General features: G+C 44.4%; 1 protein-coding gene across 4 annotated transcripts; it reads right to left on the reverse strand.

The window, feature by feature from the left end:
• Positions 1-4037: 4037 nt before the first annotated feature.
• Positions 4038-39081, reverse strand: LOC140200299 (uncharacterized). Of its 4 annotated transcripts, none has more exons than XM_072263432.1 (3): positions 38999-39019; positions 11452-11595; positions 4038-9741 (listed from the first exon to the last, which is right to left on the reverse strand). In XM_072263432.1, exon 3 carries the CDS (start codon positions 9064-9066, stop codon positions 6928-6930), a length of 2139 nt encoding a protein of 712 aa, XP_072119533.1. In that variant the 5' UTR covers positions 9067-9741; positions 11452-11595; positions 38999-39019; the 3' UTR covers positions 4038-6927. The 4 variants fall into 4 exon arrangements, with proteins under 4 accessions (XP_072119533.1, XP_072119522.1, XP_072119513.1 ...); XM_072263421.1 differs by lacking the exon at positions 38999-39019 and adding an exon at positions 12701-12776; XM_072263412.1 differs by lacking the exon at positions 11452-11595 and having other exon boundaries at positions 38999-39081.
• Positions 39082-72089: the final 33008 nt, after the last annotated feature.

Consider the following 72089-nt stretch of genomic DNA (forward strand, 5'->3'; position numbering starts at 1 on the left):
ATCATCTGAGGTACAGGCATATCAGTCAATTCACACCGGAATGTGGCCATACACCTGCTCAGACTGTGCAAAGGAATTCATTACGCCATCTAAACTCAGAATCAGAATCAAAATCAGGTTTATTATCACCGGCATGTGTCATGAAATTTGTTAACTTAGCAGCAGCAGTTCAATGCAATACAAATTACATAAGAAAAACCATAAACATAAATAAGTAAATCAATTACAGTAAATGTATATTGAATAGATTTAAAAATCGTGCAAAACGGAAATAATATATTTTGAAAAGCGAGGTAGTGCTCATAGGTTCAATATCCATTTAGGAATCGAATGGCAGAGGGGAAGAAACTGTTCCTGAATCTCTGAGAGTGTGCCTTCAGGCTTCTGTACCTTCTACCTGATGTTAACAATGAGAAAAGGGCATGCCCTGGGTGCTGGGGGTCCTTAATAATGGACAGTGCCTTTCTGAGGTATTGCTCCTTGAAGATGTCCTGGGTACTTTGTAGGCTAGTACCCAAAATGGAGCCGACTAAATTTATGATCTTCTGCAGCTTCTTTCGGTCCTGTGCAGTAGCCACCCCCCCCCCCCCCGATACTAGACAGAGATGCAGCCTGTCAGAATGCTCCTCTCTACGGTACATTTATAGACGATTTTGGGTGTACTTGTTGACATACCAAATCTCTTCAAACTCCTGATGAAGTACAGTCACTGTCTTGCCTTTATAGCTGAAGGTACATCCGTTAGTTCATACTGGGTGCTTACCCACTAAGAATGTGGGTAGGAATTCAGTCGGTCCTCTGAACTACTGGATCCAAAGTTGAGGATTTTGGTCTTGGACAAAAAAAAGTATAGTTCCAAGTTTGTCTCCCGTGAAGAAATTATAATGTATCTTTCAGACGAATAGATCAGTGATTTTTTTTTAACCAATTGAATTGGAACATTGAGATCAGGTCTGACATCCACAACTGGCTGATCTCCAAACGTTAGTAGTTAATGGGAATAGATCTGACTGAGGCCTAAAAGGAAGAACTGGGTCCAACTCGCAGTGAATTAAAATTTCAATTAGAGCTCTACGAGATATATAAACTTCTTGTATACCTTTTGGTTCTTCAGCAGATCATCTTTGTGACACTCTGTCGCCACATTCCCCTTGCCTCCCACTGTCCCTTTGATCACACCCACATCCACATTCTCCTAATACTCAATCCCGGCTCATCCCACTCCCAGTGTCCAGGGTGCAGAACTGGATGTAATGATTGAGTGAATCCTTTCCCACATTGGGAGCAGGTGAACGGCCTCTCCCCAGTGTGATTTCGCTGATGTACCGTCAGTTGAGCTGACTGAGTGAATCTATTCCCATAGTCTGAGCAGGTGAACTGCTTGTCCTAAGTGTGAGCTCTGCCGCGTTAGCAGTTCAGATGACCGAATGAACTCGCTGGTGTTTCTATCCATCGGCTGAGTGAGTCAATCTCTTCCAACACATGGAGCAAGTGAACACCTCTCACTGCTGTAAATTTGCTGTTGTATCATCAGCTTGGATGACAAAATGAATCATTTCCTGCAGGTATCACAGGTTAATCATTTCACTATGGGATGAACTTGCTGATGTATGTTCACACTGGATGACTGAATAGATCCTTTGCCACACACAGAGGAGGTGAGTGGCCTCTTCTCATTGATGTGTCTGCGAGTCAGATGAATGAGAGAAACCCTCCCCACGATGGGGAAAGGACAATGATATCTCCATTATCAGTTCTCTGGCAATTCATCAAGTCACATGCCAAACATAGTGAACCCCTTGCTCAGTCAATGTCATTGAAGTACTAACCTCAGTAAAAAAAAATACCGGTTTGTTCTCACCAACCCACTCCCAGTATATTTCATTGATTGAAGAGAGGAAACCTCATTTCAGATGCAAGACATGTTTCCAGCTGGGATGAGATATTTCTTCATCTCTAAGGGTCAACACCAGAAATAAGGGTGTTACAAAGAATACACCTGGTCACTCAAACATCTGGACAGAGACAGCAAATCTGACGTGCAGCTGTGTTTGAGGGTCATGTACACAAATGCTTTGTCATTACTAACCTAGAAAAAGATTTTCAAAAGACATCAAAGGGTGAAGGATGGTATTTCAGATTAGATAATTTTAGTTTATGTACACTACACCAGTACAACAAGGTCCAACAGAAGCAGAAGAAACTCCTGGATGGGACAGATCATCTAGATCTGCCTGTATCAGAATGGACCATTTCTGCCCGCCTTCAGTCTGTGACGTGACTCAATTTGTCTCTCTCCATTTGTAATATTTCAAGGACCAAACTGAAACCAATGATGGATGATCGATAGCTGTGGCAGGATTTGAATGCTATCACCTCTTACAAAGTGAAATTAAGAGAGGTGTGTGAGAGGCTTCGCTTCCAGATGAGCTCAAGGTCTTCTAAGCTCACTTTGACTGTCGTAACTTGGACTCCCACAGCCTCAGATAATGCTGTGATTTCAGTCTCTGTGGTCGAGGGTTGAGCATCCTTCAAGAAAGCAACAGGCACAGATGTGGCAACTGGCCGTGTAATAAAGATCTGTGCTGATCAACTGGTTGGATGTGTTCACCAATATCTTCAAGCTCTCGCTTCAGCTGTCTGAGGTACCCTCCAGCTTCAAGTAGGCCTCACTTATTCTGTGCCTAAAAAGAACGTGCTATCCTGCCTCAATGACTATCGTCCACTAGCACTTACATCCACTGCAGTGAAGTGTATTGAGAGGTTGGAGATGAAGCACATCAACTCCTGCCTGAGAAGCTACTTGGATCCGCTCCAGTTTGCCTACCAGCACTACAGGTCCAGAGCAGAAGCCATTTCCTTTCCTTAACGCTGGGAACATCTGGACAACAAAGATGCATAGACTAGGATGTTCTTTATCGACTACAGGTCGGCATTCAATATTAGCTTCCCCTCAAAACTATTCCTGAAACTTTAAGACCTTGGCTTGGCTAACTCTTTGTGCAATTGGATCCTTGTTTTCCTCACTTTCAGACCCCAGTCAGTTTGGATCAATTACAAAATCTGTCCCACAATCTCCATCAGCCCAGGTGCACCACAAAGCTGTATGCTTAGCCCCCTGCCCTACTCATTTCACACTTATGATGGTGTGACTAAGCACAGCTCTAATATCCTTTTTAGGTTTGATGACGAGCCCATGGTCATTGGCTGAATCAAAAGTGGTGACCAATCAGCATATAGGAGCCTAACTGGAAATCAGGCTGAGTGGTGCCGCAACAACATCTTACTCAATGATAGCAAGACTGAGAAGCTGATTATTGACTTCAGAAAGATGAAGCTAGAAGTCCATGAACCAGTCCTCATTGGAGGATCAAAGGTATCAGCAACTTAAAATTCCTTGGTGTTATCATTTCAGGGTATGTGCTCTAGGACCAAGTATAATTGCCCCAAAACCCTGCAGCGACTCTACTTCATTAGAAGTCTGTGAGGTTTTGGCATGACATCTAATCCAATGGAAAACTTCTGGAGATGTGTGGTCTGGTGTCTGTATTGACTGGCTGCATCACAGCCTGGTATGGGAATTCTAAAGCTCTGGAACGAATATTCCAATAAAAAGTAGTGGATATGACCCAGTCTATCACTAGTAAAGCCTTCCCCTCCATTGACACATCAATACAGAGCGCTATCACAAGAAAGCAGCATCCATTATCAGGGACCCAGGGGCTTCAGAACCAACACAACCAGGTTCAGGAACAGTTATTACCCCTCAACCAGAGGGGATAACTTCATTCAATAGTTCAATGGCTTCATTTAATATCAGAGAATGTGTGCAATATACAACCTAAAATTCTTACTCTCCGCAGACGATCACAAAACAAAACCCCAAAGAGCGAATGATAAGGCATGCAGAAGTTTGGGCACCCCGGTCAAAATTTCTGTCACTGTGAATAGCTAAGCGAGTAAAAGTTGAACTGATTTCCAAAAGGCATAAAGTTAAAGATGACACATTTCTTTAATATCTTAAGCAAGAACACTTCTTTTATTTCCATCTTTTACAGTTTCAAAATAACAAAAAAGGATAAGGACCTGATGCAAAGGTTTGGGCACCCTGCATGGTCAGTACTTAGTAACACCCCCCTTTGGCAAGTATCACAGCTTGTAAACACGTTTTGTAGCCAGCTAAGAGTCTTTCAATTCTTGTTTGGGGGCATCCGTTAGTTTTGCGAGACCATGGATCTGCGCCTGGAAAGTCTTCACTCTCCAGGGCGTAGGCCTGGGCAAGGTTGTATGGAAGACCAGCAGTTGCCCAGGCTGCAAGTCTCCCCTCTCCACGACACCAATGTTGTCCAAGGGAAGGGCATTAGGACCCATTCAGTTTGGCACCAGTGTCGTCCCCCTTGTTAGGGGGATTTTCGCCCATTCTTCCTTGCAAAAGGCTTCTAGTTTTTGAGATTCTTAGGTCATCTTGCATGCACTGCTCTTTTGAGGTCTATCCATAGATTCTTGATGATGTTTAGGTCAGGGGACTGTGAGGGCCATGGCTGAACCTTCAGCTTGTGCCTCTTGAGGTAGTCCATTGTGAATTTTGAGGTGTGTTTGGGATCATTATCCAGTTGTAGAAGCCATCCTCTTTTCATCTTCAGCTTTTTTTACAGACGGTGTGATGTTTGCTTCCAGAATTTGCTGGTATTGAATTGAATTCATTCTTCCCTCTACCAGTAAATGTTTCCCGTGCCTCTGGCTGCGACACAAGCCCAAAGCATGATCAATCCACCACCGTGCCTAACAGTTGGAGAGGGGTTCTTTTCATGAAATTCTGCACCCTTTTTTCTCCAAACATACCTTTTCTCATTGTGGCCAAAAAAGTTCTATTTTAACTTCATCAGTCCACAGGACTTGCTTCAGGCTTGTTTAGATGTTCCTTTGAGCCTTTTGAATAGAACTTTTTGCAACAGCAAAAGCATCAACACTCCCCCACCCCTCCCCCTTTATTTCACCAAAGAGCATCAGACACCCGATCACCCACCATGCCATCAACAGGAAAGCCCAAAAGAGACCATGATCTAGACTCCATCCCAACAGGCCCCCCTCTGTCACTAACGAGGGAAGATATTGCTCCTGCCATAGCAAGAAAGAGACCAATAGCTTGCTGTTTCAATCTCTACAGCGCCACTTTTACTTCCAGTTCACTGACTCAAGTGTTGGCAGCACTCACTCATCATCAAGAGAGAGAGGGAGAGAAGAGAGAGGAAGAGGGAAAGAGAGAGAGAGAGAAAGAATGCATATCATGTTTACTTTTCTTGTGATCACAAGACCCTTTCAGACATTGTTAATCTGGTACACTGCAAGTTTGATTCACTAATTTATTGGATGCAAGCAGGAGTGGATAGTGGGAGCCAAGTCCTCGGTCATAGTGACAATTAGGCCTGAACCCATGTTGTCACCTGCTTACAAGCCGCCCAGACTATGGAGATAAAGCCTCTGCGCTTCACTGGGGGCGTTGTGGCACGGTGTCCAGAACATGCTTGAGCTACCCTCACAGGGTTTCGCTCAGCAGTAGGCAAGCCCTGTTGTGGCCCACACAGATTTTTTAGCAGCACTCGTTGAAACTTCTTGCCACAGGTGGTTGTGGAGTTCAATTTATTGGATGTATATAAGGCAAATACTGATAGATTCTTGTTTAGTCCGGGTGAGAATGGATATGGGAAAAAGGCAGGAGATTAGGGCTGAGATGGAAAATAGGTCCGCCATGATGCAATGGCAGTACAGACTCAATAGGCTGACTGGCCGAATTCAGCTCCTATCTTTTATGGTCTGAAAAAATACTAAATATTGAGATGTGTGATGAAGAGTCCCTGAAACTGAGTCCATAATTTGTGGGATCAGTTCACTGATGGGGCAACTGAAGTGGAAGTGGAGCTAATCATGGTCCTAGAGGATGGATTCACTGAGCACATCTGCAAAACAACTTTTTTCCAATGCCTCATCTTTTTTTTTCCAAGGTAGCTGGGGCCCTATTGGAGGGAGTCTGTCATCTACTGCTGCATTCAAACTGCAGATTTTCATGATGGTGGGTTCCCATTCTTGGACTTGCCAAGCAGCCATGTTTTCAATATGTCTACTGGGGCAGCATAGCATAGTTGAGCTAATTGAATGGATTGAAGGGGCTGGTCTAAACCTATATATGTCTCTGGTTGTGGTTCTACTAATTGATATGCACTTGCAAGGACTCACAGAGGAACATCTGGAGAAATTTCTAAAATGCCAGTTCGCTGCTGTTGTTACTGAGCGATTGGGAATCTTTCGGAGGGAATGCCTCAAAATCCCCGGCTTTGCCTACTGTTGGCGACTGAGATTGAAGTCAAATCGTTCGGATAGAGATGGCACTCAGTACTTGGTGTTGGAGAGCTGATCGGAGGCTCTAAGTTTTCGGATGACTCAGAGTCAGACTGTGGTCGGGAATGGCAGGGAGAGTTTTTCTTCCTTCTCCCGTCTGCGTGAGATGTGGGACATTTGAGATACTCTGAACTTTTTACTGTGCTCATGGACTTCTTCATCAAGTTATGGTATTGTTGCACTGTTGTAACTATATGTTATAATTATGTGGTTTTGTTACGTTTTTTCAGTCTTGGTCTGTCCTGTGTTTTGTGATATCACACCGGAGGAAATATTGTATCATTTCTTAATGCATGCATTACTAAATGACAATAAAAGAGGACTGCGTGTCTTCATAATCTAATGTACCTTCAGATTAGATAACTGAATGATTCCCTTCCCGCACACTGAACAGGTGAAAGGCCACACGCCAGTGTGAACTCGATGGTGTGTCTGTAGGGAAGATAATGGAGTGAAACCCTTCCCACAGTCTAAACAGGTAAGCTCCCTCTACCCAGTGCAAGCTCACTGGTGTGTCTGTAGGGAATTTAATTATTTGAAATCCTTCCCACAGTCTAAACAGGTGAACTCCCTCTCCCCAGTGTGAACTCGCAAATGTGTCTGTAGGGAAGATAATTGAGTGAATCCCTTCCCACAATCCAAACAAGTGAACGGTCTCTCCCCAGTGTGAACTCGCTGGTGTGTCTGTAGGGAAGATAATTGAGTGAATCCCTTCCCACAGTCTGAACAAGTGAATGGCCTCTCCCCAGTGTGAATTCGCTGGTGTGTCTGCAGGGAAGATAATTGAGTGAATCCCTTTCTACACACTGAACAGCTGAATGGCCTCTCCCCGGTGTGAACTCGCTGGTGTGTTTGCAGGGAAGATAACTGAGTGAATCCCTTTCCACACACTGAACAAGTGAATGGCCTCTCCCCGGTGTGAACTCGCTGGTGTGTCTGTAGGGAAGATAACTGAGTGAATCCCTTTCCACACACTGAACAGCAGAATGGCCTCACCCCAGTGTGAATTCGTCGGTGTGCCTCTAGGGAAGATGACTGAGTGAATCCCTTCCCACAGTCTGAACAGATGAACGGCCTCTCCCCAGTATGGACACGATGGTGTACCAATAGGGCAGATGATTGACTGAATCCCTTCCCACACACAGAACAGGTGAATGGCCTCTCCCCAGTCTGAACTCGCCGATGTCCCTGTAGGTGTCGTGATCGACTGAATCCTTTCTCACACACTGAACTTGTGAATAGCCTCTCCCTAGTGTGAACTCGCTGATGTCCCTGTAGGGAAGATAACTGAGTGAATCCCTTCCCACACACTGAACAGTTGAATGGTCTCTCTCCAGTGTGAACTCGTTGGTGTGCCTGTAGGGAAGATAACTGAGTGAATCCCTTCCCACAGTCTGAACAGGTGAACGGTCTCTCTCCAGTGTGAACACGCTGATGTGCCTTGAGAGAAGATAATTGACTGAATCCCTTCCCACAGTCTGAACAGGTGAACGGCCTCTCCCCAGTGTGAACTCGCTGGTGGACCAATACAGCAGATGATCGAGTGAACCCCTTCCCACACACTGAGCAGATGAATGGCCTCTCCTCAGTGTGAACTCGTTGGTGTCCCTGCAGGTGATGTGATCGGCAAAATCTCTTCTCACGCACTGAACTGGTGAATGGCCTCTCCCCAGTGTGAACTCGCTGATGTGTTTGTAAAGAAGATAATTGAGTGAATCCCTTTCCACAGTCTGAACAACGGAACGGCTTCTCCCCAGTGTGAACTCGCCAGTGTGTCTGTAGGGAAGATAATTGAGTGAATGTCTTTTGACAGACTGAACAACTGAAGGGCCTCACACCAGTGTGAATTCGTCGGTGTGCCTCAAGGGAAGATGACTGAGTGAATCCCTTCCCACAGTCTGAACATGTGAATGGCCTCTCCCCAGTATGGACACGATGGTGTACCAATAGGGCAGATGATTGACTGAATCCCTTCCCACACACAGAACAAGTGAATGGCCTCTCCCCAGTCTGAACTCGCTGATGACTCTGTAGGTGACAAGATGGACTGAATTCTTTCTCACACACTGAACTGGTGAACAGCCTCTCCCCAGTGTGAACTCGCCGGTGTGCCTGTAGGGAAGATGACTGTGTGAATCCCTTCCCACAGTCCGAACAGGTGAATGGCCTCTCTCCAGTGTGAATTCTCTGCTGTGCCAGTAGGGCAGATGAATGACTGTACCCTTTCCCACACACTGAGCAGGTGAATTGCCTCTCCCCACTGTGAACCCGGTGCTGTCCCTGTAGGTGACGAGATCGACTGAATCCCTTCACACAAACTGAACTGATGAACAGCCTCTCCCCAGTGTGAACTCGCTGGTGTGTCTGTAGGGAAGATAATTGAGTGTATCTCTTCCCACAGTTTGAACACGTGAACAGCCTCTCCCCATTGTGAACTCGCTGGTGTGTCTGCAGGGAAGATAATTGAGTGAATCCCGTTCCACACACTGAACAAGTGAATGGCCTCTCCCCAGTGTGAACTCGCTGGTGTGCCTGCAGGGAGGATAACTGAGTGAATCCCTTTGCACACACTGAACAGGTGAATGGCCTCTCCCCAGTATGAACTCGCTGGTGTACCAGTAGGGCAGATGATCGATTGAACCTCTTCCCACAGTCTGAGCAGATGAACATCTCCCCAGTGTGAAATGACAGGTATGCTAATAGATCCGATGACAAAGTCAATCCTTTCCTACAGTCTGAACAGTTGAACAGCCTCTCACCAGTGTGAACACACTCATATCTAGGCAGGTCAGATAACCAAGGGAATCTCTTTCCACACACGGAACCATTGAAGACTCTGTTCCTTGTGAACTCACTGATGTGAATTTTCTGACGTATCGTCAGTGTGGGCAACAGACTAAATCACTTCATTCAGACAGAACTGGTGGAGCATCTCACTGTGGTGTGAACTTGCTGATGTATCTTCATGCTGAGTCACTGAGTAGATCCTGTCCCACACACGGAACAGGTGATTGGCGTCTTCACTCTGTAAACTCACAGGTGTTTCTGTGGCTTGCTGAGTGAGAGAATCTCACACTGAGAAAGTCCCTTGGCATCAAATACTGGTGTGTTCTCAGCACCTCATTTCCAGCAGATTTCAGAGTTACTACATAAAACTTCACTTCAGACACAAAGCATTTTTCCAGCTGGGATGAGATACTTCTTCATCTCCTAAGATCAACAATGGATATATTGGTGTTACAATGGAAATAGCTGGTCACTCCTTAAATATCTGGACAAAGACAGCAAACCTGAAATTCTGTTCTGTATGAGATTCCTGCACACAAATTCTTTGTCATTTCCAACCTGTAAAAAGATTTACAAAAGATATCAATGGGTGAAGGGCAGCATTTCAGATGAGGTAACTTTAGTCTATATGGTGATGTTTGATATCACACTGTTACAGCAAGGTTTGATCCAAGTTCAAGAAACAGCTCCTGATCTAACTGGGACAGATCAGGGATCTGGATTGACCATTCAGTTCCCCGACTGTTTTTCTGTCTATATCAGAATGAGCCATTCTACCCACCTTCAATCTGTGACATGGCTCAATTTGTCTCTCTTAATTTGTATCATCTCAAGCTCTGTTCATGTTCTACAGAGTCCCGGCAATTCTGGACAATGTTTCCCAGCCTCTGCATGTCACCTTTGCTGAACATAGGAACACTTTTAGTAAAACAACTGCGCTGCTCCAAAGAGCACTTTATGAGCTCATTCTTACCCATAAGACCATGAGACGTAGGAACAGAATTAGGCCATCTGGTTCATTGAGTCTGCTCCGCCATTCAATCATGGCTGATTCTTTTATTTTATCTCTTCCTGAACCTTAATTCTCGGCTTTCTCTCCGTAACCTTTGATGCCATGTCCAATCAAGAACCATCAATCTCTGTCTTAAATACACCGAACAACCTGGCGTCCACAGCTGCATGTGGCAACAAATTCCACAAACTCACCACCCTTTGGCTAAAGAAATTTCTCTGCATCTCTGTTTGAAAGGGCATCCCTCTATCCTGAGGTTGTGCCCTCTTGGCCTAGGCTCTCCCACCAAGAGAAACATCCTTTCCACATCTACCCTGTCTAGGCCTTTCAACATTCAAAAGGTTGCAATGAGATTCCCCATCATCCTTCTGAATTTCAGCGAGCCATCAAACGAAGTAGCAAATGAAATACAATGTTGGAAAATGTATGATCGTGCACTTTGGTGGAAAAAATAAGTGGGCAATTATTTAGATGGGGTGAGAATTCAAAATGCAGAGATGCAAGGGGACTTGGGAGTCCTTGTGCAGGATACCCTAAAGGTTAACCTCTATATTAAGACAATGGTGAAGAAGGTGAATGGAATGTTGACATTCATTTCTAGAGGTATAAAATATAAGAGCAGGGGAAGTCTCCTCTCAGCAGCCCATGGAGTAAGACGTGTGTTGGCACTACTCCTTCCTTTTACAACTTACTTTCCACTGCTAGTTTTGTTTAAACTTTGAAGATTTATTACTTTCAGTGAAGGATTTACGATTTAATTACGATAGCTGGAACCCGAACTGGAATTGAATTAAGAGGTGGCAAAATTGTTTCCGAAGCTGAACAAACAAAGGAGTCAGAGGAAGTCTCCACTTCAGAAAGAATGTTTTCTTTGATGCAAGATATTAACACCAAGATCGGAATGGTGGATACCAAGATTGATAAACTGACGAATGCTAATGAAAGGCTTGAAAAAACCGCTTCTGCTGTCCAGGAATCTTTGAGGAATCTGGAATTTCAATATCAGACGCTTAAAAAGGACACTAATAGAATCAAAAGAGAACAGGAGACAGTGAATCAAGTGATTAATGAATAAGAATTAAAGATATCTACTATGGAAAAGAAAATTGTGGAGCTTTCTTCGGAATTATTAAGAATTAAGAAAACAACGGATCTGAAAAGCAGGAGTCGTAGGATGAATTTACACATACTGGGTTTGCCTAAAAACATGGAAACCGGTGAGCCACTGAAGTTATACATGAATATGCTATACTCACTTTTTAGTGAGGTACTTGAAGTTCCTCCAATGATAGATAGAGCCCATCGAATCCTCCGCCTGAAGCCTTCCATTGAGTTGAAACCTCGTCCGGCAATTCTACGTTTGCATTACTTTATTACTAAAGAAGCAATTCTTCGAGATGCTAGGAAGCAGGGGAAGCTAATTTATAATGGAGTAGAGATTCGCATAGTTGAAAATTTTGCCCCACAGGTTTATGCGAAAAGAATTAAATTTCAGGAAGTGATAGCTGAACCTTATAAGAACTGTCGCCCCTCTTTGCGTAATCCAGCTCGTTTGAGAATCTCCCCGCCTAATGCCCGCCCAAAATGATTTGACTCCTCAGAAGAGGCTTGGAAATTTATAAAGGAGTTTAAGCCTGCCTTGCAAGCAATTTAAACACTTAATACTCAGCTGGGAGTCCTTTGTAGCTGGTTAAACACTTAATCCTTAGCTGGAACTCGTTTGTAGTTGGATTGTTGGAAGTTTAATATACGTTTTATGTCTGCCCAGACATCATTTTGGCTGTTTTATTTTTTCCTTTAGGTTTTACTCTTCTTCTTTTATATCTTGATTTGCTTTTTGTCCCTTTTTTTAAGCTTATCTTTTTTCATTTTCTTTCTTTTCCTTAATAAAAAATATTTAGAATTATTGTTTGCTTTAATACTCAATACAGTTTTGGATTTATTATATGTACATGTACTTATTTTTTCCCTTGGTTTGTAACAGTAACACCAGTCGTAACATATTAGTTAGTTGGATCTATCTTTTTTGAATATACGATCAATTTTTATTCAATGAATTTAAGATGGCCGCTGTTAACTACGCTTTAGCCTCTGTTAGACATAATATCAAAACATTTGGAATTTGTTTATTTCTTCATGTATGTGTTGTAGTATCTTTAGTCAGTGGTATTAACGTTTAGTTTTTTAAGAACAGGCTGCCTATTGGAGACACGGGATAAGGGATATAGTTCAGCATGCTGTTCGCCTATTGGATGGTTTTCAGGCTTTGGGGGGGAGGAGGGGTGGGGCTATTAGGTTAGGTTTTTTCGGCTGGGCAGTCCTGAGAGGTTTTCCTGTCAATCATGTTGTTTTTTTCTCTCTGATGGAATCCACATTCTGTTCTTCCCTGCAGGTTTGGTCTGTGCTGGTGCACTAACTTATTGTATTAAATTTTAAATTAAAGCCTTATTATGCATGTTAATAAAATTAATATTATCTCTTGGAACCTGAATGGTTTGAACCAACCTATTAAGCGCAGAAAGATCTTTAAGAAATTAAGAACACTCCAAGCTGATATTATGTTTGTGCAGGAGACCCATATCTGTAGGGAGGATGAAAACCGCTTTTTTAAATTTTGGAAGGATTCTCAGTTTCACTCTTCATCAGTAACTAAAATCAGAGGGGTATCTATTTTTATTAATTCTAAAATCCCTTTTGTACATTTTAATACTGTCACTGATTCAATTGGAAGATAACTGTTACTGGTTTGTTATAAGACCATAAGACAAAGGAGCAGAAGTCGGCCATTCGGCCCATTAAGTCTGCCTTGCCATTTTATCATGAGTTGATCCATTCTCCCATTTAGTCCCACTCCCCCACCTTCTCACCATAACCTTTGATGCCCTGGCTACTCAGATACCTATCAATCTCTGCCTTAAATACACCCAATGACTTGGCCTCTACTGCCGCCCGTGGCAACAAATTCCATAGATTCACCACCTTCTGGCTAAAAAAATTTCTTTGCATCTCTGTTCTGAATGGGTGCCCTTCAATCCGTAAGTCATGCTCTCTCGTACTAAACTTCCCCCACCATGGGAAAAAACTTTGCCACATCCACTCTGTCCATGCCTTTCAACATTTGAAATGTTTCTATGAGGTCTCCCCTCATTCTTCTAAACTCTAAGGAACACAGTCCAAGAACAAACAAACGTTCCTCATATGTTAACCCTCTCATACCCGGAATCATTCTGGTGAATCTTCTCTGTACCCTCTCCAATGTCAGCACATCCTTTCTTAAATAAGGAGACCAAAACTGCCCACAGTATTCCAAGTGAGGTCTCACCAGCGCCTTATAGAGCCTCAACATCACACACACACCTGCTCCTCTACTCTATTCCTCTAGAAATGAATGCTAACATTGCATTCGCCTTCTTCACCACCAACTCAACCTGGAGGTTAACCTTAAGGGTATCCTGTACGAGGACTCCCAAGTCCCATTGCATCTCAGAACTTTGAATTCTCTCCCCATTTCAATAATAGTCTGCCCGTTTATTTCTTCTGCCAAAGTGCAGAACCATACACTTTCCAACACTGTATTTCATTTGCCACTTCTTTGCCCATTCTTCCAATCTATCCAAGTCTCTCTGCAGACTCTGTTTCCTCAGCACTACCAGCTTCTCCACCTATATCATCAGCAAACTTAACCATAAAGCCATCTATCCCATAATCCAAATCGTTGATGTACAGTGTGAAAAGTGGCCAAAACACGGACCCTTGTGGAACACCACTGGTAACCGGCAGCCAACCAGAATAGGATCCCTTTATTCCCACTCTGTTTCCCGCCAATCAGCCAACGCTCTATCCACGTATGTAACTTTCCCGTAATTCCACGGGCTCTTATCTTGTTAAGTAGCCTCATGTGTGGCACCTTGTCAAACGCCTTCTGAAAATCCAAATTTACAACATCCACTGCATCTCCCTTGTCTAGCCTACTTGTAATTTCCTCAAAAAATTGTAATAGGTTTGTCAGGCAGTATTTTTCTTTAAGGAATCCATGCTGAGTTCTGCCTATCTTGTCATATGCCTCCAGATACTCCGTAACCTCATCCTTGACAATTGACTCCAACAACTTCCCAACCACCGATGTCAAGCTAACAGGTCTACAATTTCTTTTTTGCTTCCTTGCCCCCTTCTTAAATAGCAGAGTGACATTTGCAATCTTCCAGTATGCCAGTCCGGGAGATTTATCTATCTTTAAACTATTCAGCTTCCTGAGTATTTTCTCTGTCGAAATTGTGAGTGCGCATACTTCTCTTCCCTGCCACCCTTGAGTGTCTGGTATACTGCTGATGTCTTCCTCAATGAAGACTGATGCAAAATACTCGTTCAGTTCCTCCGCCATCTCCTTATCTCCCATTACAATTTCTCCAGCATCATTTCCTATCGGTCCTATATCTACTCTCACCTGTCTTTTACTCTTTATATACTTGAAAAAGCTTTTAGTATCCTCTTTGATATTATTTGCTAGCTTCCTTTCATAGTTCACCTTTTCCCTCTAGATGATCTTCCTGGTTTCCTTTTGTAAGCTTTTAAAAACTTCCCAGTCCTCTGTCTTCCCACTAATTTTTGCTTCCTTGTATGCCCTCTCCTTTGCTTTAACTTTGGCTTTGACTCTTTTGTCAGCCACAGTTGCATCCTTTTTCCATTCAAAAATTTCTTCTTTTTTGGAATATACCTGTCTTGCACCTTCCTCACTTCTCGCATAAACTCTAGCCACTGCTGCTCTGCCATCCTTCCCGCCAGTGTCTCTTTCCAGTCAACTTTGGCCAGTTCCTCTCTCATGCCACTATACTTTACTCCACTGAAATACCGACACATCAGATTTCGGCTTCTCTTTTTCAAATTTCACAGTGAACTCAATCATGTTATGATCACTGCCTCCAAAAGGGTTCCTTCACCTCAATCTCTCTAATCACCTCCAGTTCATTACACAATACCCAATCCAGTACAGCCGATCCCCTAGTGGGCTCAACAACAAGCTGTTCTAAAAAGCCATCTCGGAGACATTCTACAAATTCTCTCTCTTGAGATCCCGTGCCGACCTGATTTTCCCAATCCACTTGCATGTTAAAATCCCCCACAATTATCATAACACTGTCCTTCTGACAATCCTTTTTATTTCTTGTTGTAATTTGTAGTCCACATCACTGCAGCAGTTTGGAGGCCTGTATCAGGGTCCTTTTACCCCTGCGATTTCTTAGCTCAACCCATAAAGATTCTGCACCTTCTGATCCTATGTCCCATCTTTCTAATGATTTAATATCATTTCTTACCAATAAAGCCACACCTCCCCCTCTGCCTACCTTCCTATCCTTCCGATACACCGTGTATCCTTGGATGTTCAGCTCCCAGAGACATGCATCCTTTAGCCACGTCTCAGTGATGGCCACAATATCATACCTGCCAATCTGTAGCTGTACAACAAGATCATCCACCTTATGCTGCGTGCATTTAAGTATAACACCTTATGTGGTCAAAAGATGGCTTTGGTGTGTGTGTAGATACCGAGTGTAGATAGCTCTAAATTTTTTAAGAAGTTATTTTCTGCATTGCAGAATTTAAATGAATATAAAGCTGATTATGGGCGGCGACTTTAACTGTTGTCTCAATCCCTCGATTGATAGGCCATCAACCAATCCGTGGCTTCCTAATAAGGCTGCGACCTGTATTAATTCTTCTTTACTTGGTGGATATTTGGAGATTTCTACATCCTAAAGATAAATATTCAAGAACTGTTTATTTTTTGTTGGATACGCAATTGGTGCCTTTTGTTGCTGACTGTGTGTATGACGCTATTGTGTTGTTGGATCATGCACCCATGAAACTAATACTGAAGTTTCTTGATAATATACGGAATGCATCTTAGCAGAAATTTAATGCTACACTGCTACATGATTCAGCATTTCTAAATTTTATTAAAGAACAAATTTCTCTATTTTTTGAATTAAATACAACTGAGGGTATGTCAAATTTGGTTACTTGGGATGCGATGAAATATTTTCTTAGGGGACAGATAATTTCATATTCAGCAGCTTTAAGGAAAACTAAAGCTGAACCTTTAGTGTTTACTAACAGGATTAAAGAAATAGACATAGAACATAGAACAGTACAGCACAGTCCAGGCCCTTCGGCCCACAATGTTGTGCCGACCCTCAAACCCTGCCTCCCATATAAGCCCCCACCTTAGATTCCTCCATATACCTGTCTAGTAGTCTCTTAAACTTCACTAGTGTATCTCCCTCCACCACTGACTCAGGCAATGCATTCCACACACCAACCACTCTCTGAGTAAAAAACTTTCCCCTTTGAACTTCCCACCCCTTACCTTAAAGCCATGTCCTCCTGTATTGAGCAGTGGTGCCCTGGGGAAGAGGCGCTGGCTATCCACTCTATCTATTCCTCTTATTATCTTGTATACCTCTATCATGTCTCTTCTCATCCTCCTTCTCTCCAAAGAGTAAAGCCCTAGCTCCCTTAATCTCTGATCATAATGCATACTTGCTAAACCAGGCAGCATCCTGGTAAATCTCCTCTGTACCCTTTCCAATGCTTCCACATCCTTCCTATAGTGAGGTGACCAGAACTGGACACAGTACTCCAAGTGTGGCCTAACCAGAGTTTTGTAGAGCTGCATCATTACATCGTGACTCTTAAACTCTATCCCTCGACTTATGAAAGCTAACACCCCATCAGCTTTCTTAACTACCCTAGCTACCTGTGAGGCAACTTTCAGGGATCTGTGGACATGAACCCCGAGATCCCTCTGCTCCTCCACACTACCAAGTATCCTGCCATTTACTTTGTACTCTGCCTTGGAGTTTGTCCTTCCAAAGTGTACCACCTCACACTTCTCCAGGTTAAACTCCATCTGCCACTTCTCAGCCCACTTCTGCATCCTATCAATGTCTCTCTGCAATCTTTGATAATCCTCTACACACCACCAACCTTTGTGTCATCTGCAAAGTTGCCAACCCACCCTTCTACCCCCACATCCAGGTCGTTAATAAAAATCACGAAAAGTAGAGGTCCCAGAACAGATCATTGTGGGACACCACTAGTCACAATCCTCCAACCTGAATGTACTCCCTCCACCACCACCCTCTGCCTTCTGCAGGCAAGCCAATTCTGAATCCACCTGGCCAAACTTCCCTGGATCTCATGCCTTCTAACTTTCTGAATAAGCCTACCATGTGGAACCTTGTCAAATGCCTTACTAAAATCCATATAGATCACATCCACTGCACTACCCTCATCTATCTGCCTGGTCACCTCCTCAAAGAACTCTATCAGGCTTGTTAGACATGATCTGCCCTTCACAAAGCCATGCTGACTGTCCCTGATCAGACCATGATTCTCTAAATGCCGATAGATCCTATCTCTAAGAATCTTTTCCAACAGCTTTCCTACCACAGACGTAAGACTTACTGGTCTATAATTACCTGGACTATCCCTACTAACTTTTTTGAACAAGGGAACAACATTCGCCTCCCTCCAATCCTCCAGTACCATTCCCGTGGACAACGAGGACATAAAGATCCTAGCCAGAGGCTCAGCAATTTCTTCTCTCGCCTCATGGAGCAGCCTGGGGAATATTCCATCAGGCCCCGGGGACTTATCTGTCCTAATGTATTTTAACAACTCCAACACCTCCTCTCCCTTAATATCAACATGTTCCAGAACATCAACCTCACTCATATTGTCCTCACCATCATCAAGTTCCCTCTCATTGGTGAATACCGAACAGAAGTATTCATTGAGGAACTTGCTCACTTCCACAGCCTCCAGGCACATCTTCCCACCTTTATCTCTAATCGGTCCTACCTTCACTCCTGTCATCCTTTTTTTCTTCACATAATTGAAGAATGCCTTGGGGTTTTCCTTTACCCTACTCGCCAAGGCCTTCTCATACCCCCTTCTTGCTCTTCTCAGCCCCTTCTTAAGCTCCTTTCTTGCTTCCCTATATTCCTCAATAGACCCATCTGATCCTTGCTTCCTAAACCTCATGTATGCTGCCTTCTTCCACCTGACTAGATTTTCCACCTCACTTGTCACCCATGGTTCCCTCACCCTACCATTCTTTATCTTCCTCACTGGGACAAATTTATCCCTTACATCCCGCAAGAGATCTCTAAACATCGACCACATGTCCATAGTACATTTCCCTGCAAAAACATCATCCCAATTCACACCCGCAAGTTCTAGCTTTATAGCCTCATAATTTGCCTTTCCCCAATTAAAAATTTTCCTGTCCTCTTTGATTCTATCCTTTTCCATGATAATTATAAAGGCCAAGGAGCGGTGGTCACTGTCCCCCAGATGCTCACCCACTGAGAGATCTGTGACCTGACCCGGTTCATTACCTAGTACTAGATCTAGTATGGCATTCCCCCTGGTCGGCCTATCCACATACTGTGACAGGAATCCATCCTGGACACACTTAACTAATTCTGCCCATCTAAACCCTTGGAACTAATCAGGTGCCAATCAATATTAGGGAAGTTAAAGTCTCCCATGATAACAACCCTGTTATTTTTGCACCTTTCCAAAATCTGCCTCCTAATCTGCTCCTCTGTATCTCTGCTGCTACCAGGGGGCCTATAGAATACCCCCAGTAGAGTAACTGCTCCCTTCCTGTTCCTGACTTCCACCCATATTGACTCAAAAGAGGAACCTGCTACATTACCCACCCTTTCTGTAGCTGTAATAGTATCCCTGACCAGTAATGCCACCCCTCCTTCCCTTTTTCCGCCCTCTCTATCCCTTTTAAGGCACTGAAATCCAGGAATATTGAGAATCCATTCCTGCCCTGGTGCCAGCCAAGGCTCTGTAATGGCCACTACATCATAATTCCATGTATGTATCCAAGCTCTCAGTTCATCACCTTTGTTCCTGATGCTTCTTGCATTGAGGTACATACATTTCAGCCCTTCTACCTTACTGCCTTTACACCGTTTATTCTGCTTCTCTTTCCTCAAAGCCTCTCTGTATGCTAGATCTGGCTTTACTCCATGCACTTCTTTCACTGCTCTATCGCTCTGGGTCCCAGCCCCCCTTGCAAATTAGTTTAAACCCTCCCGAACCATGCTAGCAAACCTACCTGCAAGGATATTGCTCCCCCTCGAGTTCAGGTGCAACCCATCCAATCTGTACCGGTCCCACCTTCCCCAGAAGAGATCCCAATGATCTAAAAATCTAAAACCCTGCTCCCTGCACCAACTCCTCAGCCACACATTCAACTGCCATCTCCTCCAATTCTTACCATCTCTGTCACATAGCACTGGCAGCAATCCTGAGAACATCATCCTTGAGGTCCTGTTCTTCAGCCTTCTGCCTAATTCCCGAAACTCACACTTCAGGACCTCATCCCTCTTCCTGCCTATGTCGTTGGTCCCAACATGCATCACGACTTCTGGTTGCTTTCACTGTCATACCAGGATGTTGTGCACCCGGTCAGAGACATCCCGGACCCTGGCACCCAGGAGGCAACAAACCATGCGGGTGTCCTTCTCATGTCCACAAAATCTCCTGTCTGCTCCCCTGACTATAGTCTCCAATGACGACAGCTCTCCTCTTCTCCGTCCCACCCTTCTGCACCACAGGGTCAGACTCAGTGCCGGAGGCCCTGCCACCGTGGCTCACACCTGGTCAGTCGTCCCCGCCAACAGTATCCAGGACGGTAAACTTATTATTCAGGGGAATGGATACAGGGGTGCTCTGCACTACCTGTCCGCTCACCTTCGCTTTCCCCCCTCTGACTGTCACCCAACGACCTGCTTCCGACAGCCTAGGTGTGACTACCTCCCTGTAGCTCTCATCTATGACTGCCTCATTCTCCCTTATGAGTCAAAGGTCATCCAGCTGCTGCTCCAGAATAAGGAATTACACAGTCTTCCAGATCGCTCAGCCGTATGCACTTCTGGCTGATGTGACTCTGTGGGAGAGGGGCATTCCCCCAAGACTGCCACATCTCACATGAGAGGCACATCACCGTCTCAGGAGACATTGTAAAAACTAACTGCGAGCTAGCTTGTCCGTCGAAGCCTCTCGAGTCAAAGCCTCAAAGCTCCACTCCTTCATTGGCCCACTCACTCACTGGCCGCTTCGCTTGAGCTATCCCTCTATTTATCTGTTTGAGCTTTTCAAAATGTTTGGTCACCTGACATCGACTGCCCAATCAGCTGCTTTCTGCTGAGTCTGAGCTATTCAAATCTTGATTGTATAATCAACGGCTTTCTGCTGATCTATTCAATTCTTGATTGATTTGATTGCACAGACCAACTGCCAAAACTGCCAGAATCTCTCGAGTCAAAGCCTCAAAGCTCCACTCCTTCACTGGCCCACTCACGCACTGGCCGCTTCGCTTGAGCTATCCCTCTATTTATCTGTTTGAGCTTTTCAAAATGTTTATTCAGTAACACCTAGTGAAGATTTATATAAGGAAAGGGTGGAACTTCAAACACAGCATGACCTGCTTTTGACTTTTCCTATTAGACTGCAACTTCTGAAATCTAAAAGTCAATTTTATATACAAGTGAATAAGTCAGGTAAACAGTTGGCCGGTCAACTTAAAGCAGCTATGGCTAGAAGGCAGGTTTTGAAAATACAAAGAACTGATAGAACTGAAACGTCAGACTGTCAGGAAATTAATAAGGTATTTTTGGATTTTTACTCTAACCTTTATAAATTTGATTTTCCAGACAATACTACTCTTATGAATAGATCCTTGCAAAGATTGAATTGTCACATGCTCAAGGAGATCTGTGTTTTTTTTGTGAGAATGATGTAATGGTCTTTTGGAGGTCACCTGATGTGATTTTCCCACCAATGTGAAGTCACGTGATAACATGTGCCCCGTGACTATATAAGGATCGACCCAGGAGACGCAGTTGGTTTTCAGTTTGTAGATTTCCAGGTAGAATGTGCTGTACCTCCGTTTCTGTTGCGTGTTCATTTTTAAAATGGTTTTGCGTTCTATTGCAAGATACCATATTATTGGACTGGAAATTTTTGGCTAGATGTGTTGATTTACCCAATTCCAACAGTAGAAGGGAGAGTGAAGAATTTATCTAAGTACAGGACCGAAGGATCGACCTTATTGAGGCTTCATTGAAGGAGTAGCTACCTGCATCAGAGATAACTCTTTCCAAAAAGAGCAAGGAGTTCATGCAATGGTGCTCTCTCTCTAAAAGAATTTAAGGTCAGTTGTTTTAAACTGTTTATTTTCAGCATCGGGAATCCTGTGGACAGAACCAGCAGGAAAGTTGCATCTGTGAAGAAATCCTTTTCCAGAGAAGTCTCTCCCAATTGAACGTGTAAATCTGTTGGACTTTCGAATTTACGATTTTAAGAACTATATCTGACTTTATCGCTTTAAGAACTGTTTTCGCATTTAACGCTTTAAGAACCAGTGCCGAGTGACGGAGTGATTTGTTGAACAGCTGCATATCGGTTAACCTCCGGTTAAAGTTTTCGTTTGTTTTTTTTACCTTATCATTTATCCCTGTTTAATAAATGTTTGGTTGTTTTTATATAACCTGTCTCGATTGATATTCATTGTTGCCGGTTACATAACATAATCTGTGGGGGCTCGGCCAGGAGATGTTCCGATTTTGAGTTTAAGTGCTGGTAATTACCATTTTGATTTGGAAAAGGGAAATACCCGATTTTTTTTGGTTTGATTGGTGTGTGTGTTGTATTCGGCAACAATGGATATTGATGGGTTTTTGAAGACTCCTGACTCGGGATCTTTAGAGAATGCGAGAAAACCTGAGGTATTGGAGATTGCTAGGAAGTTGAATATTAAAAGAATTACGTGGAATTCCACCAAGGCGTTCATACAAAAAAAAAATCGCTGAACATTATATTAATTTGGAATTGTTTGTTGCTGAGGTGTTAGAGAAGTTTCCAATGAGTAATCTGGAAATGCAGTTGCATCTTGAACAGTTAAAGTTTGAAAAATTTAAAGTGGAAATGGCCGAAAGAGAGGCTAATACAATAAGGGAATTTGAAGAAAGAGAGGCCCTTAAAAAAAAGGGAATTTGCAGAAAGAGAAGCTGATAACCAGAGGAAATTCGAGCTACAGATGCAGAAATTAAAGTCCGGGAGTCAGTCTTCTGGTTCTACGAAACAGTTTACTGCTAGTCGTGAGGTTATTTTGGCTCCTCCATTTAATGAAGCTGAAGTGGACACATATTTCCAACATTTCGAAACAGTTGCTCTGAGTTTAAAGTGGCCGAAAGACCAATGGCCAGTGATGTTACAAAGTGTAATTAAAGGCAAGGCACAACAAGTTTATACAGTTTTAAATGCTGAGCAAGCACTGGATTATGATATTGTTAAGCAGCACATATTAAAGGCATATGAGATGGTTCCGGAAGTGTATAGAGAAAGATTTAGAAGTTTGAAGAAATCAGTGGAAAAAACTTGTGGAATTCGCCTATGAGAAATCTGTGTGTTTTGAGAGATGGGTTTCCTCTAAAAATGTCAATGGGGAGTATAATAAATTAAAAGAGTTGATTTTGCAGGAGGAATTTAAAAGAAGCATTCCTGTTGAAGTGAGAACATACTTAAATGAACGGGACACTGCTACATTGCAGGAGATTGCTAAATTGGTTGATGAGAATGTTTTAATTCACAAGAATAAATTTTCTCCAGGTAAAATTTTTAAAAGGAAAACTAGCACAGAGAGTCAAGGTAAACCAGAAATTAAATCTGAAGTTAGTGAGATAAGTAAGGATGAAGGGAGACATGTGAAGGAAGGACATTTTGTATTATTTGTAATTATTGTAAAAAACCTGGACATGTAGTAGCTAATTGCTTCCCATTGAAACGGAAAGAGAAAGAAGCGGTCCCAGATGCTTGTGTGCAGCATATTGAAAAACCTGTAAAACCACAGGGTTTAGAAAATATTAGTGAAGATGTGTCAGAGTCTGACCAAGTGAAGAAGGGATATGAAGCTTTTATAACAGAAGGATTTATATCCTTTAATGAAGGATCCAAGTCAGTACCAATAAGGATACATAGAGATACTGGAGCTTCACAATCACTAATATTAGACAGTGTGCTAAGGTTTAGTGATGAGTCTGACATTGGTGAGGTAAATTACATAAGAGGAGTAGGGAGTGTCCTTATGCCAGTACATTTACATAGAGCAAATTTAAGGTCAGGATTAGTTATAGGGGTTGTTAAAGCAGGACTACAATCTAGTCTACCTGTGAATGAGGTTTCTCTTTTATTAGGGAATGATTTAGCAGGTGGACAAGTTTTCCTGAAGTGCATTTGACAATAAATTCAAATTCTGAGGAACCACAGAGGGATTCTAACACAGATTCTTCCTGTGTTGTAACAAGAGCTATGGCTAAAAAGACTGATGTAAAGAACGAGGTTGTTACCTATGACAGTTCAAATCAAGAATCAAATTTTGAGGATGTATCAGAAACTTTTTTGCCTACATTATTTGATCAGGATTTTGATGGTAAGTCTGACCAGGAAGATCTGTCTTTATCTCGGAAGGAGATGATAGCAGAGCAGGGTAGAGATCTTGAGATAGTTAAATTAAAAGAACAAGCTCTTCCAGATAGTGAAATTGTAAAAGTACCAGCTGGATATTATTCTGAAAAGGGGGTATTAATGAGAAAGTGGAGATCGCCTACAATTCCTGCTGGTGAGGAATGGGAAGTTAATCATCAGTTAGTAGTTCCTAAAATTTACCAAAATGAGATTTTAACTATGGCTCATAGTATTCCTTTGGGTGGTCACTTAGGTGTAAAGAAAACTATGAACAAAATTTCTAAACATTTTTATTGGCCTAGTTTAAGACGAGATGTGGCATCATTTTGTAGAACATGTCATACGTGTCAAATTGTTGGTAAACTCCAGTGGCCCCACTGCAACCAATTCCAGTATTCGGTGAGCCGTTCTCAAAAATCATTGTGGACTGTGTAGGTCCTTTGCCAAAAACTAAAATTGGACATCAATATTTATTAACTATTATGTGCACAGAGTCTAGGTTTTCAAAGGCAGTACCTCTTAGGATTATAACAGCCAAAGCTGTGACAAAGGCTCGTATAAAATTCTTTACTTATTTGAGGTTGCCTAAGGAAATACAATCAGATCAAGGTAGTAATTTTATGTCGGGGTTGTTTCAGCAGGTAGTTTATAAACTGGGGGCAAAACAGATTATTTCCTCGTCTATTATCCAGAATCACAAGAAGCCTTGCAGAGATTTCATTCTACACTAAAAACCATGATTAGCACATATTGTGTGGAAAATGAAAAGGACTGGAATTTACTACTTTTCGCAGTAAGGGAGGCAGTACAGGAATCATTAGGTTTTAGTCCTTTTGAATTTGTGTTTGGACATAGAGTTCAAGGACCTTTGGCTTTGTTGAAGGAACAGTGGATTAATAAAGAAGTACACACTAGTTTGCTAGATTATGTTCTGAAATATAAAGACAGATTGTACAAAGCTTGTAGCTTGGCCAAAGAAAATATAAAGTTAGCTCAAGAGAAGATGAAGACGTGGTATGATAAGGAAGCTAGGATGAGGTCATTTAAGCCTGGAGATAAGGTGTTCGTTCTTTTCCCAGTGCAAACGAACCCATTACAAGCCAAATTCCATGGTCCTTATGAGATTAAATCTAACGTAAATGATGTGGATTATGTGGTAAAAACCCCAGATCGGAGGAAGACAATACAGCTGTGTCATATAAATATGATAAAACCATATTATGAGAGAAAGGTTGCTACTATGACTGTTGTGATCAATAATGAGTCTGATCTTGATGGAATCTTACTGGAGGATTTGTCTGAAACTCACTTTAAACCCAACATTATTTCAGCCAGGTTACCAAATTCAAAACTTCTGGAAAATATTGATGAAAAATGAGCTAATTTACAGCCAGAGCAGAGAGAGCAGATGAAACAGTTAATTTTTATATATAGAGATTTATTTCCAGACGTCCCTAGAAGAACCACTGCAGCTGCACATTATGTAGATGTTGGAGATGCAAAATCCATAAAACAACATCCATATCGAATGAACAGGGAAAAATGTGAACTTGCTGAACAAGAAATTAAGTATATGTTAGAGAATGATATTATTAGACATTCTAATTCGAATTGTAGTTCACCGTGTGTTATGGTGCCTAAGCCCGACCATAGTTTTAGGTTTTGTACAGATTACAGAAGGGTGAGTGCTATGACAAAAACTGATGCATATCCAATCCCTAGAGTAGATGATAGTGTGGATAAAGTTGGACAGGCCAAATTCCTTACAAAAATTGATTTGTTAAAAGGTTATTGGAGTGTTCCATTTAAGGATAGAGGTAGAGAGATTTCAGCATTTGTAACCCCATCTGGGTTATATGAATATAATGTTCTTCCATCTGGGATGAAGAATGCACCAAGTACTTTTCAGAGGATGATTAATGGATTAAAAGGTACAGATGCCTATATTGATGATTTGGTTACAGGGAATAATATGCGGAAAGCACATGTTATGGCAGTGGAGAAATTATTTGAGAGACTTTCAAAAGCTAACTTAACTATTAACTTAGCTAAAAGTGAATTTGGTCATGCCACAGTGACTTACTTTGGTTATGTTGTGGGTCAGGGAAAATTAGCACCTGTTCAAGCAAAAGTTCAGGCAATTTTAGAAGTACCCACTCCAACTGATAGAAAAACTCTCAGAAGATTCTTGGGTATGGTAGGATATCACAGAAAATTTTGTAAGGATCTTGCAAACATTGTTCTAATCTCTTGAAGAAAAATGAGAAATTTGTTTGGATAGAGTCTTGTCAGGAGGCATTTGATAAATTGAAAGCTATAATGTGTAGTCAACCTATACTTAAATCTCCTCACTTTGAAAAACCATTTTCATTAGCTGTAGATGCTAGTGATGAAGCTGCAGGAGCAGTGCTACTTGAAAAAGATGATGGTGATGAAGTTGATCGTCCGGTAGCTTATTTTTCTAAGAAATTTAATGCCCATCAAAGAAATTATTCAACAATAGAAAAAGCATTGTTATCTCTTGTTTTAGCTTTACAACATTTTGAAGTGTACGTTGGTTCTACTCATAAACCACTCACAGTTTATACAGATCACAATCCATCACTGTTTTTGAGTAAAATGAAAAACAAAAATAGGTTATTAAATTGCAGTCTAATGTTACAGGAGTACAATATCACTCATATTAAGGGTAAAGACAATGTGATCACTGATTGTTTGTCTAGATGTCAAATGTACAATGAAAATTTGTTGTTTTGGAGTGATATTTTAACATTTGTAACACTCCCACTGTACATTAGTTTGTAAAGGGCTGAAAAATAAGATTGTATGTACTCTGTATTTTGTAAATTTTATACCTTTGTATTTCTTTTGTATAAATTGTTAAAATTTTGTTCAAGAGACCAAAAATGGTCTTTTGGAGGTCACCTGATGTGATTTTCCCGCCGATGTGAGGTCACGTATTGGCATGTGCCCCATGGCTATATAAGGGTCGACCCAGGTGACGCAGTTGGTTTTTAGTTTGTAGATTTCCAGGTAGAATGTGCTGTATCTCCGTTTCTGTTGCGTGTTTGTTTTTGTGACGCAGTTTCATTTTTAAAACGGTTTTGCGTTCTATTGCAAGATACCATATTATTGGACTGGAAATTTTTGGCTAGATGTGTTGATTTACCCAATTCCAACAGTAGAAGGGAGAGTGAAGAATTTATCTAAGTACAGGAGCGAAGGATCGAGAAAAGTCAGCATCATTTGGCAGTTTAATAAAGGATCGACCTTATTGAGGCTTCATTGGAGGAGTAGCTACCTGCATCGGTGATAATTCTTTCCAAAAAGAGCAAGGAGTTCATGCAATGGTGCTCTCTCTCTAAAAGAATTTAAGTTCAGTTGTTTTAAACTGTTTATTTTCGGCATCGTGAATCCTGTGGACAGAACCAGCAGGAAAGTTGTGTCTGTGATGAAATCCTTTTCCAGAGAAGTCTCTCCCAATTGAACGTGTAAATCTGTTCGACTTACAAATTTACCATTTTAAGAACTATATCTGACTTTACTACTTTAAGAACTGTTTTCGCATTTAACGCTTTAAGAACCAGTGCCGAGTGACGGAGTGATTTGTTGAATGGCTGCATAACGGTTATCTTCCGGTTAAAGTTTTCATTTGTTTTTTTTAACCTTATGGTTTATCCGTGTTTAATAAATGTTTGGTTATTTTTATATAACCTGTCTCGATTGATATTCATTGTTGCCAGTTACGTAACAGAATATACCCAAAATTTCTATTCAAGATTTGAATACATTAGATGTGACTATTAAACAAGAGGAAATAGCAAGGGCTATATCCTCTTTTCAAACAGGTAAAGCTCCGGGACCGGATAGATTTACAGTAGAATGTTTTAAGACTTTTACTGAAATACTTACACCTCAGCTATCCCAAATTTTCACTGATCCTATATCCTCAGGGACCCTTCCGAAAACTTTTTATGCCCTTCCTTTGTTGCTAAACTGTTTTTTGATAGAATAGACACAAAAATGTTATCTTATATTTGGAATAATAAAAATCCTAGATTGAGTAAACCTCTATTACAGAAACTAAAAAAGCATGGTGGTATGGCTTTGCCAAATTTTAGAATGTATTACTGAGCAATTAATATTCGATATATTTTGTTTTGGATTCATTGTTCAGATATACATGAATGTCCTTTATGGGTGGATTTGGAGAAAAACTCGGTGAAGGGGTATTCTTTGGCCTCCTCTACAGAGGAGCAGATTGGGAAGCAGATTTTGGAAAGGTGCAAAAATAACAGGGTTGTTATCATGGGTGACCTTAAATTCCCTAATATTGATTGGCACCTGATTAGTTCCAAGGGTTTAGATGGGGCAGAGTTTGTTAAGTGTGCCCAGGACAGAATCCTGTCACAGTATGTGGACAGGCCGACTAGGGGGAATGCCATACTAGATCTAGTACTAGGTAATGAACCGGGTCAGGTCACAGATCTCTCAGTGGGTGAGCATCTGGGGGACAGTGACCACCGCTCCCTGGCATTTAGCATTATCATGGAAAAGGATAGAATCAGAGAGGACAGGAAAATTCTTAACTGGGGAAGGGCAAATTATGAGGATATAAGGCTAGAACTTACGGGTGTGAATTGGGATGATGTTTTTGCAGGGAAATGTACTATGGACATGTGGTCGATGTTTAGAGATCTCTTGCAGGATGTTAGGGATAAATTTGTCCCGGCGAGGAAGATAAAAAATGGTAGGATGAAGGAACCATGGGTGACAAGTGAGGTGGAAAATCTAGTCAGGTGGAAGAAGGCAGCATACATGAGGTTTAGGAAGTAAGGATCAGATGGGTCTATTGAGGAATAAAGGGAAGCAAGAAAGGAGTTTAAAAAGGGGCTGAGAAGAGCAAGAAGGGGGCATGAGAAGGCCTCGGCGAGTAGAGTAAAGGAAAACCCCAAGGCGTTCTTCAATTATGTGAAAAACAAAAGGATGACAGGAGTGAAGGTAGGACCAATTAGAGATAAAGGTGAGAAGATGTGCCTGGAGGCTGTGGAAGTGAGCAAGTTCCTCAATGAATACTTCTCTTCGATATTCACCAATGAGAGGGAACTTGATGATGGTGAGGACAATATGAGTGTTGTTCTGGAGCATGTTGATATTAAGGGAGAGTTGGTGTTGAAGTTGTTAAAATACATTAGGACAGATAAGTCCCCGGGGCCTGACGGAATATTCCCCAGGCTGCTCCATGCGGCGAGGGAAGAGATTGCTGAGCCTCCGGCTAGGATCTTTATGTCATTGTTGTCCCCGGGAATGGTACCAGAGAACTGGAGGGAGGCGAATATTGTCCCCTTGTTCAAAAAAGGTAGTAGCGATAGTCCAGGTAATTATAGACCAGTGAGTATTACGTATGTGGTGGGAAAGCTGTTGGAAAAGATTCTTAGAGATAGGATCTCTGGGCATTTAGAGAATCATGGTCTGATCAGGGACAGTCAGCATGGCTTTGTGAAGGGCAGATCATGTCTAACAAGCCTGATAGAGTTCTTTGAGGAGGTGACCAGGCATATAGATGAGGTAGAGCAGTGGATGTAATCTATATGGATTTTAGTAAGGCATTTGACAAGGTTCCACACGGTAGGCATTCAGAAAGTCAGAAGGCATGGGATCCAGGGAAGTTTGGCCAGGTGGATTCAGAATTGGCTTCCCTGCAGAAGGCAGAGGGTCTTGGTGGAGGGAGTACACTCAGACTGCAGGATTGTGACTAGTGGTGTCCCACAAGGATCTGTTCTGGGATTTCTACTTTTCGTGATTTTTATTAACGACCTGGATGTGGAGGTAGAAGGCTGGGATGGCAAGTTTGCAGATGACACAAAGGTTAGTGGTGTTGTAGATAGTGTAGAGGATTGTCGAAGATTGCAGAGAGACATTGATAGGATGCAGAAGTGGCAGATGGAGTTCAATCCGTAGAAGTGTGAGGTGGTACACTTTGGAAGGACAAACTCCAAGGCAGAGTACAAAGTAAATGGCAGGATACTTGGTAGTGTGGAGGAGCAGAGGGATCTGGGGGTACATGTCCACAGATCCCTGAAAGTTGCCTCACAGGTGGATAGGGTAGTTAAGAAAGCTTATGGGGTGTTAGCCTTCATAAGTCGAGGGATAGAGTTTAAGAGTCGCGATGTAATGATGCAGCTCTATAAAACTCTGGTTAGGCCACACTTGGAGTACTGTGTCCAGTTCTGGTTGCCTCACTATAGGAAGGATGTGGAAGCATAGGAAAGGGTACACAGGAGATTTACCAGGATGCTGCCTGGTTTAGAGAGTATGGATTATGATCAGGGATTAAGGGAGCTAGGGCTTTACTCTTTGGAGAGAAGGAGGATGAGAGGAGACATGATAGAGGTGTACAAGATAGTAAGAGGAATAGATAGAGTGGATAGCCAGCACCTCTTCCCCAGGGCACCACTGCTCAATACAAGAGGACATGGCTTTAAGGTAAGGGGTGGGAAGTTCAAGGGGGATATCAGAGGAAGGTTTTTTACTCAGAGGGTGGTTGGTGCGTGGAATGCACTGCCTGAATCAGTGGTGGAGGCAGATACACTAGTCAAGTTTACGAGACTACTGGACAAGTATATGGAGGAATTTAAGTTGGGGGCTTATATGGGAGGCAGGGTTTGAGGATCGGCACAATATTGTGGGCCGAAGGGCCTGTACTGTGCTGTACTATTTTATGTTCTATACTGGGTGCACCTCTTCCTTTTTTGCTCTCCAAGACTGATAGTCAAGGCCTCGATCCCATTATTAAACATACATTGAGAATTTGGTTTCAGTTTCATAGATTTTTTGAGTTTAATAACTTTGATCTTTCTAGTAAAATCCATCTTAATTATTTTTTTAAACCAACAATTTCAAATCAGAGCTTTTTAATTTGGAAAACCAAAGGAATAATAACTTTTTTAGATTTGTTAACGGGGAATTGTTTAATGTCTTTCACTCTGTTAGTGGGCAAATATGACTTATCTAATGCACACTTTTTTAGTTACTTACAAATTAGGCATTTTTTATGTAGTTTACTTCCAAACTTTCCATCTGCTTATCCACCCAATATGATAGATACCCTTTTTCAGGTTAAATCATTTCAAAAGGGACTGATAGCTATAATTTAGAAATGGTTATTGAATTTGCGAACGATATCTAACGATAAAATTAAACGTGTGTGGTAATTGGAATTTCAAGAGTCACTTTCAGGTAATCAATGGGATCATTTTTTTTTATTTGGTAAATACCTCATCTATTTGTGCCCATCATTCCTTGATACAGTTCAAAGTAGTGCTTCGGGCACTTATGTCAAAGGATAAATTAGCCCGTATTTTTCCCAATATTAATCCTATTTGTGACAGATGTAATCTTGAGGTGACTACTTTAACTCATATGTTTTGGTCTTGTATCAAGATAGAGAATTTTTGGAAAGAACTTCAAAACTTTATCAAAAGTCTTGAATCTGGATTTGCAACTGAATTTATTTACAGCAATTTTTGGGATCATTCCACCGGAAGTAGGATATATTCCTGTTTCTGCTCAACGGATGATAGCTTTTACAACTTTATTGGCTAGGAGAGCTATTTTGCTTAAATGGAAGGATTCCAATCCACCTACTGTTTTTTATTGGCTTTCCTCCATTATGTCCTGTCCAAGTTTAGAGAAAATAGAAAGTCCGACATTCGATACATACTTTAAATTTGAAGAAACCTGGCAACTTTTTATTCAATATTTTCACATGGTTTGATTTATTGCTGTTCCAGTTACTTTTTCGAAACTTTGGATTTGATCAGAAAGTTTCTTTTTCTTCTTGCTTTACTCTCAGTATGGGCTGCCCAGTCCCCTTTTTTTTTCTTTTTTCTTTTTCTCTTTTGTTTTTACTTTTTATGTTTATAGAGAATAGTGGGGTTCTATATGAATCATAAAAGTTTCTTTATCTTTTTTTTCTTTTCATGAAATGACAAGAGAATTGATTATCTTACATTTTATTATATATTAGATTAATACTATGTATGATCTTGATAATGTTTATTTTACCTTTTATATGTATTGTCATTGATACAGATATTTGTGATAATTCTCCTCTTGTTTTTTTAATTGTACTTTTTTAATTAATAAAAAGATTGATAAAGAAAGAGTATAAGACTGGGGATGTGAAGTTGAGGCTCTGTAAGGCACTACTGAGACCACACTTTGAGTATTGTGTGCAGTTTCAGGCTCCTTCTCTTAGAAAGGATATACTGACATTGGAAAGGGTTCAGAGAAGATTCTTGAGAATGATTCCAGGAATGAAAGGGTTAACATATCAGGAATGTCTGGCAGCTCTTGGAGCTATGATGTTGTGGCCATTATGAAGACTTGGATGGCTCAGGGGCAGCAACAGTTACTTCGAGTGACAGGCTTCAGATGTTTCAGAAACGACAGGGAGGGAGGAAAAAGAGGTCGAGGTGTGGCACTGTTGATCAGAGAAAAGTGTCATGGTTGCAGAAAAGGAGGAAACATGGAGGAATTGTCTGCGGAGTCTCTGGGTGGATGATAAGAACAGGAAGGGGTCAATAACTCTATTGGGTACTTTTTATAGACTACCCAATAGTAACAGGGACATCGAGGAATAGATAGGGAGACAGATTCTGGAAAGGTGTAATAATAACAGGGTTATCGTGGTGGGAAATTTTAACTTCCCAAATATCGATTGGCATGTCCTTCGAGCGAGTGGCTTAGACGGGGTGGAGTTTGTTAGGTGTGTTCAAGAAGGTTTCTTGACACAATATGCAGATAAGCCTACAAAAGGAGAGGCTGTACTTGATCTGGTATTGGGAAATGAATCTGGTCAGGTGTCAGATCTCTCAGTGGGAAAGCACTTTGGAGATAGTGATCACAATTTTATCTTTACCATAGCATTGGACAGGGATAGGAACAAACAAGTTAGGAAAGTGTTTAATTGGAGTGAGGAGAAATATGAGGCTACCAGGCAGGAACTTGGAAGCATAAATTGGGAACAGATGTTCTCAGGGAAATATACGGAAGAAATGGGGCAAATGTTCAGGGGATATTTGCGTGGAGTTCTGCATAGGTACATTCCAATGAGACAGGGAAAGGATGGTAGGGTACAGGAACCATGGTGTATAAAGGCTGTTGTGAATCCAGTCAAGAAGAAGAGTTTACAAAAGGTTCAAAAAATTAGGTAATGATAGAGACCTTGAAGATTATAAGGCTAGCAGGAAGGAGCGTAAGAAAGAAATTAGAAGAGCCAGAAAGGGCCATAAAAAGGCCTTGGCGGACAGGATTAAGGAAAACCCTAAGGCATTCTACAAGTATGCGAAGAGCAATAGGGTTGAGATGTGAGAGAATAGAATCAATCAAGTGTGACAGTGGAAGAGTATGTATGGAACCAGAGGAGACAGCAGAATACTTTGCTTCAGTATTCACTACGGAAAAGGATCTTGGCGATTGTAGGGATGACCTACAGCGGACTGAAAAGCCTGAGCATGTAGATATTAAGAAAGAGGATGTGCTGAGCTTTTGGAAAGCATCAAGTTGGATAAGTCACCAGGACCGGATGAGATGTACACCAGGCTACTTTGGGAGGCGAGGGAGATTGCTGAGCCTCTGATGATGATCTTTGCATCATCAATGAGGACGGGAAAGGTTCCGGAGGATTGAAGGTTTGTGGATGTTGTTCCATTACTCGAGAATGGGAATAGAGATAGCCCAGGAAATTATAGACCAGTGAATCTTACCTCACTGGTTGGTAAGTTGATGGAGAAGATCCTGAGAGGCAGGATTTATGAACATTTGGAGAGGCATAATATGACTAGGAATAGTCAGAATGGCTTTGTCAAAGGCAGGTCGTGCCTTACGAGCCTGATTGAATTTTTTTGAGGATGTGACTGAACACATTGATGAAGGTACAGCAGTATATGTACTGTATATGGATTTTAGCAAGGCATTTGATAAGGTACCCCACTCAAGGCTTATTGAGAAAGTAAGGAGGCATGGGATCCAAGATAACATTGCTTTGTGGATCCAGAACTGGCTTGCCCACAGAAGGCAAAGAGTGGTTGTACACGGGTCATATTCTGCACGGAGGTCGGTGACCAATGGTGTGCCTCAGGGATTTGTTCTGGGACCCCTACTCTTCCTGATTTTTATAAATGACCTGGATGAGGAAGTGGAGGGATGGGTTAGTAAATTTGCTGATGACAAAAGTTGGGGGTGTTGTGGATAGTGTGGAGGGCTTGCAGAGGTTACAGCAGGACATTGATAAGATGCAAAACTGGGCTGAGAAGTGGCAGATGGAGCTTAACCCAGATAAGTGTGAGGTGGTTCATTTTGGTAGGTCAAATACGATGGCAGAATATGGTATTAATGGTAAGACTCTTGGCAGTGTGGATATTCAGAGGGATCTTGGGGTCCGAGTCCATAGCACACTCAAAGCTGCTGTGCAGATTGGCTCTGTGGTTAAGAAAGCATACGGTACATTGGCCTTCGATAATCATGGGATTGAGTTTAGAAGCTGAGAGGTAATGTTGCAGCTATACAGGACCTGGTCAGACCCCACTTGAAGTACTGTGCTCAATTCTGGTCACCTCACTACAGGAAGGATGTGGAAACCATAGAAAGGATGCAGAGGAAATTTACAAGGATGTTGCCTGGATTGGGGAGCATGCCTTATGAGAAAAGGTTGAGTGAAATTGGCCTTTTTCCCTTGGAGCGGTGGAGGATGAGAGGTGACCTGATAGATGTGTATAAGATGATGAGAGACATTGATCGTGTAGATAGAAACATAGAAAAAAATACAGCACAATACAGGCCCTTCAGCCCACAAAGCTGTGCCGAACATTAGAACTAAACATTAAACCTTAGAACTACCTAGGCTTTACCCATAGCCCTCTATTTTTCCAAGCTCCATGTAGCCATCCAGGAGTATTTTAAAAGACCCTATCGTTTCCGCCTCCACCACCGCCGCCGGCAGCCCATTCCACACACTCACCGCTCTCTGTGTAAAAATACTTACCCCTGACATCTCCTCTGTACCTACTTCCAAGCACCTTAGAACTATGCCCTCTCATGCCAGCCATCTCTGCCCTGGGGAAAAGCCCCTGACTATCCACACGATTAACGCCTCTCATTATCTTGTACACCTCTATCAAGTCACCTCTCACCTTCCGTCGCTCCAAGGAGAAAAGGCCAAGTTCACTCAACCTATTCTCATAAGGCATGCTCCCCAATCCAGGCAACATCCTTGTAAATCTCCTCTCTCTTTCTATGGTTTCCACGTCCTTCCTGTAGTGAGGTGACCAGAACTGAGCACAGTACTCCAAGTGGGCTCTGACCAGGGACCTATATAGCTGCAACATTACCTCTCGGCTCTTAAACTCAATCCCACGATTGATGAAGGCCAATGCACCGTATGCCTTCTTAACCACAGAGTCAACCTGCATAGCAGCTTTGAGTGTCCTTTGATAGTCAAAGGCTTTTTCCCAGGGCTGAAATGGCTAGCACGAGAGGGTAAGTACAGAGGAGGCGTCAGGGGTAAGTTTTTTTATGCAGAGTGTGGTGAATGCGTGGAATGGGCTGCCGCCAATGGTGGTGGAGGCGGATACGATAGGGTCTTTTAAGAGACTCCTGGACAGGTACATGGAACTCAGAAAAATCAAGGGCTATGGGTAATTTCCAAGGCAAGAACATGTTGGGCACAGTTTTGTGGGCTGAAGGGCCTGTATTGTGCTGTAGGTTTTCTATGTTTCTACGTATTCCCTGAAGTTCAGGAGAATGAACAGATTAGATATGGCAAAGTTATTTTCCATGGTAGGGGAGTCTAGGGCAAGATGGCACAACTTCAGGATTGAAGGATGTCCATTTGGAACAGAGATGCGGAGAAATTACTTTAGTCAGAGGATGGTAGATATGTGGAATTTGTCGCCACAAGCGGCCATGGAGGCCAAGTCATTTGCCTTTAAGGCAGAGGTAGAGGTTCTTGATTAGCCAGAGCATCAACGGGTATGGGGAGAAGGCAGGGGAGTGGGGATGACTGGAAGAATTGGATCAGCCCATGATTGAATGGCAGAGCAGACTCGATGGGCCAAATGGCCTACTTCTGCTCCTATATCATATCATCTTATGGTTCCTCGTAGGATAACGCTTTCATTCCTGGAATCATCCTTGTGAACCTCCTCTGGACCCTCTTCAATGCCAGCACATCTTTTCTAAGATTAGGGGTCCAAAACTGTTCACAATACTCAAGGTGAGGCCTTAAAAAGCTTCAGCATCACATCTTTGCTCTTGTATTCCATACCTCTGGAAATGAATGCTAACATGGCATAAAAAGAAGTGGTCCCAATACCGACCCCTGTGGAACACCACCAGTCATTGGCAGTCAACCAAAAAAGGATCCTTTAATTCCCACTTGTTGCCTGCTACCAATCAGCCAATGCTCTAACCATGTTAGTAACTTCCCTGTAATACCATGGGCTCTTAACTTGGTAAGCAGCCTTATGTGTGGCACCTTGTCAAAGGCCTTCTGGAAGTCCAAATATACAACATCCACTGGCATCTCCTTTATCTATCCTACTTGTAAATCCTCAAAGAACTCCAACAGGTTCATCAGGAAGGATTTTCTCTGAAGGAAATCATGCTGACTTTGTACTATTTTGTCCTGTGTCACCAAGTACTCCATCACCTCATCCTTAACAATTCACTCCAGCCACTGACGTCAGGCTAAGTGGTCTATAATTTCCTTTCTGCTGCCTTCCTCCTTTCTTAGAGCGGAGGGATGTTTGCAATTTTCCAGTTCTCTGGTACCATGCCAGAGTCAAATGATTTTTGAAAGATCATTTCTAATGCCACCACAACCTCTAACGGTACCTCCTTCAGAACCCTAGGGTGCAGTTCTTTTGGCCAAGATGATTTACGTACACTTAGGTCTTTCAGCTTTTTGAGCACCTTCTCTCTTGCAACAGTAACTGCATCCACTTCTCTTCCTTACACACTGCAACATCAGGCATACTGCTAGTCATTAAGCTCTACAATGAGTCAATTAAGCTCTACCCTTGGCCATTAAGCTCTGCAATGAGTTAACCTATAGTCGAGACAGTGATGACTCCTCCTGTTGGACTATGATAACTTTTTTTTTCTTCTGTGACACTGTAATTTACTTTGGACTGCATAAAGTATCTATCAATATATCTATCTACAAAAAGCACATGATTTTACACAGCAGAACCTGCAGAGTTTATGATTATTCTATCCACTGCCCCCAACCCCCCACGTGATTGACGGTGGTGAACTCATTGATGGCAATAGCAATGAATATGAGGGGAAGGGCAGTCGTGTTTCTCATTGGAGAGTGGCACTTTTATGTTGTGAAAGCTACAGGTCACTCCTTTTCCACGGACAAATGTGTTTGATATCATTATGTACCAGAGAGAATGGTACAAAGTATGCTTTCATGGGTAGGTAGATCCAGAACAAGAGGAGGTAGAACAAAAGTGATTTTCTCAAGTACTAAAGTTGAGAGAAGGATTTTGTTATTTTTCATTATTAACATTGACTGGATGGTAGACTCTTCATCTAAGATTAACGGAGGACTATATTCTTGTACTGACTTCCTAAATATGGGATTTAGCAAGCTGGAGGTGAGCAATGTCAGTCTGATCCAATGATTCCACCCGAGTATTCAACCACATCCTGCCAATTACCAGGGAATGACCCCATGTCATCCTGTCTACCCAGAATCTCCCTTGAATGAGAGATGTGTCTAATGGCCATGAGCCCAGAGATGCGTGTACATCAGATATATAGTGGCAGCTCCTTTGCTGAGCAGTAGAATGCTCCCCAAGGCGCGGGTATGGATTGTGGGGCTGAGATAGAGGTAGTTGACCGGGGAAGTCCTGGTGATGCGTGACCACTACGTGTCTGGAGCTTACAGTAATTGTCCCACAGTCATGGCGTGGATGCCACTGGTGGTGAAATACCTGAACAGATGCCTGTTCCTGCCTTCTGCCATTTCTCCACCATCAACGTTGTCCTCAACTGCATCTCTTCCATTTTGCGCATGTCTGCTCTCACCTCATCCTCCCGGCACCCCCGCCCCCCCGCCCAGGGAGAGGGTTCCTCTTGTCCTCACCTACCACCCCATCTGCCTTCTCCAGTGGGAGTAACTTTCACACCCCACCCCCACTTTCTGCTTTCCACAGGGATCACTCCCTACACGACTCACAACTCCCTTGACCTTTCATCCCTCTCTGGCAGTTATCCTTGCAAGTGGACCAAGTGCTACACCTGCCCCTTCACCTCCTCTCTCACTACCATTCTGGACCTCAAACAGTCCTTCCAGGTGAGGCAACAGTTCAACTGTGCGTCTGCTGGGGACATCTACTGTATCCAGTGCTCCTGCCGTAGCCTCCTGTATATCAGAGAGACCCAGTGTAGATCGGGGAAACACTTCACTAAGCACCTATGCTACACTTGCTAGAAAAAGTTGGAACTTCCAGTGGTCACCCATTTTAATTCCACTTTCTATTCCCATTCAGATGTCAGGCCATGGGCTACTCTGCTGTCGCAATGAGGCTATGCTCAAGATGGAAGAGCAACACCTTATATTCTGCCTGGGTAGCCACCAACCTGATGGCATGAATATCCATTCCCCTTTACCCTCTATCACCTTAGTTCCTTAACCGACCATTGTCTCCCTCTAGTGTTACACCCCCTTTTATTTCTTCCATAGCCTTCTACCCTCTCCTATCAGATTTCCCCTTTCTTCAGCCGTATCTTTTCCACCAACCAACTTCCCAGCTCTTTAATTCACCTTCCCTCTCCCAGTTTCACCCATCAGTGTGGTTCTTCCTCCCCTCTCTCCACTTTCTTACTCTGACTCCTCAGATGAAGGGTCTCGGACTGAATCGTTGACTGTTCCATAGATGCTGCCTGACCTGCTGAGTTCCTCCAACATTTGGCGCTACCGCCATTCCTGCAAAGCCTATCGGCTACTAAGCGCGTGCGCGAGAATCGGAGGGAAAAAATGTGACATACGTATTTGATATTGAGGTCATGGGTCACGACCACTGGATCTGAATTTAGAAATGACGCCAACTCTTTCCCTCATTAGCAGAAAGCTCCGCGGGGCCCGGGTACTGATCTTGGGGCTGACAGAGGGGGAAAGGACTGTTCGGGCTCACAGTAATTATCCCTCAGTGGCGGTTCGGAAGCCCCTCCCGTTCCTACCTGCTGCCGATTCTCCAAGAGCTTTTGTCCACCGATCGCATGCGCGAGAACGAAGTGGGGGGAGGGGGCAGGAATGACATGCGCTTCAGTCTGGAACTGGCTGTGCTACATACGCATGCGCGAGAACGAAGGGGGGAGGGGCAGGGATGATATGCGCATCAATCGGGAACCGGCTGTGATACGTACGCATGCGCGAGAACGCGAGGAGGCAGGAATGACATGTGCATCAGTCGGAAGCTGGCTGCGATACGTACGCATGCGCATTTGGTTGCGTGGTCAGAGGGTTCTACGTCGGGTGTGTTGAGCTACAGCTCCTGAGAGACCGTGTTAGGGAACTGGAGATACAGCTCGATGACCTTCGCCTGGTCAGGGAGAGCGAGGAGGTGATAGAAAGGACTTATAGGCAGATGGTCATACCGGGACCACGGGAGACAGTCAAGTGGGCCACAGTCAGGAGAGGGAAGAGGAAGAGTCAGGTACGAGAGTACCCCTTGACAATAAGTACTCCTGTTTGAGTACTGTTGGGGGGGGGGGACAGCCTACCTGGGGGAAGTGACAGTGGCCGTGCCCTGTGGCTCAGAAGGGTAGGGAAAGGAAAAGGAAGGCAGTAGTGATAGGGTCTCTATAGTTAGGGGGTCAGACAGGCGATTCTGTAGACGCAGGAACGAAACTCGGATGGTAGTTTGCCTCCCAGGTGTCAGCGCCCGGGATGTTTCAGATCGCCTCCAAGATATCCTGCAGTGGGAGGGAGAACATCCAGAGTTCATGGTACATATAGGTACCAATGACATAGGTAGGAAAAGGGAGTACTAGAGGGAACACACATCAAAGTTGCTGGTGAACGCAGCAGGCCAGGCAGCATCTCTAGGAAGAGGTACAGTCAACATTTCAGGCTGAGACCCTTCGGCAAGACTAACTGAAGGAAGAGCTAGTAAGAGATTTGAGAGGGGGTGGGGGAGATCCAAAATGATAGGAGAAGACAGGAGGGGGAGGGATGGAGCCAAGAGCTGGACAGGTGATAGGCAAAAGGGGATACGAGAGGATCATGGGACAGGAGGCCCAGAGAGAAGGAAAAGGGGGAGGGAGGGAAAACCCCAGAGGATAGGCAAGGGGACAGAGGGAGAAAAATGAGAGAGAGAGAGAAAGAATGTGTGTATATAAATAACGGATGGGGTACGAGGGGGAGGTGGGGTATTAGCGGAAGTTAGAGAAGTCAATGTTCATGCCATCAGGTTGGAGGCTACCCAGACGGGATATAAGGTGTTGTTCCTCCAACCTGAGAGCGGCTTCATCTTTACAGTAGAGGAGGCTGTGGATAGACATATCAGAATGGGAATGGGATGTAGAATTAAAATGTGTGGCCACTGGGAGATCCTGCTTTCTCTGGCGTACAGAGCGTCGGTGTTCAGCAAAACGATCTCCCAGTCTGTGTCGGGTCTCGCCAATATATAGAAGGCCACATCGGGAGCACCGGACGCAGTATATCACCCCAGCCGACTCACAAGTGAAGTGTTGCCTCACCTGGAAGGACTGTCTGGGGCCCTGAATGGTGGTGAGGGGGGAAGTGTAAGGGCATGTGTAGCACTTGTTCTGCTTACAAGGATAAGTGCCAGGAGGCAGATCAGTGGGGAAAGATGGGGACCAATGGACAAGGGAGTCGAGTAGGGGGCAATCCCTGCGGAAAGCAGAGAGGGGGGAGGGCAAGATGTGCTTAGTGGTGGGATCCCGTTGGAGGTGGCGGAAGTTACGGAGAATTATACTACGGAGTACTAGAGGGAGTTAGGAAGGAAGTTGAGAAGCAGGACTGCAAAGGTAGTAATCTCGGGATTACTGCCTGTGCGACGCAACGGTGAGATAGGAATAGAATGAGGTGGAGGATAAATGCATGGCTGAGGGATTGCAGCAGGGGGCAGGGATTCAGATTTCTGGATCATTGGGGGGCAGGTGTGACCTGTACAAAAAGGACAGGTTGTATTTGAATCCCAGCGGGACCAATACCTTGGCGGGGAGGTTTGCTAAGGTTACTGGAGAGAGTTTAAAACTAGAATTGCTGGGGGTGTGGAAACAGAACTAAAGTGACTGGGGAAGAAGAGGTTAGCTCACAAATAGAGCAAGCTTGCAGACAGTGCAAGGGGGAGGATAGGCTGGTGATAGAGAAGGGACGCGCTCAGAGCAAAGGTTTGAGATGTGTCTATTTTAACGCAAGGAGTGTTGTGAACAAAGTGGATGAACTTAGAACGTAGATCAGTACTTGGAGATATGTCGGCCATTACAGAGACTTGGATGGCTCAGGGACAGGAATGGTTACTTCAAGTGCTAGGTTTTAGGTGTTTCAGAAAGGATGGAGGGAGGCAAAAGAGGTGGGGGCGTGGCACTGTTGATCAGAGATAGTGTCACGACTGCAGAAAAGGTGGATGCCATGGAGGAATTGTCTACGGACTCTCTGTGAGTGGAGGTTAGGAACAGGAAGGGGTCATTAACTTTACTAGGTGTTTTTTATAGGCCACCCAATGGTAACAGGGATATTGAGGAGCAGATAGGGAAACAGATCCTGGAAAGATGTAATAATAACAGAGTTGTCGTGATGGGAGATTTTAATTTCCTAAACATCGATTGACATCTCCCTAGAGCAAAGGGTTTAGATGGGGTGGAGTTTGTTAATTGCGTTCAGGAAGGTTTCTTGACACAACATGTAGATAAGCCTACAAGAGGAGAGGCTGTACTTGATTTGTATTGGGAAATGAACCTGGTCAGGTGTCAGATCTCTCAATGGGAGAGCAGTTTGGAGGTAGTGATCATAATTCTATCTCCTTTACAATAGCATTGGAGAGAGATAGGAACAGGCATGTTAGAAAAGCGTTTAATTGGATTAAGGGGAATTATGAGGCTATCAGGCAGGAAATTGGAGGCTTAAATTGGAAACAGATGTTCTCAGGGAAAAGTATGGAAGAGATGTGGCAAATATTCAGGGGATATTTGTGTAGAGCTCTGCATAGGTACATTCCAATTCGACAGGGAAGTTATGGTAGGGTACAGGAACCGTGGTGTACAAAGGCTGTAATAAATCTAGTCAAGAAAAAAAAAGCTTATGAAAGGTTCAGAGAGCTAGGTAATGTTGGAGAACTAGAAGATTATAAGGCGAATAGGAAAGAGCTTAAGAAGGAAATTGGGAGAGCTAGAAGGGGCCATGAGAAGGCCTTGGCGGGCAGGATTAAGGACATTCTGGGCACTCTGCAAGTATGTGAAGAGCAAAAGGATAAGACGTGAAAGAATAGGACTTATCAAGTGTGACAGTGGGAAAGAGTGTATGGAGCTGGAGGAAATAGCAGAGGTACTTAATGAATACTTTACTTCAGTATTCACTATGGAAAAGGATCTTGGTGATTGTAGTGATGACTTGCAGCAGACTGAAAAGCTTGAGCATGTGGATATTAAGAAAGAGGATGTGCTGGAGGTTTTGGAAAGCATCAAGTTGGATAAGTCACCGGGACCAGATGAGATGTACCCCAGGCTACTGTGGGAGGCAAGGGAGGAGATTGCTGAGCGTCTGACAATGATCTTTGCATCATCAATGGGGACTGGAGAGGTTCTGGAGGATTAGGGGTTTGCGGATGTTGTTCCTTTATTCAATAAAAGGAGTAGAGATAGCCCAGGAAATTATAGACCAGTGAGTCTTACCTCAGTGGTTGGTAATTTGATGGAGAAGATCTTGAGAGGCAGGATTTATGATCATTTGGAGAAGTATAATATGATTAGGAGTAGTCAGCATGGCTTTGTCAAGGGCAGGTGGTGCCTTACAAGTCTGATCGAATTTTTTGAGGATGTGACTAAACACATTGATGAGTACTAATGGTAAGACTCTTGGCAGTGTGGAGGATCAGAGGAATCTTGGGGTCCAAGTCCATAGGGCGCTCAAAGCAGCTGCGCAGGTTAAGAAGGCGTACGGTGTATTGGCCTTCATCGATCATGGAATTGAATTTAGGAGCCAAGAGGTAATATTGCAGCTATATAGGACCCTGGTCAGACCACTCTTGGAGTACTGTGCTCAGTTCTGGTCACCTCACCACAGGAAGGCTGTGGAAGCCATAGAAAGAGTGCAAATGAGATTTACAAGGATGTTGCCTGGATTGGGGAGCATGCCTTATGAGAATAGGTTGAGTGAATTCGACCTTTTCTCCTTGGAGCGATGGAGGATGAGAGGTGACCTGATAGATGTGTATAAGATGATGAGAGGCATTGATCGTGTGGATAGTCAGAAGCTTTTTCCCAGGGCTGAAACGGTTCCACAGGAGGACACAGGTTTAAGGTACTGGGGAGTCGGTACAGAGGAGATGTCAGGGGTAAGTTTTTTAACTCAGAGAGTGGTGAGTGCGTGGAATGGGCTGCCGGCAACGGTGGTGGAGGCAGATACCATAGGGTCTTTTTAAGAGACTTTTAGGTAGGTACATGGAGCTTAGTAAAATGGAGAGTTATAGGTAAGCCTAGTAATTTCTAAGGTAGGGACATGTTTGGCACAACTCTGTGGGCCAAAGGGCCTATATTGTGCTGTAGGTTTTCTATGTTCCTATGTCTCATTTACCGAATTCTGAAGCGCCAGACCAAATGGTGCAGGAACTCAGCAGCTCAGGCAGCATCTGTGGAAATGAGTAAACATTGAACGTTTCTGGCCAAGACCCTTCTTCCGGATTTATAAGCGAGGGAGAAGACGCTAGAATAAAGGGGTAGTGGATGGAGGATAGCTAAGGGGTTTTGTGGAGCCAGGTTTTAGGATAAGCATTAATATGCTAAGATTGTAGCCCCAAACTGCCCACAATACTCCACGTGAGGCTTCACTGGTGTTTTATAAAGTCTCAGCATTACATCCTTGCTTTAATATTCAAGTCCTCTTAAGATGAATGTTAACATCGCATTTGCCTTCCTCAGACTGAACTGGCAAATTAACCTTTAGAGAATCCTGCACAAGGACTCCAAGACCCTTTACACCTCAGATTTTTTAAAATTTTCTCTCCATCTGGAAAATAATCAACCCTTTCATTCCTTCTACCAAAGTTCATGACCGTACATTCCTGACATTGTATTCCGTCTTGTGCCTGAGTCGGAGTCGGAGATCTGCGACTTCTTTGCCCAATCTCCTAATCTGTCTAAATCCTCTCTGCTCCCACAAAACCACCATCCCCTTTGACTATCTTCGAATGGTCTGCAAACTTTGCAACAAAGCCATCAATCCCATCATCCAAATTAGTGACATATAATGTAAAAATAAAGATGAATTCCAATACAGACCTCTGCGGAACATCACTAGTTACTGGCAGCCAACCAGAAAAGGCTCCCTTTATTCCGACTCTTTGTCATCTGCCAATCAGCTGGTCCTCTATCCATGCTGGAATCTTTCCTGCTTATTAAACAGCCTCTTGTGTGACACCTTGTTAAAGGCCTTCAGAAACTCCAAGTACAAAGCATCAACCTGCAGATACTGGAAATCTAAGTAACAGACAGAAAATGCTGGAGGAACTCAGCAGGCCAAGCAGCATCTATAGAACAGAGTAAAATCAGTGTTTTGGGATGAGGACCTTCAGCAGGATTGGACAAAAAAGATCAACCGATCTTCCTTTGTCTATCCTGCTCGTTATTTTTTCAATCCCTGAGTAATGAAAGCCAACTTAACGGCTTTTGAACCACCTCTATTGGAAACTTAGAGAGATCTTTGGATGTGGACCCTAGTATCCCTCTGGTCCTGTACACAACTTAAAATCCTGTCATTAGCTCTGTATTCTGCCTTCAAATTTGAACATCCAAAGTAAATCACTGCAATTTTCCAGAAGGAGAAGTGTATGTAAATATCAGGACGTTTTTGTACCTCCTGGTTGCTTGGGGCACAGCAGTGGGAGTACTGTTACAGTGGCAGAAACCTATGCAAACGTTACATAGTGGTTTACTAATCCCTCTAGCCTACTTCTCCTCACCTGCCTATCATAGAAACATAGAAAATAGGTGCAGGAGTAGGCCATTCGGCCCTTCGAGCCTGCACCGCCATTTATTATGATCATGGCTGATCATCCAACTCAGAACACCGCTCCAGCCTTCCCTCCATACCCCCTGACCCCCGTAGCCACAAGGGCCATATCTAACTCCCTCTTAAATATAGCCAATGAACTGGCCTCAACTGTTTCCTGTGGCAGAGAATTCCACAGATTCACCACTCTCTGTGTGAAGAAGTTTTTCCTCATCTGGGTCCTAAAAGGCTTCCCCTCTATCCTCAAACTGTGGCCCCTCGTTCTGGACTTCCCCAACATCGGGAATAATCTTCCCGCATCTAGCCTGTCCAATCCCTTTAGGATTTTATACGTTTCAATCAGATCCCCCCTCAATCTTCTAAATTCCAACGAGTACAAGCCCAGTTCATCCAGTCTTTCTTCATATGAAAGTCCTGCCGTCCCAGGAATCAATCTGGTGAACCTTCCCTGTACTCCCTCTATGGCAAGGATGTCTTTTCTCAGATTAGGGGACCAAGACTGCACACAATACTCCAGGTGTGGTCTCACCAAGGCCTTGTACAACTGCAGTAGTACCTCCCTGCTCCTGTACTCAAATCCTCTCGCTATAAATGCCAGCATACCATTCGCCTTTTTCACCGCCTGCTGTACCTGCATGCCCACTTTCAATGACTGGTGTATAATGACACCCAGGTCACGTTGCACCTCCCCTTTTCCTAATCGGCCACCATTCAGATAATAATCTGTTTTCCTATTTTTGCCACCGAAGTGGATAACTTCACATTTATCCACATTAAATTGCATCTGCCATGAATTTGCCCACTCACCCAACCTATCCAAGTCACCCTGCATCCTCTTAGCATCCTCCTCACAGCTAACACTGCCACCCAGCTTCGTGTCATCCGCAAACTTGGAGATGCTGCATTTAATTCCCTCATCCAAGTCATTAATATATATTGTAAACAACTGGGGTCTCAGCACTGAGCCTTGCGGTACCCCACTAGTCACCGCCTGCCATTCTGAAAAGGTCCCGTTTATTCCCACTCTTTGCTTCCTGTCTGCTAACCAAATCTCCACCCACACCAATACCTTACCCCCAATACCATGTGCTTTAAGTTTGCACACTAATCTCCTGTGTGGGACCTTGTCAAAAGCCTTCCGAAAATCCAAATATACCACATCCACTGGTTCTCCCCTATCCACTCTACTAGTTACATCCTCAAAAAATTCTATGAGATTCGTCAGACATGATTTTCCTTTCACAAATCCATGCTGACTTTGTCCGATCATTTCACCGCTTTCCAAATGTGCTGTTATCACATCCTTGATAACTGACTCCAGCAGTTTCCCCACCACCGACGTTAGGCTAACCGGTCTATAATTCCCCGGTTTCTCTCTCCCTCCTTTTTTAAAAGGTGGAGTTACATTATCCACCCTCCAATCCTCAGGAACTAGTCCAGAATCTAACGAGTTTTGAAAAATTATCACTAATGCATCCACTATTTCTTGGGCTACTTCCTTAAGCACCCTGGGATGCAGACCATCCGGCCCTGGGGATTTATCTGCCTTCAATCCCTTCAATTTACCTAACACCACTTCCCTACTAACATGTATTTCGCTCAGTTCCTCCATCTCACTGGACCCTCTGTCCCCTACTATTTCTGGAAGATTATTTATGTCCTCCTTAGTGAAGACAGAACCAAAGTAATTATTCAATTGGTCTGCCATGTCCTTGCTCCCCATAATCAATTCACTTGTTTCTGCCTGCAGGGGACCTACATTTGTCTTTACCAGTCTTTTCCTTTTTACATATCTATAAAAGCTTTTACAGTCCGTTTTTATGTTGCCTGCCAGTTTTCTCTCATAATCTTTTTTCCCCTTCCTAATTAAGCCCTTTGTCCTCCTCTGCTGAACTCTGAATTTCTCCCAGTCCTCAGGTGAGCCACTTTCTCTGGCTAATTTGTATGCTGCTTCTTTGGAATTGATACTATCCCTAATTTCCCTTATCAGCCACGGGTGCACTACCTTCCTTGATTTATTCTTTTGCCAAACTGGGATGAACATTTGTTGCAGTTCATCCATGCAACCTTTAAATGCTTGCCATTGCATATCCACCGTCAATCCTTTAAGTGTCATTTGCCAGTCTATCTTAGCTAATTCACGTCTCATACCTTCAAAGTTACCCCTCTTTAAGTTCAGAACCTTTGTTTCTGAATTAACTATGTCACTCTCCATCTTAATGAAGAATTCCACCATATTATGGTCACTCTTACCCAAGGGGCCTCTCACGACAAGATTGCTAATTAACCCTTCCTCATTGCTCAAAACCCAGTCCAGAATAGCCTGCTCTCTAGCCGGTTCCTCGACATGTTGGTTCAAAAAACCATCCCGCATACATTCCAAGAAATCCTCTTCCTCAGCACCTTTACCAATTTGGTTCACCCAATCTACATGTAGATTGAAGTCACCCATTATAACTGCTGTTCCTTTATTGCACACATTTCTAATTTCCTGTTTAATACCATCTCCGACCTCACTACTACTGTTAGGTGGCCTGTACACAACTCCCACCAGCGTCTTCTGCCCCTTAGTGTTACGCAGCTCTACCCATATCGATTCCACATCTTCCCGGCTTATGTCCTTCCTTTCTATTGCGTTAATCTCTTCTTTAACCAGCAACGCCACCCCACCTCCCCTTCCTTCGTGTCTATCCCTCCTGAATATTGAATATCCCTGAACGTTGAGCTCCCATCCCTGGTCACCCTGGAGCCATGTCTCTGTGATCCCAACTATATCATAATCATTAATAACAATCTGCACTTTCAATTCATCCACCTTATTACGAATGCTCCTTGCATTGACACACAAAGCCTTCAGGCGCTCTTTTACAACTCTCTTAGTCCTTATACAATTATGCTGAAAAGTGGCCCTTTTTAATGCTTGCCCTGGATTTGTCGGCCTGCCACTTTTACTTTTCTCCATAGTACTTTTTGTTTCTACCCTCACTTTATACCCCTCTGCCTCTCTGCACTGGTTCCCATCCCCCTGTAGTGAACTAACCTCCTCACGCCTAGCCTCTTTAATTTGATTCCCACCCCCCAACCATTCTAGTTTAAAGTCACCTCAGTAGCCCCCGCTAATCTCCCTGCCAGGATATTGGTCTCCCTAGGATTCAAGTGCAACCCGTCCTTTTTGTACAGGTCACGCCTGCGCCAAAAACGGTCCCAATGATCCAAAAACTTGAATCCCTGCCCCCTGCTCCAATCCCTCAGCCATGCATTTATCCTCCACCTCATCGCATTCCTACTCTCACTGTCACATCGCACAGGCAGTAATCCCGAGATTACTACCTTTGCGGTCCTTTTTCTCAACTCCCTTCCTCGCTCCCTATATTCTCCTTTCAGGACCTCATCCCTTTTCCTACCTATGTCATTGGTACCTATATGTAACACGACCTCTGGCTCCTCACCCTCCCACTTCAGGATATCTTGAACACGATCAGAAATATCCCGGACCCTGGCACCAGGGAGGCAAACTACCATCCGGGTCTCTGGACTGCGTCCACAGGATCACCTATCTGACCCCCTTACTATCGAGTCCCCTATCACAACTGCCCTCCTCTTCCTTGCCCTACCCTTCTGAGCTACAGGGCCGGACTCTGTGCCGGAGGCACGGCCACTGTCGCTTCTCCCGGGTAAGCTGTCCCCCCCAACAGTACTCAAACAGGAGTACCTGTTGTTAAGGGGCACAGCCACCGGGGTACTCCCTATTACCTGACCTTTCCCCTTCCCCCTCCTAACCGTGACCCACTTGTCTGCCTCCCGTGGCCCCGTCGTGACCACCTGCCTGCAACTCCTCTCTATCACCTCCTCATTCTCCCTGACCAGACGAAGGTCATCGAGCTGCAGCTCCAGTTCCGTAACACGGTCCCTTAGGAGCTGCATCTCGATGCACTTGGCGCAGATGTAGACGTCTGGGAGGCTTGTAGACTCCAGGGCCTCCCACATCCGACACCGAGAACAGCAAACTGCCCTCACACTCATACTGCCCCTCTCCTCAAATAACAACAGAAAATGAATGTCAAACCTCCCTTGCCCCGCCTGTTTCCGCCTAAGCCTGTTGAGCCGAAGCCCTTAAGTCTTCACTCTGCTCCCGGCTCACTCTGCAGCCCGCAAACTTCGCTGCCCGCTCTATGAGGCTCTGTTCCTTTTAAATCTGCCACGCTGCACAGCCCAACGTCACACGCCTGCGCAGTCCCGCCTCTCAGAACGCCGTTGGAGAAAAAAAAATAACGAAAATTTCAAAAATGTCTTTCTCGGCACTCCCACTCAGACTCTCAAACTCCTTCTTCGAATCAAACCCGAAGCAGGATGTCTGCCCTTTTAAATCTGCCACGCTGCACTGCCCGACGTCACACGCCTGCGCAGTCCCGCCTCTCAGAACGCCGTTGGAGAAAAAATAACGAAAATTTCAAAAATGTCTTTCTCGGCACTCCCACTCAGACTCTCAGACTCCTTCTTCGAATCACTTCCCTCTGGGTCTCCTACTTCTTCCCTTTCCCTCAAAAATAAGTATACCGCCTTGGATACTTTTGTGGGGGATGACCTCCCTGGAAAATGCTATGGCGACTGGGTTAAAAGCACTGAGCATAGGTCAGTGGTGCATAAGGGAAAGAGAGATAAGAAGGGAGCGGTAGTGATAGGGGACTCACAGTGAGGGGAATAGACTGGAGATTCTGTGGATGTGAACGGGACACCTGGGTGATATGTTGCTTCCCAGGTGCCAGGGTCGAGGACGTGTCAGATCATGTCCACAACATTTTGGAGAGGGTGAGAGATCGGCCAGGTGGCTTAAGACATATAGGTACCAATGATATGGGAAGGAAAAGCAAAGAGGTCCTGAAAAGAGAATTTAGAGAGCGAGGTAGAAAGCTGAGCAGTAGGACAACCCAAGGCATTCTACAAGTATGTGAAGAGCAAGAGGATAAGACATGAGAGAATCGAGTGTGACAGTGGAAAAGTGTGTATGAAATCGAAGGAGGTAGCAGAGGTACTTAATGAATACTTTGCTTCAGTATTCACTACGGAAAATGATCTTGGCAAAGGTAGGGATGACTTGCAGTGGACTGAAAAGCTTGAGCATGTAGATATTAAGTAAGAGGATGCGCTGTAGCTTTTGGAAAGCATCAGGTTGGATAAGTCACTGGGCCCGGACGGGAAGTAGCCCAGGCTACAGTGGGAAGCAAGGGAGGAGATTGCTGAGCCCTGGCAATGATCTTTGTATCATCAATGAGGACAGAAGAGGTTCTGGAGGATTGGAGGGTTGTGGATGTTTTTCCCTTATTCAAGAAAGGGGGTAGAGATAACCAGGAAATGATAGGCCAGTGAGTCTTACTTCAGTGGTTGGTAAGTTGATGGAGAAGGTCCTGAGAGGCAGGATTTATGAACATTTGGAGAGGCATAATATGATTCGGAATAGTTAGCATGGCTTTGTGAAAGGCAGGTCATGCCTTATGAGCCTGATTAAATTTTTTGAGGATGTGACTAAACACATGGATGAAGGTAGAGCCGTAGATGTAGTGCATATCGATTTCTGCAAGGCATTTGATAAGGCTTACTGAGAAAGTAAGGAGGTATGGGATCTAAGGGACGTTGCTTTGTGGATCCAGATCTGGCTTGCCCACAAAAGGCAAAGAGTGGTTGTAGACAGGTCATATTCTGCATGGAGGTCGGTGACCAGTTGTGTGCCTCAGGGATCTGTTCTGGGACTCCTACTCTTCGTGATTTTTATAAATGACCTGGATGAGGAAGTGAAGGGATGGGTTAATATAGAAACGTAGAAAACCTACAGCACAATACAGGCCCTTCAGCTCACAGAGTTGTGCCGAACATGTCCCTACTTTAGAAATTACTAGGCTTACCTATAGCCCTCTATTTTACTAAGCTCCATGTACCTATCTTCAAGTCTCTTAAAAGACCCTATCTTATCCATCTCCACCGCCGTTGCCGGCAGCCCATTCCACGCACTCGCCAAGAGCTGGACAGTTGATTGGCAAAAGGGATATGAGAGGATCATGGGACAGGAGGTTCTTTTTCTCTCTCTCCTTTTTCTCCCTCTGTCCCTCTCACTATGCCCCTTGCCCATCCTCTGGGCCTTTTCCCCCCTCCCCCTTTTTTCTTTCTCCCTAGGCCTCCTGTCCCATAATCCTCTCATATCCCTTTTGCCAATCAACTGTTCAGCTCTTGGCTCCATCCCTCCGCCTCCCACTTTCAAATCTCTTACTAGCTGTTCTTTCAGTTAGTCCTGACGAAGGGTCTAGGCCCAAAACGTTGACTGTACCTCTTCCTAGAGATGCTGCCTGGCCTGCTGCGTTTACCAGCAACTTTTATGTGTGTTGCTTGAAATTCCAGCATCTGCAGATTTCCTTGTGAGGTCTTTTAAGAGACTCCTCGATAGGTACATGGAGCCTAGAAAAATAGAGGGCTATGAAAAATAGAGCTAGGTTGTTCTAAGGTAAGGACATGTTCGGCACAGATTTGTGGGCCAAAGGGCCTGTATTGTGCTGTAGGTTTTCTGTGTTTCTATGTTTCTAGGATCTCCGAGGTAGTAATTTCTGGATTGCTGCCTGTGCCACACGCCAGTGAGGGTAGATAGGATGATTTGGCAGATAAATGTGTGGCTGAGAACCTGGTGCAGGGGGTAGGGCTTCAGGTTCTTCGATTATTTGGATCTCTCTATTTGGATAGCTAAGACCTATTCAAAAGTGACGCTTTGCACCTGAACTTGAGGGGGACCAATATTCTTGCAGGCAGGTTTGTAAGGGCTGTTAGGGTGGGTTTAAGCTAATTTGGCAGGGGTGGGAACTGAAGTGAAGGAACTCAGGGTAGGACAGGTGGTAAAAAAAGTAAAAATAGCGTGCAGTCAGGCTGTCAGAAAGGTCAGGCAGGTAATGGGACTTAGTTGCAGCCAACATGCTAAGTATCAAAACATTAAGGATGCAGAAACTGGAAGAATAGCAAATACAGTACTCAATGTACTGTATCTAAATGCACGTAGTATAAGAATTAAGGCGGATGATCTTGTTGCGCTATTACAGATTGCCAGGTATGATGTTGTAGCCATCACTGAATCGTGGCTGAAAGAGGTTTGTAGTTGGTAGCTGAATGTCCAAGGTTAGATGTTATATCGGAGGGATAGGAAGGTCGGCAGAGGGGGTGGTGTGGCTCTACTGGTAAAGAATGGCATCAAATCAGTAGAAAGATGTGACATAGGGTTGGAAGATGTTGAATCCTTGTTGGTTGAGTTAAGGAACTGCAAGGATAAAAGGACGTTGATGGCAGAAATGAGAGTGAATATAGGACCATTAAAAAATGAGGCGGGAGAAATGATAACGGGGGACAAGGAGATGGCTGATGAAGTAAATGAGTATTTTGCATTAGTCCTCACTGTGGAAGACACTAGCAGTATGCCTGATGTTGTAGTGTGTGAAGGAAGAGAAGTCGGTGCAGTTAGAAGAGAGAAGGTCCTCAAAAAGCTGAAAGGCCTATGATTACATAAGTCACCAGGACCAGAGGAACTGCACCTTAGGGTTCTGAAAGAAGTAGCGTTAGAGATTGTGGTGGCATTAGAAATGATCTTTCAAGAATTATTGGACTCTGGCATGGTGCCAGAGTACTGGAAAATTGCAAATGTCATTCCACTCTCTAAGAAAGGAGGATGGCAGCAGAAAGGAAATTATAGACCGGTTAGCCTGATCTGAGTGGTTGGGTAGATGTTAGAGTCATTTGTTCGGGATAAGGTGATGGAGTACTTGGTGACACAGGACAAGATAGGACAAAGTCAACATGGTTTTCTTCAGGGAAAATCCTGCCCAACGAACCTGTTGGAATTCTCTGAGAAGATTACAAGTAGGATAGATAAAGGGGATACAGTGGATGTTGTATATTTGGACTTTCAGAAGGCCTTTGATAAGGTGCCACACCTGAGACTACTTACCAAGTTAAGAGCCCCATGGTATTACAGGAAAGTTACTAACATGGTTAGAGCATTGGCTGACTGGTAGGAAGCAGCGAAAGGGAATAAAATGATCCTTTTCTGGTTGGCTGCCAGTGACTAGTGGTGTTCCGCAGGGGTCGGTGTTGGGATCACTTCTTTTATGCTGTATATAAATTATTTAGATAATGGAATAGTTGGCTTTATTGCCAAGCTTGCAGCTGATACGAAGAGTGGTGGAGGGGCAGTAGTATTGGAGGAAACAGGTTGGATGCAGAAGGACTTAGCCAGATTAGAATGAACAGGAAAGTGGCAAATGAAATACAATATTGGAAATGCATGGTCATGCACTTTGCTAGTAGAAATAAATGTGTGGACTATTTTCTAAACGGGGAGAAAATCTAAAAATCTGAAATGCAAAGGGACTTGGAAATCCTTGTGCAGAACACCCTTGCAGATTGAGTTGGTGGTGAGGAAGGCAGATGCCACATTAACATTCATTTCAAGAGGTCTAAAATACAAGAGCAAGGATGTGATGCTGAGGATTTTTAAGGCAATGGTAAGGCCTCACCTTGGGTATTGTGAACAGTTCTGAGCCACTGATCTTAGAAAAGATGTGCTGGGTTGGAGGGAGTCGAGAGGACGTTCATAAGGATAATTCCAAGAATGGAGGTGTTATCATACGAGGAATGGTTCTGAGTATGTACTTTCTGGAATTCCGAAGGATGAGGGGGGATCTAATTGAAACCTCTCGAATGTTGAAAGGCCTGGATAGAGAAGATGTGGAAAGGATGTTTGTTTCCCATGGTGACAAGAGGGCACAGCCTCAGAATAGAGGGACGCCCCTTCAAAACAGAGATGCGGAGAAATTTCTTTAGCCAAAGGGTGGTGAATTTGTGGAATTTGTTGCCACGTGCAGTCATGGAGGTCAGGTCGTTCAGTGTACTGAAGGCAAAAATTGATAGGTTCTTGATTGGACAGGGTATCAAAGGTTATGGGAACTGGCGTTCAGGAGGAGAAGAAAAAAGGATCATCCATGATTGAATGGCAGAGCAGACTCGATGGGCTAGATGGCATAATTCTGCTCCTATGTCTTATGGTCTTATGGTCTTTCGCCTGTCACATTCCTTCCTCACCCACCTGGATTTTTAGGAGCACCAGCTCGACCCTTCCCTTGTGTCCCAACACCCTGCCATTTCAATCCATCTGCCTGGCGTTAAATTCTGAACTCTGGTCACTGGACTCGGGAAGGGTTTGTTCTGAGAACATCAGTCTTGCAATGGACTTGAGTTAAATATTGTGGTTTTGTCATAAATAAATCAGTTCTATTTTAAATCTCATGTCTCTCATGCTTACTGACTCTGCAGAACACTCATTGTATAGTAGAAATGCCATCCTGCCCCCCTAGCCCCTGTCAGTGTTCCTGATCCGTCTCTTCCCGTCTCTGTTCACTCAGATTCTCCTTAAATCCATCCCTGCTGCCCAGCTCAGGCTACCCCTGTAATGACAGGTTCTGAATGGTCACCAATCTGGATGAAGTGATGTCACTGATCAACTAGTCAACTGGTGAGCCTCCTTCACAACTATTGTCCAGTAGCACTCACATCTGCACTAGCTGCCTATATCCTTTCCTTCTCTTGAAAGTCACCTAGTTACACGCCTACTCCAACCAAGATGTGACTACACCTCTGTAACTCCTGCCTATCACCAAATTATTCCTGAAGATGATGGAAGATTTTGTCATCAAAATGTCTCCCCAACCCCCTTCTAAATCCCATTCACTCCCCATCTTTGGATCACCCTATCCTATCCCTGATAGCCCGTTCCTGGGTCACATCATTCACCTTCACCCCCTGTACTTGGGTTATCAACTTCCCCACATTCTACTCAACGTCATTTTAAACTCACCTCCCATCCTGTCTCGGGGTCGCCATCTTTCGCCAACCTCTTCTGGTTCACCAGACCTACCAATGGTTTGAATCGCTTTTTACATGTTACCATCCCTCTCCTCTCCCTGGAGCCTCTGGATTGCCCATTCCCATTTCCTCACCTGTCACTGGATCACCTTCTTCCCCACTCACTCACTGTCTCCAATTGCCCTCCCTCATCTCTGGATCTTCATCTTCACCCTTCCCGATGCCAGTACATCCTTTCATAGATCATGGGCCCAGAACTGCTCACAATACTCCAGATGAGGCCTCACCAGTGATTTATAAAGCCACATTACATTCCTGCTTTCATATTCTAGTGCTCTCAAATTGAATGCTAAGATTGCATTTGCCTTCCTCACCACTGACTTAACCTGCAAATTAACCTTTGGGAATCCTGCACAAGGACTCCAAGCACCTTTGCACCTCAGATTTTTGATTTTTTTTCCATTTAGAAAGTATCATACACTTTTATTTCCTCTACCAAAGTGCATAAACTCCCCGACACTATCTTCCATCCATCACTTTTTTGCCCTTCTCCAAATTTGCCTAATTCCCTCTAATACCTTTCTCTATCTGCCCTTCACCTATTTTCATATCGTCTGCAAACTTCACCACAAGGCTATCAGTTCTGTCATACAAATTGTTGACATATACGTAAAAAGAAGTGGTCCTAACTTATACCCCGTGGAAAACCACTAGGCACCGACAGCCAACCAGAGAAGGTTCCCTTTGTTCCCTCTCATTGTGCCCAGCCAATTAGGCAGTTCTCTATCCGTGCTAGCATCTTTCCTGTAATATCATGGGCTCTTAACTTGATAAGCAGCCTCCTGTGTGGCACCTTGTCAAAGGCCTTCTGAAAGCACTCAGCATCCTCCAATTCTATCAGGCAAAATTTTCCTTAAGGAAACAACAATGACTATGGCTTATGTTATTATGTGCTTCCAAGTAGCCCTGAAACCTCACCCTTAACAATCGACTCCAACATCTTCCCAACCATTGAAGGCAGACTAACTAATCTATAATTTCCGTTCTTCTGCTTCTCTCCCTCCTTGAAGAGCGGAGTGACATTTGCAATTTTCGAACTGTGCCACAATCAATTGATTCTTGAAAGATCATTATTAATGCGACACACTCTCTTCAGCTACTTCTTTCAGAGTCCTGGCATGTATGTCATCTGGTCCAGATGACATATCTATCATGAGACCTTGCAGTTTCTCGGGGAGCTTCTCCCTAGTAATGGAAACTTCACACAATTCATCAGCTGACACTTTTGAACTTTCAGCGTCCTGCTATTATCTTCCACAGTGAAAACTGATGAAAAATACTTACTCATTTCGCTCACCTTATCCCTTTCCCCCATTACTACCTCTCCAACATTATTTTGCAACGGTCGGATATGAGCTTTCGTCTCTCTTTTACACTTCATTTATCTAAAGAAACTTTTGGTGTGCTCTTTAGTATTATTGTCTAAGCTTACCTTCATATTCCATCTTTCCTTCTTAATCACTTCTTAGTTGCCTTCTTTTGGGATTTAAAATTTTCCAAATCCTCTAAATTCCCATTACACTACAGTCTTGCTGTAGTGACCCGGGTTTGATCTCCGGTCCAGCTTCGCTCACTCCTCGGCCTAATCCTCGCTCCCCGGCTTTCCTTGCAACTATTAATAAACACACTTCTATTAATACTACCTACGTGTCGGTGTCCTGCTCTTGTACCACATACACTCTCTCTCAGATATCCCAGTGCACTTTCCTCCCATTTCCAATCTCAACCATACCTCTCCTCCCACTCTTACATTCCCTTATATGACTCCCCTTACCCTCCCAATCCCCCTAAGCCCATCTACCCGCTCTCAATGCCCCATACAGGTTTTCATCCTTCCCAACCTATCCTATATCCTTCTTCATCCCATCTGAAACTCCCTTTCACCCCGGCCCTTGCACTCTCCTTCTTACACATATCCTCCCATTCTAATCTCAACTATACCAATCCTCTCCTTAAAGTCTCCCCTATATCATTGGCCACCCCCTCCCATTTCCCTATACCTTTCTAATACCCCTTCCAATCTCCCCTATGCACTTCTCTGCACCCTCCCAATCCCACATTACCTCTCTCTTCCTCTCATATTTTCTCCTTATCCCTCTCCTATCACTCCCTATCACTCTCATATCCTTTTCTTCACCATCCCAATCTCTTTTATACCACTAAATCCCCATACCACTCTATCACCCCCAATCTCTATTATACCCTTCCCCTCCCAATCTCCTATACTTCTCTCCTCCCCATTCCATACCCACATACCCCTGGCTCTTGCCACCTTCCCCTATACCCCTCTCCTCCGACTCTCAATTCACTATAACCTTCCCCTCCCCGACATGTTCCACTATACCCTTCTCCACACCATCTCAATTTCTTCTATTTTCAGTTCACTATACCCGTCTACACCCTCCTAACTTCACTATGCCCTTCTCCTCCCCTTTCAGTTCTCTATACACCTCTCCACCCCCATCCCAATCTCCCTTATACCTCTAACGCAATGTCATACCCTTCGCCTCTGACTCCCAATTCACTATCCTTCCTGAGGCGACTGAGCTATTCTGGTGTACATTCTAACAGTCTGTTATCACCAGTGCAATCTTCCATGCAGTAGTGTGCTGGGGCAATGGCATCAACACGGGCAATGTCAACAGGCTCAATAAACTGATTAGAAAGGCTGGCTCAATTATAGGAGTCAAAATGACCACACTGGTGGCTGTGGTAGAATAAAGGACCCAACGGAAAATCCCAGCAATTCTGGACAACATTTCTCAGCTCTGCATGCCACTTTGGCTGAAAAAAAGACCCAACTTTTAACACTGTAATTTCATGAGATCAATAATGTTCAATATAACATATAATATATGTTAATATATATCCCCTTCCAAAGGGCCACTAGGCCCCTCCTCCTCCTGCCACTCCCCTACATCACTCCTACACCTCCTTTCTCTGATACTCCTCTCCGCCCCCTCCTAATCTCAATTATGCATCTTTCCTCTCCCCCACATTCCTCTGTGCTAATCTCTTTCACCTCCCAATCTCCCCTATACTACTCCACTTCCCAAAATCCTATATATTCGTCTCTTCCCGTCACATTTTACTGTAACTCTCTTCCCCTCCCATTCTACCCTATCCATTTATCCTCCCACCTAGTTCTCTATACTCTTGCAATCCCACTTCTATTCTCCCCTATAACCCTCTCCCTCCCCAATCTCAACTATATCCCACTTTCACCCATACCTCTTTCTCGCCCTTCAAGATCTCCACTATACCTCTCAAACCTCCAACATACCCATATCCCTCCTCTTCCCTGTCCATATTCCTATATACCATTCTCTTCCACTCAAAATCTCCCCTATACCTTGCCACTCCTTAATCTCCCCCATATCTATCTCTTCCTCTTTTAATTTCTCCAATACACCACCTCTACCATATTCCCCTATAAACATCTTTTATCCCTCCCAAACTTTCCTATACCCCCTTTCCCCTTACCCATCTCCAACCACTCCCAAACTACCATTTATCCTTCTCCTCCTCTCCCAATCTCCCTTATATCCCTAGGCCTTTGCCACTCTCCCCTACTCCCCTCTCCTCCAATTCCCAGTTCACGATATCATTTTTCTCCAATTCCAATCACCTCCTTAATATCCCCTATACTTACCTCCTTGCCTATATCATTCTTTTCCCACTGCTGATCTCCCCATACTCCTTTATGCCCACTCGCAGTTCTCTGTTCCCCTCTCCTATTCTTCCCCTTTCTTCTCCCACAATCTTTCCTATACACTTCTCCTCCGCCTGCATTCGCTGGAGCCTTCTGTTACCCCTTCCAATCTTCTATATACCCTTCCGCACCCCCTTCGAATAACCCCTATAAAAGAATTTTAGGATGAATACTGTATACATTTCTCTAAGATTAAATGTACCTATTGAAACCTATTGAAGCTAATCTTGGTGAGGACCCCTTCTAGGCGGGAGCCACAATCACATGGTCTCTAGCTCTGAGTCTCGTGCTGTAGCCCCCAAATTAGATACAATGAATCAACAGTGGAGGAGGAGAGCAGCATCAAGTCTTGGTACATATTGGTACCAAAGGTGTATGTGGACAATGTGAGGAGGTCCTGAAGAGAGATTTTAGCAAGCTAGGAATAAAGGTGAAAAACAGGATCTCCAGGGTAGTGCCTCTGGTTTGCTGCCTGTGTCATAAGGTGGGCATTGATGGCGGACCCAAATGCAAGACACAGACAGTGAAGTACAAGGAACAGGACTTGACTGGAGAGCTGGGGCAAAAACACAGACGTGGGCTAGGACATTGGCTAGGCAAGCAGGACCAGGACAAGGAACTGGGAACTAGGAGCCTGAGCTTGGACTCCAAGCCAGAGACTGGACAGGGACATGGAACTTGGGTCTTGACTCTAGGCGAAGACATGTCGTGGCTACAGGACTGGACATGGCTTGGGTTCTTCATGGCTTGGGTACTTCGAGGCGATGACATGATGAGGCTTGGGTTCTTCGAGGCGAGAACATGATGAGGCTTGGGTTTGGACTCTGAGCCAGAGACTGGACAAGGACCCAGAACCTGGGTCTTCACTTGGGCTTGGACTCCGGAACTAGGCGAAGACATGACGTGGTCTTGGGAGACAGGACTAGGCGAGGCTACAGGACAGAATGAGAGACTCCTGGGCAAGACGAGGGAACTCCAATACAGGATGAAGCACATGGACAGGACGACAACATGAAGCCTCGACTTGGTACTCAGGAACAGCCGAGCCTTGGACTTGGGACGACAGGAACCTCAGAACTTTGGACTTGGGATGACAGGAACGTAGAACACAGAGCCTTGGTCTTGGGGAGGACAGGAACACAGAGCCTTGGTCGAGAGCACGGGAACACGGAGCCTTGGACTTGAGAGACAGGAACATGGGGACATGGAACACAGAGCCAGGACCCCTCCTTGGGAACAGGACTTGGGACTGGGGGTCTGCATAGAATGCTGAACACGACAATACGGTTCCCAATACTAGGTAGTGGCAAACCGCCGGACGTACCTAGCAAAGGCATGGGCACAGAGATGGTTTCCAGCACTAGGTAGCGGCAAACAGCCGGACCTACCTAGTGAAGGCATGGACACAGAGACATTTCCCAATACTAGGTAGCGGCAAATGGCCAGAACTACCCAGTGAAGGTGTGGACACAGAGACAGTTCCAACTCAATGATAGACAATTCCTTATCTTGACACAGCAAGGCTCCGGTCTCGCTCCGGTGGTTGAACTTGACAAAGTTGCAGGTAAGGCTCCAGACACAGGTTGCAGGCAAGGCTTCAGACATAGGTTGCAGGCAAGGCTTCAGAAGGAAGGGGAAAGGAAGGGAACAGTCCAGCCTCAGGGTAACGTCAAAGATGACTTACCCCACGGAGGCGAGGACAGGATACTGACAAGACGAACCAGCCACCACACTCGAACTCAGGGCCACTTATATTCCCAGCCCCAAGACAAGCATCAGGTGGCTATGATTAAGCCCAACTGAAACAAGGGGCAGCCGGAAGACCCAGGGTCCGAAGTCCATGGACCGTACCGTGAAATGGAACGCGAGCTTCATGGACCGGACCATGACAGCCTGTGCTACATGCCAGTTACTTGATGAATAGGATGATTTGACCATAAGATATAGGAGCAGAATCGGCCACCTTCTCCACCATTCAATCATGGCTGATCACTTTTTCTATCTCCTCCTCAACCCCAGTTCCTGGCCTTCCCCCCGTAACCTTTGATGCCACATCCAATCAATCTCTGCCTTAAATGCACCAAATTACCTGGCCTCCACAGCTGCATGAGGCAAGAAATTCCACAAATTCACAACCCTTTGGCTAAAGAAATCTCTCCGCATCTATGTTTTGAAAGAGCACCTTTGCTCCATGCTCTGGAGTCTGTGGTCTATGGTCTCTGCCCTAAACTCTATGGTCTGAGCTCTGTGGTCTGTGGTGTATAGCCTCTGGCCTATGCTGTACAGTCTGTAGTCTATGGTCTCTGGACTAGGCTCTTCGGTCTGTGGTCTACTATCTGCGGTCTACGTTCTGTGGTCTATGGTTTCTAGCCTAATGTCTTCAACTGTGTTCTGCAGTCTGTGGTCTATGGTCACTAGCCCAAACTCCACTGCCTAAGATCTATGGTCTGTGGTCTGTAGGCTCTGGCCTCAGCTCTTCAGTCTTTGGTCTATGTTCACTAGCCGAAGCTCGTCAGTTTCTGCTCTATGGTTTGTAGTCTATGGTTTCTGGCCTTAACTCTTCAAACTGTGTTCTGCAGTCTTTGGCATAAGCTCTACTATCTGAGCTCTGTGGTCATTAGTCTATGGTCTCTTGTAGAAGCTCTGTGGTCTGTGTTTAATGGTTTCTCACCAAAGCTCTATGGTCTGTGGTACATGGACTCTGGACTAAGATCAACAGTCTGTGCTCTAAAGGATGTTGTCTTTGGTCTCTGGTCTAGGCTCTGCTCTAGCTCTATGGTCAGTGGTTTACGGTCTCTGGCCAAAGGTCTGTGGTCTATATTCTGCAGTCTATAATCTAACAGCTCAAACCTATATTCTACGGTCTGTGCTCTACGGTGTGTGGTCTCTGGTTTCTGGCACTAGCTCTACTGTCTGTGGACTATGGTCTCTGCCGTAAGATCTACAGTAGGAGCTCGATAGTCTATGGTCTATGGCCTCCGGCCTATGCTCTCCGGCCTATGGTCTATGTCCTGTGGTCTATGCCCTCTGGCCTAAGCTCTTCAGTCTGTGCTCTACAATTTGTGGTCTATGGTCTCTGGCCTAAACTCCTCGAACTGTGTTCTACAGTCTCTGCGGTCGCTCATCTAAGATCTCCGGCCTGTGCTCATGTCTGTAGTTAATGGTCTCTAGTCGAAGTTCTGCTGTCTGTGGTCTGTGGTCACTGGCCTAAGCTCTACTGTCTGTGCTCTATGATCTGTCGTCTATAGACTCTGACCTAAGGTCTGTGGACTTTGATCTACACTGTGTTGTCTCTGGTCTATTGCCTAAACTCTATGATCTGTGCAATATGGACTTTGGTCAATGGTCTCTGCTTAAGTTCTACCGTATGTGCTCCATGGTCCGTCGTCTTTGGCCTGTGGCCTAAGTCTTACGGTCTGTGTTCTATGATCTGTGCTCTCTGGTCTCTGGCACTAGCTCTACGGTTTGTCGTCTATGGTCTAAGGTCTACACTATGAGGTCTAGCGTCTATGGCCTATGATCTCTGGCCTATGCACTACGGTCTGTGGTCGAAGCTCTGCTGTCTCTGCTTTAAGGTCCTTGATCTATGGTCTATGGCCTAAATTTAGGGTCTCTGTTCTAAAGTATGTAGTCTTTGGTCTTGGGCTCTGTGGTCTGTGGCCAATGGTCACTGGCCTAAGCTCTACAGTCTGTGATCGATTATTTGTCAACTATAGTCTGTGATATAAGATGTATGGACTATGCTCTACAGTCTGTGGTCTTTGGTCCCTGGCTGAACCTCTTCAGTCTGTGCTCTATGGTCTGTAGTCTATGGTCTCTTGTAGAAGCTCTCTGGTCCGTGCTCAATATTTGTCATCTATGGTCTCTGACCTAAGCTATATGGACTATGCTCCACAATCTGAGTTCTACATTCCATGCTCTGTGGTCTCTGGCACGCGCTCTGTGCTCTATCCTCCATGATCTATGGTGTATGCTCTATGGTCTATGCTCTGCTCTATACTCTATGGTCAATGCTATATTTTCTTTTGTCTTGGCTACATGGTCTATGCTGTGTGGTCTACCGTCTATGCTCTCTTCTCTGCATTATGGTGTATGTTTGTTGTCTTGGCTATATGGTCTCTGCTCTGCAGTCCATGCTATTTGCTCTGTGGTCTGTACTGTATCGTCTACGCTCTGTGCTCCATGCTCTATGGTGTAGAAACATATGATGATATGTAGAAACGTATGATGTGGAGTCGTTTGGAACCAGTATTATATGCTCCTTAAACGGAAGAAGTTTGAGTCAATTACATAAGAAATAGCATATGGTGCTGATCACTTTTCAAGCATTTTCATCACAGTGGCGCAGCTTCACTGAAAATGCTAATGAGAGAAAGTAATGCATATAAACCAAAAATCATACATTTCCATTTTGCTCAAAAATACGGAGGGGTAATTAGGTGCAAATGTATTATTTATACGAAACCTATGATGTAAGGTCTTTTGGAACCAGTATTATGTGCGTGGTCCTGAAACTGAACAAGTTTGAGGCATTAACTTAACAAATTGCACAGGATCGAGATTTAGTGTTTTCACAACAAAAGACGTACAATGCCAATTGCCAGGAAAGTTCCTAAGTGGCAATGTGCTGTAAACAACCACAATTTAGGCATTCTATGTTTTTTATCTGTATACTTTACATTCTGCTCTGTGCACTTAAGTTTTCAGTTTGAAGTGGCAATGTGATGAAAATGCTTGAATACAGAGCAGGATCATTGAATACATAAAGTGAAGCGGTTTCCAACAAGTTGCCACATGGCATTTTCCTGGAACTGCATATTGTATGCCATTTGCACTGAAAACGCTAAATCTTGATAATGTGCAATTTTTTATATAACTGATACTAACTTCTTCTGTTTAAGGAGCATACACGTAATACTGGTTCCAAATGACCCTACATCATATGTTTTGTAAGAATAATACGTTTATACATTGTCACCCCTCAGTATTTTTGAGCATAATTGTACTGAATGCTTTTTAGTCTGTATGCTTTACTTACTGCTTTATGCATTTTGTGTAATCTATGTGCATTTATCTTCGCAGGTTGAAGTGCTACAGTGATAAAATGCTTGAATAGTGATCAGCAACATAAAATACCTAAATTGCATTGGTTTACAACACGTTACCACATAGGAACATTCCAGGCAACTGGCATTATATGCCTTTTGCTCCGAAAACATTAAATCTCAATTCTGTGCAATTTGTGATATAACTGATACTAACTTATCCGGTTTAAGGACCACGCACATAATACTGCTTCCAAATGACTCTAAGTCATACGTTTCCTAAAAATAATACATTTACACCTAGTTACCCCTCAGTATGCTTGAGCAAAATGTAAATGGATGTTTTTGTCTGAATGCTTTACTTTCTATTATGTGCATTTTGAGCAATCTATGTGCATCTAACTTTACAGATTGAAGTGCCATAGTGAAGAAAATGCTTGAATAGTAATCAGCAATGTAGAATACCTGAATCGAAGTGGTTTACAGTACTTTACCGCTTAGGAAGTTTGCTGGCAATTGGTAATGCACGCATTTTGCTCTGAAAAGGCTAAATCTCGATTCTGTGCAATTTGTTATATAACTGACACAAACTTATCCAGTGTAAGGATCACACACATAATACTGCTTCCAAACGAATCTACATTATATATTTCTTAAAAATAATACATTTACACGTTGTTACCCCTCAGTATTTTTGAGCATAATTGAAATGTATGCTTTTTAGTCCATATGCTTTACACTGTGCACTTTGAGTAATCTATGTGCATTTAACTTTTCAGATTAAAGTACTACTATGATGAAAATATTTAAACAGTGATCACCAACACAGAATACCTTAATTGCAGTGGTTTACAACACGTTACCACATAGGAACATTCTGGGCAGTTAGCATTATATGCCTTTTGTTCTGAAAACGCTAAATTTTGATTCTGTGCAATTTGTGATATAACTAACACTACCTTTTCCGCTTTAAGGACCACACACATAATACTGGTTCCAATCAACACTAAACCATAAGTTTCCTATAAAATAATAGATTTACACCTAGTTAGCCTTCAATATTCTGGATTAAAATGTAAATAAATGGTTTTTGGTCTGAATGTGCATTTTGTGTAAACTATGTGCACTTAACTTTTCAGGTTGAAGTACCACTGTGCTGAAAATGCTTCAATACAGAGCAGCACATTAAGTGAATTGGTTTAAAAATAATTTGCCACATGACATTCTCCTGGAACCTCAGTTTGCTCTGAAAATGCTAAATCCCGATTCTGTAGTGTCTCTGTGTTTTAAGTGCCTGGATAGTGATCAGCAACAGAGAATACCTAAACTGTAGTGGCTCACAGCACATTACCACAGAGGAACTTTCCTGGCAATGGGCATTTTATGCCTTTTGCTCTTAAATCACTCAATCTCGTTTCTCTGCAGTTTGTTATATAACTGACTGTAATTTCTTCAGTTTAAGGAGCGCACACCTAATATTGGTTCCAAACATCTCTACATCATATATTGCGTAAAAATGATACGTTTACTTCTTGTTACCCCTGTATTTTTGAGCATAATTGAAATGTATGTTTTACTTCTGCTGTGTGCATTTTGTGTAATCTATGGGCATTTAACTTTTCAGACCGAAGTGTCTCAGGGATGGAAATGCTTGAATAGTGATCAGCAACATACAATACCTAAATTGTAGTGGTTTACAGCACATTACCGCGTAGGAACTTTCCTGGCAATTGATATTGTACGCCTTTTGCTCTGAAATCGCTAAATAGACGACAGACTACAGAGCTTCGCCAAGAGAAAACAGACTACAGGCAGTAGAGCTTATGCTAGATACCATAGACTAGAGACTGCAGAACACAGTTCGAAGAGTTAAGGCCAGAGAGCATAGACCACAGTCCGTATAGCACAGATCGTAGAGCTTAGGCCAGAGACCACAGTCCACATCCACAGTGAGTAAGGCATAGTCCGTGGAGCTTAGGGTAGAGACCATAGACCACAGACTGCAGAACACTGTTCAAAGAGATTGGGCCAGATATCATAGACCATAAACCATAGGCAACAGACCGAACAGCTTTGGCTAGAGATGATATACCACAGGCTGTAGAGCTTAGGCACGAGACCAAAGACCACAGACCATAGACCACAGAGTGCAGAGCTTCGACTACAGACCAAAGACTGAGAGCAAAGAACATTGAGTTTAGGCCAGAGAACACAGACCATAGACTATCGAGTCCAAATGGCAGAGACCATGGACTACATTGAGTAGAGCTTGCGCCAGAGACTGGAGAATACACACCGTAAAGCACAGTCTGTTGAGCTTAGGCCAGAGAGCATGGACCACAATCTGTACTGCTCTGGCCAGGGACCATTTTCCAGAGACTGTGGAATTTCTGCCAGAGACCATAGAGCAGAGACTGTAGATATTAGGCCAGAGTCCATGTTCCACAGACCGTAGAACTTAGGATAAAGACTGTAACCCACAGACTGCAGAACACAGTTCTCACTTTGGGCCAGTGAACATAGACCACAAACTGAAGAGCAAAGACTGAAGACCTTAGGCCAGAGATCATAGACCACAAGCCGCAGAGCACAGATGGAAGAGCTCCTGCTAGAGACAATAGACCACAGAACATTGATGACTGACAGTAGACCACAGACCGAAAAGTTTCGTCAGGAGACCATAGACTACAGACCGTACAGGTTAGGCCAGTGGCCATAGACCACAAACCGCAGAGCTCAAAGCATAGAGAGTCTGCCAGAGACCATGGACCACAGACCTGAGATCTTGGGCCAGAGATAGACCATCAACCATACAGCACAGGCCAAAGAACTTCGGCGAGAGACCATAGACCACAGACTGTAGAGCTAATGCCAGAGACCATAGACCACAGTCCATATAGCACAGATCGTAGAGCTTAGGCCAAAGACCACAGACCACAGAGTGTAGGGCATTGTCCATAGAGCTTAGGTTAGAGACCATGGACCACAGATCAGAGAACACAGACCGTAGAGCATAGGCCAGGTACCCTAGACCAGAGACCTCAGAGCTTCTACAATAGACAAGAGACCATTGACTACCATAGATTAGAGACCGTAGAGCACAGACTGCAGAACACAGTTCGAAGAGATGGGCTGGAGATCATAGACCATAAACCGTAGACAACAGATCAAAGTGCTTTGGCCATAGACCGTGGAGCTTAGGCCAGAAAAGACAGACCACAAACTGTACAGCATAGTCCATAAAGCTTAGGTCAGAGACATTAGATGACAGATCATAGAGGATAGACAAGCTTAGGCCAATGACCATAGACCACAGACCGCAGAGCTTCGTCGAGAGACAATAGACTACAGGCGGTAGAGCTTAGGCTAGAGATCATAGACCACAGACCGCAGAACACTGATCGGAGTCTAGGCCAGAGATCATAGATCACAAAGCGTAGAGCACAGACGGAAGAGCTCATACTAGAGACCATAGACCACAGTACGTTGACCACTAACAGTAGATCACAGACCGAAGAGCTTCGTCCAGAGACCAGAGACTACAGACCATAGAGTTTAGGCCAGAGCTCAGAATGTAGAGAGTCAGAAAGAGACGATGGACCAGAGACCAGAGGACTTAGACCACCGACCATAGAGCACAGGCCAAAGAGCTTCGGCTAGAGACCATGGACCACAGACTGTAGACCTAATACCAGAGCCCACATAGACCACATTCCATATAGCACAGATGGTAGAGCTTAGGCCAGAGACCACAGACCATAGAGTGTAGGGCATAGTCCATAGAGCTTAGAATTGAGACCATGGACGACAGATCAGAGAGCACAGACCATAAAGCATAGGCCAAGTGCCCTAGACCAGAGACCTCAGAGCTTCTATGAGAGACTGTAGAGCACAGCCAGTATAGCTTAGACTAGAGACCATAGACAACAGACTGCAGAACACAGTTCGAAGAGATGGGCCAGAGATCATAGACCACAAGCTGTACACAACAGATCGAGGAGCTTAGGCCAGAGACCATAGACCACAGACTGCAGAGCACAGAATGTAGAGCTCCGGCCAGAGACCATAAACCACAAACTGTAGAGTATAGTCCATAGAGCTTAGGTCAGAGACTATAAACGACAGATCATACAGCACAGACCGACGAGCTTCGGCTAGATAACATAAACAACAGAGCGTAGATCTTGGGCCAGAGACCGCAGTTCACATCCACAGAGTGTAGGATATAGTCCATAGAGCTTAGATCAGAAACCATAGACAACAGATCATAGACCACAGACCACAGAGCAACCAGACAATACGGACCGTAGGGCATAGGCAGTTGAGTTCAGGGTAGAGACCATAGACCAGAGACTGTAGAACACTGTTCGAAGAGATTGAGCTAGAGATCATAGACCACAAACCGTAGACAACAGATTGAAGAGCTTTGGCTACAAACCATAGACCACAGACTGTAGAGATAAAGCCAGAGACCATACACCAGAGGCTATAAAGCTTAGGCCAGAGAGCATAGACCACAAACCATGCTGCTTTGGCCACAGACCATTGTCCACAGACCGAATTCCGGCCAGGGACCATAGAGCAGAGACCGTAGATATTAGGCAAGAGTCCATATTCTACAGACTGTAGAGCTTAAGCTAAAGACCATAGCTCACAGACTGCAGAACACAGTTCAAAGAGTTTGGGCCAGAGACCATAGACTACAAACTGTGGAGCACAGACTGAAGAGCTTAGGCCAGAGACCACTGATGAAAAACCATAGATATTAAGCCAGAGACCATAGATCACAGTCCATATAGCACAGCTCTTACAGCTTAGGCCAGAGACCAGAGACCAGAGACCACAGATTGTTGAGCATAGTCCATAGAGCTTAGGTCAGTGACTGTAGAGGACAGATCATATTGCACAGATCGTAGCGCTTTGGCCAGTGACCGTAGACCAAAGACTGTACAGAATACTCCATACATCTTACGTCACAGACTATAGATGACAAATCATAGAGCACAGTTCATAGAGCTTAGGCCAGTGACCATGGACCACAGACCACAGAGTTTCCACGAGAGACCATAGACTACAAACCATAGAGCATAGGTGGTAGATCTGAGGCTAGTGACCATAGACAACAGATTGTAGAGCTCAGTTCAGAGAGTTTAGGCCAGAGACCATAGACCACAAACTGTACAGCATAGACCGATGAGCTTCGGCTGGAGACCATAGGCCACAGATGGTATAGCTTTGGCCAGAGACCAAAGACCACAGACAATTGAGCTTCAGCCAGAGATCATAGACCATAAACTGTAGAGCAAAGTCCATAGGGCAGAGGTATGAGACCATAGATGACAGATCACTGAGCACAGACCGTAGAGCTTCGGCCAGTGACAGACCATAGACTGCAGAGCTTGGAGTAGAAACCATAGACTACAGGCAGTAGAGCTTAGGCTCGAGATCATAGACCACAGACTCTCAGAACACAGTTCCAGGAGTCTAGGCCAGAGATCGTAGATTTGTCATGGTCCTGGCCGTCCCTCCCTTTTATTCCTCATGTTCTCCTAATTCCCTTTTCCCCGTGTTTCTCCTGCTCCCCTGTGTGTGTGTGTGTGCGCGCGCGCAATGGACATTCCTTTTGTTCTCCCGGGCTTCCCGATTGCGGCGCACCTGAATCCCATCTAACCTGCAGCATAAATACCCCGGCTTTCCATCCACTCATCGCCAGATCATTGCTTCGGCCAGTGTGGTAGTTCACATTCTAGGCCGCTTAGGATTGTGTATTCTAAGTTTTGTTTTTGCGCTGTTGTCTGCCTGTCTCTCCGTGTTAACAGGAGCATTGCATGCTGCCTGCCTTCACGTTCATCCTCCTGCCTGCCATTCTCTTCCAGCCACGCTCACACCCTTGTCTGTATCCCTGCTCTGCCTCATCCCGCCACCCGCCTACACTCTCCGCTGGCTCAGTGGTTAAACGCTGTGCTCTCACCGCAGTGACCCAGGTTCAATCCCCAGTCAAGCCTCGCTCTTTCCTCTGCCGAATCCTCACTCCCCAGCCTTCCCTGCAATCATTAATAAACACTCGTCAGATTACTCTACCTCCATGTCAGTATCCTGTGTTTGGGTTCACCCGTTCATTGCAACAGAACGATCCGGCCAGCAGGTACCCAGCGGACACAAACACCATCCAACATGCCCTCGCCAGCCAGGGTCCCCTACTGGGGCAGCACGACCAACTCCTCCAGGAGGTCATGGAGGACCCACATTCCCTGTCTGCTCACGTCACGCAGATCAGTAACCAGGTGGACCGTGTCTCCACTTATATCACTCAACCCACACCTGGAACCCAGCCTAGCCAGCCTAGTCAGCCCAGACAGCCTGTAGCGGCAACCCCTCAAGCTTCACCAACAACCCCGCCCAGAGAGCCTCACATACCAGAGCTTGAGCACTATGCTGGAGACCTGGGGAAGTGTCGGGGTTTCCTCCTTCAGTGTTCCCTGGTGTTGGAGCAGCAGTCGTTGACCTACTCCACAGATAAGTCTAAAGTTGCTTATGTCATGGGGTTGCTAAGGGGGAACGCATTAGCGTGGGCCACAGCAGTCTGGGACAACCAACCTGATTTCTGCTCCTCTTTCGCCAGTTTCATTGCAGAGATGAGAAAGGTCTTCGATAACCCGGTCCGGGGTAAAGACACCGCCAAGCACCTACTCATTCTCCGCCAGGGCTCCCACAGTGTTGCTGAATATTCAGTGGAGTTCCGGACGTTAGCAACCGACCTGGGGTGGAACGATGAGTCACTCCAGGGGGTATTTCTGAATGGACTTAGCAACCTGATGAAGGTCGAGTTGGCGGCAAGAGACGACACCAACAGCCTGGATTCCCTGATCTCCCTGGCCACCAAGTTGGACAATCGCCTCCGGGAGCACCATAGAGAGAGAACTGGTTGTCCACCAACCTTGGACACTCCTCTGCTCTTTTTACCGCCTCCCCCCAGAACAAACCTCTCTCCCCATCCTGCAGCCCAAGTAGCTCCCAGCCCTGCCGCTTCAACAGCCCTGGGAGATGCAGCTGGGGTGGAACTGCCTATCTCCCACTGAACGACTCCGGAGAATGAGAGCGGGCGAGTGTTTATATTGAGGTCAGTCCAGACACTTCCTTGCCACCTGTTCCCTTCAGCCAAAAGGGTGGGGGGGGTGGTTCACCTGTAGCAGTGGGGACCCTGGTGAGCCCCCCGGATGCCACTAGACTCCTGGCCCGTGTCATGCACTGCACAGAACCCCTGCTTCTCCTTCTCTCCGGAAACCATTGGGAACAGATACAGTTCAATCTAATCTCCTCTCCTCAGGCCCCTTTACTTCTCAGCCACCCGTGGCTAAGCTGTCATAACCCCCACATCGACTGGTCTACCGGGAAGATAGCTGGAGCTCGTTCTGCCATTCCTCTCGCCCGCAATCAGCCCTTCCTCCAGTGGAGATCATGCGACCTTGTCTGTCTCTGAGCCCCCCAACTTATCCACAGTTCCCGTAGAATATCATGATCTTGGCGAGGTGTTTAGCAAGCAACGGGCCCTTTCTCCGCCTCCACATTGCCATTACGACTGCACAATTGACCTTCTCCCTGGAGCCTCATTACCCACCAGTTGGCTGTATAGCCTGTCCCATCCAGAAAGAGAAGCTATGGAGACGTGCGTAAATGACTCCCAAGTGGCTGGCATTATCTGACTCTCATCTTCCCCCGTAGGCACTGGTTTCTTCTTTGTGGCAAAAAAAGACAGCTCGCTATGCTCATGCATCCACTACCGTGGCCTGAACAACATTACCATAAAAAATAAGTATCCCCTGCCGCTGATCAACTCAGCATTTGAGCCCCTTCACGGAGACACTGTATTCACTAAAATGGACTTGCAGAATGCCTATCACTTGGTCAGGATACGGGAGGGAGATGAATGGAAGACAGCCTTCAACACCCCTCTCGGCCATTTTGAATACCTGGTGATGCCTTTCGGCCTGACCAACACTCCCGCAGTGTTCCAGGCTCTGGTCAACGACGTCCTTAGGGACTTTATCAACCGATTTGTCTTCGTTTATCTGGACAATATCCTAATCTTCTCCCGTAATCTCCAGGAGCACACCCTCCCTGTCCGCCAGGTTCTTCAGAGGCTCTTGGAAAACAAACTATTTGTTAAGGCCGAGAAATGCAAATTCCATGCCCGTTCCACCAGTTTCCTGGGGTACATCATTGAAAGCAGGCAGGTGAGGACAGATCCCGAAAAGATCTGGGCGGTGGCAGAGTGGCCCAACCCCACTTCGCTTAAACAACTCGAGCGATTTCTGGGATTCACCAATTTCTACCATCGCTTCATCACAGACTACAGCCGGGAGGCAGCGCCCC

The sequence above is a fragment of the Mobula birostris genome, chromosome 1, assembly GCF_030028105.1.
Source record: "Mobula birostris isolate sMobBir1 chromosome 1, sMobBir1.hap1, whole genome shotgun sequence".
Classification (NCBI taxonomy): Eukaryota; Metazoa; Chordata; class Chondrichthyes; order Myliobatiformes; family Myliobatidae; genus Mobula; species Mobula birostris.

Coding starts and splice junctions, on each gene's coding strand:
- LOC140200299 (XM_072263412.1), bottom strand. CDS start 9,066: ATGTTCATCTGCTCAGACTGTGGGAAGAGGTTCAATCGATCATCTGCC.